Source organism: Daphnia magna, linkage group LG3, assembly GCF_020631705.1.
Source record: "Daphnia magna isolate NIES linkage group LG3, ASM2063170v1.1, whole genome shotgun sequence".
In the NCBI taxonomy this organism is placed as follows: domain Eukaryota; kingdom Metazoa; phylum Arthropoda; class Branchiopoda; order Diplostraca; family Daphniidae; genus Daphnia; species Daphnia magna.
Genome location: NC_059184.1, coordinates 10,189,598 through 10,247,258, shown reverse-complemented (window position 1 = coordinate 10,247,258; position 57,661 = coordinate 10,189,598). Strand labels below are relative to the sequence as shown.

The 57,661-nt window shown below is 41.6% G+C and overlaps 3 protein-coding genes, 2 long non-coding RNA genes and 2 pseudogenes across 5 annotated transcripts; 5 read left to right on the top strand and 2 right to left on the bottom strand.

Moving 5' to 3' along the window:
* The first annotated feature begins 6,277 nt into the window (after window positions 1-6,277).
* LOC116923574 lies at window positions 6,278-7,486 on the top strand. The gene is made up of 3 exons (XM_045171213.1): window positions 6,278-6,283; window positions 6,732-6,920; window positions 6,983-7,486. Exons 1-3 carry the CDS (start codon window positions 6,278-6,280, stop codon window positions 7,379-7,381), a joined length of 594 nt encoding a protein of 197 aa, XP_045027148.1. The 3' UTR covers window positions 7,382-7,486.
* A 1,462-nt stretch (window positions 7,487-8,948) lies between these two features.
* On the top strand, window positions 8,949-9,476 carry LOC123470475. The gene is made up of 2 exons (XR_006644134.1): window positions 8,949-9,342; window positions 9,401-9,476. It is a non-coding gene; the product is annotated as an uncharacterized LOC123470475 (long non-coding RNA).
* A 7,724-nt stretch (window positions 9,477-17,200) lies between these two features.
* LOC116923605 lies at window positions 17,201-18,639 on the top strand. Its single transcript, XR_004394592.2, has 3 exons — window positions 17,201-17,413; window positions 17,539-17,685; window positions 17,752-18,639. It is a non-coding gene; the product is annotated as an uncharacterized LOC116923605 (long non-coding RNA).
* Window positions 18,640-20,515: 1,876 nt separating this feature from the next.
* Window positions 20,516-22,372, bottom strand: LOC123470663 (annotated as a pseudogene).
* Window positions 22,373-28,781: 6,409 nt separating this feature from the next.
* LOC123470724 lies at window positions 28,782-29,265 on the bottom strand (annotated as a pseudogene).
* Window positions 29,266-29,801: 536 nt separating this feature from the next.
* LOC123470662 lies at window positions 29,802-30,890 on the top strand. Its single transcript, XM_045171212.1, has 4 exons — window positions 29,802-30,080; window positions 30,152-30,474; window positions 30,558-30,692; window positions 30,756-30,890. Exons 1-4 carry the CDS (start codon window positions 29,846-29,848, stop codon window positions 30,888-30,890), a joined length of 828 nt encoding a protein of 275 aa, XP_045027147.1. The 5' UTR covers window positions 29,802-29,845.
* On the top strand, window positions 30,576-32,176 carry LOC123470661 (BEN domain-containing protein 6-like). The gene is made up of 5 exons (XM_045171211.1): window positions 30,576-30,692; window positions 30,756-31,250; window positions 31,347-31,492; window positions 31,752-31,986; window positions 32,049-32,176. The coding sequence occupies exons 2-5, from the start codon at window positions 31,148-31,150 to the stop codon at window positions 32,174-32,176; spliced, it is 612 nt and encodes a 203-aa protein (XP_045027146.1). The 5' UTR covers window positions 30,576-30,692; window positions 30,756-31,147.
* Window positions 32,177-57,661: the final 25,485 nt, after the last annotated feature.

Here is a 57,661-nt window from a genome sequence, read left to right as displayed (position 1 = left end):
ACATGGGGCCAACTTACCCCACTACCACTGCCAACTTACCCCGTTAGTGGGGCATGTAGGCAATTTTTTTTAGCTTTTTGAACGTTGATTTCGATATAAATTCTTCAACGTAGATCAAATTAAAAAATAGCACGAGAAAGCTGGTTATCTGAGCTTTCTTTTACAATTTTTTGGGTGTCAAAATATGAAAAATTAAAGAAACCAGAGAAGAAATTTAAAAAATTGTACCAACTAGCCCCACCCTCCCCTAATGGGGAAAAATACAAAATAAAAATACTAATGCAAACTTGTTGGACTATCGGAATGCTTTCAATCGGCACTCAGTGTCGACGATTTCCACCTCATCATGTAGAATTGCAAAATGTCTTTTTTTATGGTCTGTCTCGAATAAGCAGTATTGTGTTTTAGTGGTTGATACCATCAATACAATTGCGCTTCTCCATCGTCAAGGAGGAGAGGAATGTTCACGTACAAAAGAAAGATATATATACGTAGGTCTACATCAGTTAACATGCACCAAATGCCATGGATCAATAATGCTTGTCATTCACCAGCCATATTGAAATGTTCCTAAATGTGATAAATCATTTGAGAAATGTAAACTGTATATAAACAAAACCGAAAAGAATATGCTGGGAGTTATGATTCTACATGAAATGCTAGCTTCACATATAGGAGGCTACAACAATAATTTTTTTTTCAGGTGTAAACAAGCCTTACCTAACTCATGGTGAATTAAGGGGAATTATTTGTATTCCGTGGGGATCGAACTCAACTTCTGATTGTTTATGAGGCATAAACCACAAACAATGCATTAGAAATTCCAGTCGGTGTTTTTTAGAGCTCTTTAGTGAAGTATAGGCTACCAAATTCAGGAATCCATGACTGATTTTCAAATCAAAAAGTGATTCTTTTGTGATAAAAAATCTGGATTTTCTTGCCAAAACTATGTAATTCTTGTTATAAAACGTAACATTGTTTTTAAATTTGTGTGAAAAAAGATCTTTTTACAGGTGTGCAAGATATTTTCAAGCTTTACAACCTCCAATAAATTAATACTACCACCAGCAGACAAATAAATAAATAAAAATATCCCTATTTCTTGTCACAAAAATATTTCTTTCAAGGACGATGGAAAAATTATAATTCTTCCTTCGAGAGACAATAATCGGTATGACCATTGACTCTGCCATTGCCACCTGGGATTAACATTTAAGAAATAAGAACCACAATGGGAAATTTGTAATGTTTAGACTACTTATAATTGAATTTATGAATGGAAAACTAATGCGAGTTAATGCCAAATAACCAGCAAATGTTTATGACATTTATTTATATATTGAATATGGTTTTTGGAAGAAAATTTACTGTCAACTTCAGAAGGTTGGCTTAGATTTATCTTAAAACTCACGTTTTTGATTATATTTTGGCCCAAGATCCACAAATTTGAATTAAAGTTCACAGATTGGCTTCAGATCCAAACAGTTTCTTGGTCGGGTGTAGGCTACGGGTTTTGAATCAGGTGCCAACCCCCGGCAAGTAGATAGCTTATGTTCGCTGCGGGGGGTTGGCAACTATTGCAATAGTCAACGCAAATAGTTGCCCACAACCACCCTAGAGTTTCAGACATCAACAAAAAATTGTTGAATTTCGTGCACCTCAGTTCGACTCATCACTTGACCAAAGGAAACTTTTTGAGTTTCGATCGATTGATCTCAGTAGGTCCATATATCATTCAGACCCCCTTCTATTTTGATTGGGCTTTTCAAGTCCGTTTTTAAAACATCCACTTTTGAATGACTTTCCTGTTCATAGGTAGCAACTTCAAATGTGCATAGTTTGGTTGCCGGTAAGTTTATAGTTATAGGGGAAATATCCGTACTACGGTTTCGTCTTCAGCTTACTATAAACAAGACCGATCTTTCAAATATATGTTCGAAGAACATTTTTCGGCTCAAACATCGAGCGCTTGGTCCGGAAACATTTTGACTCCTATATAAGCGAAGCTGTATAAATCTTAAGCCGAAATCCGTAACTTTGTGAAATTCGCGCATATCTGCAATCGCAAGCAAAATATTTGCTTTTGAATTTGAAACCGAATCTTGTTACACACCTTCATTTAAACTATATATTTTATTCACAGATATTGTTTTACTACTTATTACGAACTCACGTTACTTTTGCACCGATTGAACTGAATGCCACTTTAATAAAAAACATTTCCTTTGACTTCTCAACGAGAACAGATTTGTCCAACTTGACACATTTAATGAGACCAACAGTCATTGTTTGCTAGAACAAAGCATTTTAGATTTTTTTGTGTGCAATATTAAATCACAACAAAAAAAAAAGGTCCATGTAATAAGAAATTGGTCACCAAGGTGTTGTCATCAACCTTGCTAGTCATGGTTTAAAAAATGTGGTTGAATGTCGGTATCGATTTTATTCTGGAACATTCGTCTTAAGGTAAGGGCCAGAGGCTGGACATATATTTTTAACCATTTTTGCTCGTCCTTAGTTCACCATAGTTCAATTACAATTAGTACTTGTTAACAGGGTATTAAAAATGTCCCCAAGTAAAATTTTTGCGAATTTTAAAATATAAATATACATAGCAACATACATCAACTGATGTCAACCAAGCTAAACCTACAAGTTATCTTTCCTTTTTCTTTAGTTAGATTACTAGGGTAACACGGGGTTTCTAACGCGGTACTATTTTATTTTCACCTCCGAGTTACTAACAAAAAGCAAATCACACATTTGATGTAAAATCCGCCATCCTCTTGAGGTCGGTTATACCGTTGGGTTTGTCTAAAATTTCTCGTCAAATCTGTGAATCATCCGTCAGTTTAAATCTTAAGCAAAAAATCTTGGACCTAACGCGAAACTTAGGCATTCCGTAAACTTTTGGCTAAAGCTGTCTATCTCCCGAAAAAAAAGGGAAAAAAAAAAAAAAGAAATAACAAAAAGGCCTGTTCCGTCACTTGGCCGCAATGCTAGTCGAATAAATTGGGATGCATAAAGCTTGGCAATCAAAACGATAAATGTCTATGGAAATTCAGTCGAAAAACTTTCGGCAAAAAGGATTTTTTTTTTTAGGATATGTTCTTGGCTGCTATTTCAAAGATGATTTAAAACCCTTTGCTATTACATAGATAACTTGAAGACCATGAGGCTTTATAATTACTGTAAATTGAAATAAACTGATTGCAATGCTTTTAAATGATATTAGCAAAGCTCCCGATGTGCTCTGCTTTTACAACTACACAACATTCACCGTACAGTATACACCTATGGCGAATCTGAGAGGAAAGATTTACAAAGGATCAACGTATTGATCACGTTGTCTGAAAGGTGGGGGAAAATCAATAGGGATGCATGAGGTCTATTCTCTCTAGTACAGTTGGTTGTCGATGTGATGATTACGGTGGATGAAATTTAAGTGCCATTTTCTTTATCTAAGACGGCGATTGAAGAAAAAAAAAAAAAGGCTGCGTAAACCATTCAAAACGATAGAATTATTTTTTTTTTAATGATTGATCAACCCGTTCTTGGAAATAACAACTAGAAAATGAAGTAGCCTACAAAAATAAGTTACAGAAAAATATAACTCATTAGAAGCTAGAATGAGATTTGTGATTACAAATAAATTCGCCATATGCAAAAAAATAAAATGTAATTAAAAGCGAGCTCCTTAGGCCTGCTATTTTCCTGCTGCTGTATTCTGTAGATTGCACAGTACAATCAAGTTATTGCTCCCTAGCAATATACTATTTTGACGAAAAGTGTTCAATGTCAGTAATGCCAGGTGGCAATAAAACATTTTCTATTCATATCGTTATATAGCTACAGAGTCTGTTTATTTTTTGATGACTAATTAGTAATTTGTTGTCCCTTAACCCGATTCTTGGTTTGGATCTACGGTGGCCATGAGCTAACGGTAGACATCTAGTAATAAATAGTACATTCTGGGCAGCCAACCGACGGATCCGTAAAATGATAAACCCTGTCCCAGCATATCGATTCACGAGAAGGAAAGGTGGAGAAAATCAATAAAGATGTGAAGCCTGTATGCTTTGTAACATGCTACATCTACATACGTGAACCTTCATAGACAAATCTTAGCAATTCAGGACCTATAGCAACACTGAATTTTCGTTTCTATCATACGTTTTACTGACGGATATATATAAAATTTTTACTTGCCTCATTCTTTTGGCGAATTCCAGATGTAAAAGTTAAATGCACAATAACAAACACTTAGTTCCAATATAGACTACTTTTTTTCTGGTGGGTTTCGATGTAGGGTATCTTTTCAACTTCTCTGTTCGAGCTTGCACGTTAATCGAAGTTTGCTAAATTTTCATTAGCAAATTTCCTAAAGGAAGTGTATTGCACAACTCCAGATTGTTGCTGGTGACGGTCTGCAATGCTCAGGGTTAGGAGATCTGTGTTCCAAAGCTTGGTCTGACTCTCCGCCCATATTCCACTAGACTCCGCCTATTTGGTGTCACCAACTCCTATTGCTTTATACTTTTACAATATTCTGACAAGGAAGTAAGTGATACAATATATAATAGATATTCAACTTGTTCCAAAACTTGTTTATATCTTAAACTGCTGTTTCAGACAAAGTAGTTTGATCAAACCCTTTAGACAGTGATCGGCCTAATCATTCAAAATTTTGATTTGAATCAAATGCAATCAAAATCACGGATTCCAGAGAATCAAAAATCAGATTCTTCGTAACCCATTTGATTTTTAAATCAAAATACAAGAATCAGAACCAGAGTCAAAATCAGAGTCAAAAATCAAAATCAAAGACCAATCCTATTTATCCCCGCCCCACCCCGGTTGACGAAGTAGTCCCCCGATTGGCTTTTTTGGGGCACGCCAGGGCGGGGACCCCGATTAGAGGCAATCGAGGCCAACTCGGTCTCCGTCACCTAGGCCACAACACAGTCTTCATCAGAGAACGGCAACAGATCCAGCCTGGCTGAAATCGCATTTCGGAATCCCTATTCCTACTGTGTGGCGTCGTTTTTCCATATGGGACGTTCAGCCTGGCTGAAATTCCATTTTGGAATACGTATTCCCATTGTGTGCCGTCGTTTTTCTAAATGGGGCGTTCGGCGTCTGACGCAAGGATACTGCCATCTAGCGGCCAAGGAATTCTGAAAATGTGATCTAGGTTGTAATTTTCACTATTAGTGGAACGTAAACATTCATCATTCATGTAACATAATATAATTATACTAACCTTTTTCTAGGCCACAGACCATGGATAAAAAAACGGAGAAAGAGCTCGTGTCCTTCTTTAAGTTGAAGGACCGACGAGAAACAGCTAATGAAAAAAGAAGACTTTAAAGGAACCACGATGGGCCACCCTAAATCGTGTACGCATCACCGTGTATCGCATCACCCTAAAGCGTGTACTCTAACCGTGTATTTGCTCGACTCCGCCCCATGGAGGAGTGGCTTGAGGGCAGGCTGTACACGATTTAGGCAGTAGCAGACGACAGTGAAAATTTTCTAAATCGTGTACGTATAGAGCAGTAAAACATCCTACGTTGCACGTTCTCCACAAATGCAAAAATCTCATTTGTGTCCAAGTTGGTCTGCTGCGGCTGCAGCGTCTTATGGAGAAACCAACTTCTTCATGTTAAAAAATAAGTTTTCATAAATACAATTAAGATTTTCCTCCTTTTCTTCCTAGCAGTGGGTACCCTATTCATTTTTTCATTTCCCAATTTTTTTTTCTAGCCCTAGTTCTATCTGGTTTATTTTTATTTAGCTATTGTTTGTGAATAGTTTGTTGTTCATCCCTTCGTAGCAGACGAATTTCTGGCAGCAAACGAAATTCTTCGGCTAAAAGAGACGAGCAATTTACAAACAAAAATAAAATAAAAATAAAGTAGATAGAACTGGAGCTAGAAAAAAAATTGGGAAATGAAAAGATGAATAGGGTACCCACTGCTAGGAAGAAAAGGGGGAAATCTAAATTATAGTTATGAAAACTTAATTTTTAACGTGAAGAAGATGGTTTCTCCATAAGACGCTGCAGCCGCAGCAGACCAACTTGGACACAAATGAGATTTTCGCATTTGTGAAAAACGCGCAACGCAGGATGTTTTACTGCTCTATAGCCGTGTACGCATCACCGTGTACGTGTAGTGGGCATATCGTGTACTATACCGTGTATTTTGTATTCGGGGAGGGTATTGTTGCTGTGAATATTATATTATTTTAAAATTGTTGTAACCATGTATTATAAATGTTTGTTTTTCACGAATAAATACGAGAAATGTAATTGATTTATGTATATTATTTTATGTATTTTTAAGTTTACATTATCTATGCCAAAACTAGATAATAGACCAATTTCGGATGCTGCGTTGCAAAATTTCAAAAAATCCAGGGGGGTTTCGATTGCAGGAGGAGATAGGAAAAAAGGGAGTTTTTGATTTATTTACCCTAGTAATACTTTTCCAATTCAGGAAATGTTCTAGAATACTACACTTTAAGACATTCTGCGTCTTCTCCAGTATTTATAAATAATTAATCATCCCTAGTTTATCCATGAAAATTAATTCAAGTAAAAGGCTAGGGATGCTGTTTAGTATTTTTTGCGTTTCTAGTGTCAAGAAAATATGTAAACATGGGTGATTCAAATGTGGATATGGGGATAATGGATAAACTAGGGATGATTAATTATTTATAAAACGGAGTTGACGGAGTATGACAATTTATCTCATGTCCGTCCCATTAAATCGCGCCCAGAGCATCTTTTATGGACATTATTGCATTTGAAGCATTATGCTACTGAACACATAAGTTCTGCTCTAGTTGGAGTGACGGAAAAAACATTTCGGAAGTGGTGCCATATTTTCATTCGCCTTCTCGCAAAAATGCCAGTGGTAGGAGACAACATTAATTTCTTTGGGGTTTATATATAATGCTAATTTGTTTTCATTCATAGATTGAATGGGAGAATCGTTTCCATAGAGCCCTTAGAGGCTCCAACATTCTGGTATCTATTGATGGAGTAGATTTCAGAATCATGGAGCCATCGCCATTCAACCCCAAATGGTACTCCCATAAATTTCATGGTCCCGGTCTTAGATACGAACTAGCCATTTGTATCCGAACCGGAGACATTGTTTGGGCTTACGGCGGACTTCCCTGTGGCGAATGGTCAGATCTTAGGCTAGCCCGAGATGTCTTTATTTTTGGTCTTAGAGAAGGAGAGAAAGCCATTGCCGATCGCGGTTACAACGACCCAAATTTTTTTGATTTCCCTAACGGAAACAATGATGGGAAGAAAAAAACAGGTTTTAGCAAGGCACGAAACCTTGAACCGACAATAAAAGCAATTTGACTGCTTACAACAAAGATTCCGCCATGATCTGTATTTGCATCCCCTTTATTTCCATTCTGTAGTAAATCTAACGCAAATGATGATTGATCATGGTGAAACATTGTACTCAGTTGACTTAAATTTTGATAAGCAAAATAAATCTCAATCTCATTTTGATAAAAATGTACTTCTGTGTACTCTTTTGGTGTACATTTAAGAATTCATCAAAGTTAAACTAAATGAGGTAACATCTTGTAAAACTTGCATTTTACCGCTGCTCCCGGTGATGCGTACACGATTTAGGGTGGCCCAACCACAATAGCCTATTCGCATGTAGTGGGATACGCAAAATGGATTATTCGCTGAAGAAAGTACAACTAGAAATACTCGTCACCCTAAAAAAGTGAAAGAAAATATTGGAGTTCAAAGACAACCCATGTTCCTGCTTTTGTCACACCTGAACCCAGCTAGCATGTCAACAGCATCATTTGTTCTGTTCAAAATATGGATTCAGAAGATCAAAGTATGGTAATTCAACTTGGTAAATCAAACGACAGCTCTAATTTGTGCAACCTATGTGACACCAACACACATCTTCAGTTTCCCTTTCATAAAAGGGTACTAATTCACAACAATTATATAGATTACATGCCTGCCAGAATTCTTTTGCCTAGGGAAGTTGTAAAGGAAGATGGAGCAGTATTTGAAAGAGGTAATCAAGATAAACATTCATTCAATCCATGAAATAAAAAAAAAAATTTTAATGGCAGATGTCCCTGCTCCTTGCAAGGTTCCCAGAAGTTGCCTCAGTTGCAACAAAATAGTGTCGCGGGTGAAAAGGGAGATTGGTTATCTCTTCGCAGAGATGAGTCATCCGCTCCTTGGACAACGCTGCGATCGTGGTGAAGAAATTATCGGGAGAAGTCCGCTCTAAGAAAGATACGCAGATATGCAGTCCGGAAGGGGAGTAATTCGCGCGACGGTATAAAACGCTGCCCCAAATCTGCGTTAGATGAGTCTCCATCGGGCGAGCTCCCGGAGCTAGGCTCCGTAGGAGGCGTTCCCTGGTTTCCCAAGAGGTCTTCAGACGCTTCTCCAACTTTTGGTAATGGTTATCCCTTTTGTTGGAGTTAAACCATTGTTTAGAATTTAAGTCATCACTTGTTGTATTTGTTTATTCTTGTTCCAATACAACTCGTGTGACAATTGGTGGAGACGCAGCTCGTTACCCGTAAGTGACGAATTAGTGCTGCAGAGTTTTAATTTTTGAGACGCAGCTCGTTACCAGTAAATAACGAATTTTTTGCTGCGGTGTGGCAATTATTGAAGACGCAGCTCGTTGCCTGAGAGTAAACGAAGTCGTGCTGCAGTCATTATTAGCCGATGCCGAAGAGGGCAAACCCACGGCTACCTAGTTGCCCAAGAGACCCCAGCCGACGATTACATCCGCTTCGAGAACTGTCAAGCGTTCCGGTAGAAACTTCACCTACCCCAGCCTCATCGTTGGAGAGTGGAACTTCCTTTGTTGGTGAAGCCCTAAATTTTGAAGGTCCTATTCCAAAGGACCATTTGACCGAAGAAGCTGACAGTCAGGGTGAATCAGTCGAGACTGGAAGAGATTCAGACTCGGATTCAGAAACCGAGGTCGTTTTGAGAACTGCAAGTCCAGTTGTTCCAGTCAGTGGACAACAATTTATAGTGCCATCAGGGCATATTGTGCAGCCACAAAGACAAGCTATGGCAGCTGTCAGAAAATTTATTAGCCCGCCTATCTTTCGAGTTAGTCCGGATGAAGATGCGTGCCAATGGATGGAGCATTACGAGACAATTTACTCCCATAATGGATGGGGTGACGCCGAAAAACGTAATAAAATTTATTAGCCCGCCTATCTTTCGAGTTAGTCCGGATGAAGATGCGTGCCAACGGATGGAGCATTACGAGACAATTTACTCCCATAATGGATGGGGTGACGCCGAAAAACGTAATAATTTCAATATGTACTTGGACGATACTGCAAGAAACTGGTTCAATTGTGCAAGGCTCCCGAACGAGTAAATGGTAAATCTTAAACGACCGGAAGATATGCGATTGCAGCGCCTCTTCCGTGGCCGAAGGCAGGCGGTTAAAATTAAAAAAAAAAAAAAAGAAAAATCCTTAAGACTATCCGGGAAATACAAGAAACATTTAAACAAGTAAGCGCAACCGGAAAGAAGAAAAACGAAGGAGTAAAAGTCCCTTATTTGCCAAGAGGACGCAAGCTGATTTTTAGTCTCATCAACCTTCGTGGATCGCAGAAGATTAGTACAGTCGGGTCGCCTGTCTTGAAGAAGGGGGACCTGTCGCGGGTGAAAAGGGAGATTGGTTATCTCTTCGCAGAGATGAGTCATCCGCTCCTTGGACAACGCTGCGATCGTGGTGAAGAAATTATCGGGAGAAGTCCGCTCTAAGAAAGATACGCAGATATGCAGTCCGGAAGGGGAGTAATTCGCGCGACGGTATAAAACGCTGCCCCAAATCTGCGGTAGATGAGTCTCCATCGGGTGAGCTCCCGGAGCTAGGCTCCGTAGGAGGAGTTCCCTGGTTTCCCAAGAGGTCTTCAGACGCTTCTCCAACTTTTGGTAATGGTTATCCCTTTTGTTGGAGTTAAACCATTGTTTAGAATTTAAGTCATCACTTGTTGTATTCGTTTATTCTTGTTCCAATACAACTGCTGTGACAATAGGAACCTGTAGTGTGTGTGCCACTACTAAGTGCATAGCTGTAGTAATTAAAGCAGGTAAAAATCTCTATATTGTCCCGTATAGAGAACGTTTATGGTGAAGGCTGTAAGATGTAACGTATTCATGCAAACGTATTTGTCCATTTTGCCCTTGTATTCTGGGAAAAAGATGTGTTCCCACGTCGGGACGGAGACAAGGGAGCGGACTTCTTTTTGGTCTCAACTCGGGTAGCAGTCTTAGTCTTAGTCTTGGTCTTAGTCTAGTGAGTGTAGTTAAAGGATTGTTAGTGTAGTGTGCGATCCGTGTGTTCTTGTTATGTGTAGTGGTGGTGGGCGCTATCAGTATAGTGTTAGTCTGTAGCTACTGATAGCGAACGGTGAACCTGCCGCCCGGCTGTAGTGTCGATTCAGCCAGCGACCCGGTGAACGATTCGTGTTAGTAGTCCAATCAACGTGAGTGTCACTGTCCCCTTGTGCGTTACAAATGTGTGCGTTACAATATATAATATATTGAATGAACCGTATTGTAAGTGTCTTTGCTGTGCATGAACTATATTGATTAATTGTTTCAGGTTGCTTTGATCTCAACATACCAAAATTTTACTGCACTGCTTGCCAAGTTGTTGCAGAAGCTACCACCGAGGATTACATCTTTTCTGGTTGGTGGAAAGGATCTCCTAAAGCTTCAATAACGTCTTACTTTTTTCCTTAAGCTTGCTCGACTTATGGTATAATCTGATGCAGAAAACCTCAGGAACCTCAGAAAAGAAATTTTTGGAAAGTTTTGAAGAGATATCGAAGAATTCGATGAGGGTAACCACTGCGTTAATATACGGCCGTTTATTATAAATTATGTTTCCGTTTATGTATTTTCAGATGGGAAAAATCTGCCGACATACGTTCGGGGTAGCTGCAAAACACTATTTTCTCGCTAAATTCCTCATTGATCTGGACGTATTTAAGAAAAACCACTTTAAATGCCCTTGTTGCGGGGATAAAATTAAAGTCGTGCATATACACGGCAACAGAAAAGTTTATAACTGGAAGCGTGCCAGCAGGTATTATGCTACTAATATATCTATATTTGCCGACCAATCTGTTTGACTCAGTCGTGTGGAAATAGCAGTCAAGTGAAGATCATTTTTTGTATATTTACTCGTTCATTACACGGATAAGATAGTGCGTGGAGCGTCCGGAAGGAGTGCTGATAGCACTAGTGCAGAAGAAGATGAGGACACGAAGTCCATGGATAGTTCAAACGAAGATTCAGACACAGAAAAGAACCGACTAGAATCTAGTTTCACGGTAGTAGGGAAAAGGGCAAAGAAAAGAACAAAACTAAACAGCATAAGCAGCATGGACGAGGACAGTGAAAATGAGAACCTTTATATTCAAAAGAGACCTGTAAAAGCTCAAATCAGGATACGCACACCATCAATTGAAGAAAATACGCCCCCTTTGCCGATCATAATAAAGTTTACTGAGAATAAAGAGAGTTTCAAAAGCCTGAAAAATACAGAAAGAAGAGTGTTTCCAAAAAACCAGGAAGAAAAAGTTGGTAAAATTAGGTGTGCCAAACTAGCTAGTGGTGGGGATCTATTTGTATATCCAGTAAGTGAAACCCAAACAGACAACTTGCTGAGCGTTTCCTCGATTGACAGCAGAATATTATTGGCAACCAAGACAAAGGCAGAACAAGATCTAAGAGGCATCATATATGGAGTCGACACTAGCAAATCGGACACAGAAATACAGTTCAACTCACAGGGATTAACTAAAGCTAAACTTGAAGAATTTAGAGCTAGCTTAAACTTGCATAACCCTGAAGTGGCAGCTATGTGTGAAACACATTGGAAAGACAGTTTTACTGTCAAATTTAGCTCATACAATTGCATCCCAAAAAACCACCCCTCCAAGGGTGGAGGGGTTGCAATTGTTATTTAAAAAGACCTGAACTTCACAAAGCTCACCCTACCTTTAATAAAAAACATAGAAGCCGTGGGCATTACGCTACATATAAACAATAGTCAATCACTAAATATTATTTCTACCTATTGCTCCAGAGGTAACTGTTCAACACAAGAACTAGCTGACATCATATTTAGAAACAACAAAGAATTCTTAATCCTTGGTGATTTCAATGCACATAATTCAATGTGGGAAAACCCGTGCCCAAACAGAAATCGAGCTGGAAATGCGATACACCAACTTTTAACACTAGATCAGGACGTCACTCTGCTGATACCCATTAACCTAGGAACAAGAATAAACCCTACATCTAGAAAGCTGTCCACCATCGACTTAACCATGGCTACGTTACTAAGCATCACCCAAAACGCGTCAATCTGGTGCGGCCCACAATGGCAGAGTGGCCACCGCCCAAAATTCATGGAATTAAACCTTGAAATCCCCCGGGCAAAAAACTCGGAGCACTGGTGCTTTCACGAAAAGAAGTTGCCATAATGGAATGAAATTCTGCACCGAAAAATAGACAAAAATGACACTGATCTTTCCAAGAACCCAACGCTAGTATGGAGAGTAGCAAAATCAGTCATTACGAAAAGCATACCGATATCTCCAAGCATCACTCTAAAGAAGCAAGGAGTAATGACAACAGACCCAGAAGAAGTAGTAAAAGATTTCAAAAATTTCTTCGTAAACATATGTCAGCAGACACAAAATGATACATCCAAAGAAATAGAAGATGAGATAACAGCAGCCTTGGAGTTGGAGGACACCACAGGAATAAGCACCCCTTTTACGTTCAACGAACTGAGTTTTACGAACACCGTTAGCAAAAATCAAAAGCCAATCAACAGGAACTGATAAACTTCATAACAAAATGTAAAAAAAATGAGCAAAGAAAATCAAAACCACCTCCTATATCTGATCAACACGCTCTGGAGCACTGGGTGCGTACCTGAAACCTGGAGAAAATCTATCGTAATCCCAATACCTAAAGCAAATCAAGACCCCCAAGCTGTGGAGGGATACAGACCAATTAATATCTCTCTTATCTGTTTTGTGTAAAACAATGGAAAGAATGATCAATAAGAGACTCAATTGGTACCTCGAAAAAAAGAATTTCTTTCTTCCAGCTCAAGCGGGATTCCCTCCCGGCATGAGCACACACGACATACTTTTGAAGCTCGAAACGATGATTAAAAATGGTTGGTACAACAAAAAAGAGACTATTGCCGTATGCTTTGACCTATGTAAAGCCTATGACAAAACCTGGATAAAAAGTCTTATATTGAAGATAATAAAAACAGGAATAACTGGGAAACCTCTAAGATGGGTAAACAATTTTCTAACAGGGAGAAAGATTTGCACCAGAATCGGTAACTATACGTCAGAGACAAAGAAAATCACATCAGGAGTACCACAAGGTGCTGTCTTGAGCCCCACACTTTTTAACATCATGATGCAAGATTTTCCTAAACCCCCGCCTGAAGTAGAACTTTAGATATTCGCCGACGACATAACAGTCTCAATATCATATACACATCTGAAGAAAGCAGAAGAAATCATGTAGGAATATATAGACCTAATTCAACATTGGGCATAAAAGTGGAAAATGGAATTTTCGCCAAATAAAACAATCATGATTAACTTTTCCAAAAAACAAAAACCATCTTCACCATCACTGACCCTCTATGGCGAACCAATAAAAAAAATGGAGACAGCAAGAATTCTAGGAGTTTTTTTTACGCAAAATTGAAGTGGAAAAACCAATTAAGCCTACTTACCGAGGAATATGAAAAAATCTATCCAATTTTTAAGTTCCTATCTAGGAAAAATTCTGGGTCCCCTTTAAAAACACAAAAAATTTTATACCAGAGTTTTGTCAGAAGTTCGTTCGACTATGTGGCAAAATTATTGATCACGTCAAATCACAAAGGCTTCCAAAAAATGAAAAACTACAAAACAAGTTCATCAGACTAATAACAAACTCGCTAAGTTCCACCCCAATCAGCCACCTAGTAGTTGAATCCGGGGTCAAACCTCTAAGGCAAAGATCAGAATGGATAGCCAGTAAATTTATTCTAAAGAAACAAGAAAATCGAAAACGGTTCGCTTACAGTGCAATAGGAAAAATCTTGTCAAATGCAGAATGGTACTATTGTACACGACCCTGCCTCCTTAACCCACTTAAAATTCTGATAGAAAACAAAATAATCAGTAGAAAATGGCCGAAAAACCAGGAAACGGGAGATATTAGTTACAAAAGAGCACCATGGTTTGTACAAAACCATAGGACACTGGTATTAGAAACCTCGAAAACATCATCTTAAAATATATCAAACTGTGCACAAAATTTGTTTGTTGAAATGACAAATTGAGAAATGAAGAACTAATCTATACAGATGGAAGCAAAACAGCTAACGTCTAAATATTGTCGCGGTTATTGAGACTATAGACTCGTTTGTCATTTCCGGTGATCTTTTATCGGCGATTTGCCGCAATCCGATCCGAGATTTCCGGCTGTATGTCCGGAGATTCCCTTGCTGTACCCCCAGTCTGCTTATATCTGTTGTAGTGTTGTGTACGTTTACGGTGAATAAACGTGTCTTAGTCACTATCCGGGACTTCAAGTAACCCCCCTGAACCCTCACAGAATTGTCTCTCGTCCTTCCGCACGCATGCGTGCCGCTCCGCGTTACATGGTGGAGATGCAGAACTTGTGGTAAGTCCTTGCGTTGTCACTCTTTTGCTCAGGTTGTTCGGAGGCGTGGGCTGTTAGGGGCTTCCGAGAGTCGTCGACCCAACTGGCCTACGTGCCTTAAACTGTTGGGGTATAAAGCCACAGCACCGGCCGTGCGACGGGTGATTAGTGTGTGACAACATAGGGACACAATAAGAGATTCTAGGGAGAAAGATGAGACCTAGTAGTGACTAATGAGGCTTAGGATACGGTAGGCTACCGTTGTATGCGATCGAAAGATCGGATTTAGACGAAGAGTCGTTCGTCGGGAGGCGGTAGGTTACCGTTGTATGAGATCGGGAGATCGGATTTGGACGAACAGTCGTTCGTCGGGAGGCAGTAAGTTGCCGTTTTAAGCGATCTGAGAATCGGGTTTTAGACAAATAGTCAGAAGGCGGTAGATAAGTGGGAGTGCTGGTAGAGCCAGGGGAAACAACGCCCTCGCGACGAGTTTGGGCGATTTGCGCCAAGAGTTGATCAAGCAATTGTAGGTGGTACCGTCGAAACCATCAACCCAAGTAACCTTGTGCCAAGGAACGGGAGTCGAGTGGACGACTGTGTAGGTGAGTCAGGAGGATTATCCGAGTGGGAAGACCGTACACGGGTAATAACGAGGGAAACTAATTTGGGGCAACATCAAGCTAGTATTAGCGAGGAGGAAACTCTAGTGTGGGTGGAAAGTGAGGACAGCTCTGATTCTGAGGACAGTGAAGAGGGATTGGAGTGGGATTTTGAGGCTTTTCGACGGAGATCTTCGGTTGCAAGCGCTCGATTGCTACGCGGCAGGTTAGCGAGACATTCTGTTGTAGCCGCGAGAGTTGCCCCCCTCAATCCCATATGGATGGCGGCCCAATTCAAATTCCAGACTCCACCCACATTCACCGGACGGAATGGGGAAGACGTAGTCAGTTGGATCCACCGCTACGAAAAGGTGGGTGGATACAGCCGATGGGGCGAAACCGAGTTAAAGGATCACATTGAGCTGTCGTTAGAGGGGGCTGCGGGAAAATGGTATGCGTGCATGGAGGTAGCGGGCAGTCTTCCCAATACGTGGTCGGAAGTACAAAGGCCCCAAGTGGTCAGAGGAGTTAAATCGACCCTGTTGACACAGTTTACGCCCGTATACAAGGCCAAATTGCGAGCAAGGAAGCAGGGAATTGAGGAATCGACCATGGAGTACTACTACGACGTGCTTGATCTGTGCAGAAGGGTAGACGTGCGTATGAATGAGGCCACGAAGCTAGGGTATCTCTGGCAGGGGTTGAGACCTAGTGTACTAGAAAAATTATGGAGCTTAAAGCCCACCAACTGCAATGGGTTCCTTCAGGAAGTGAAGCGCTTCCAGGAGATGACCGATCGAAGGAAGCAAGATGAGTAAGCGCTGGAAATTATGGGAAGGGAGGAAAGACCCAAGTACGGCCCATCGGGGCAGCAAGATGCAACGAGGTTGGAAAAAATCGAAAGAATGTTTGAGGAATTAATGCAGAGAAGAAAAATAGCGGCGTGAAAGCAGCCGGAGAAAGAGAAGCACTCTCATATAAGCCATGATGATTTTTGCCGATTGGCCGAAACGTTTTTTAAGAAGATCGATAGCAACGGTGTAATTGTCGTTGCTTGGCATGAGCAGTAAAGCTTTCCCCTCGCCGGACAAACGAGAGCACAGGTGCAGGAGCGGCCGTCATTCGTGTGTAGCTTAGTTTTGAACTATTAACTGAAGAATTTGTGTAACGAAGGCCTATAAATACATTGATTTATTATGCCCACATTTTACTCTCCTTTATTTATTTCCTTTTTACATTTATTATATCCGCATTATTATTCTTTCATTTAACTCTTATATACTGGATTGCTTTTTTATTCTTTTCTTAAAATATTGTAAGTCGCATTGTAGTGTAACAGATTCACTGGGTTAAGGGATGTATTCAGTCAGAGACAGCTTACACGACACACACACAGCATTACACAGCGACAGCACTAACAGCACTAAAAATTAGTCTGAATCACTACATTGGACTGCCTTTCTGGCCGGCCATAGACGGGCTTTTGAGTTTTTGACATCCGGCCAGAGTGGCAAAGTCCATTGACATCGCACATTTGCATCTCTTAGCATCCGGCGCTAAGCGACAAAGTACATTGGCGCTACAGTAGCTATTAGTCATCGACGCTTTGGGCTTGACCTATTTGAACACCTGCATCTGACGCAAGCGCGAAACGCAGATCACGCAATTAAATAAACAACTGTTGGATTGGCTGCACGTACATCATCATCAATCTCTTAAGTAAACATCTTCTGATTGGCTGCACGTGCCACGCAATTATGTGCCCTCAGCATCTGAGTCACTGACGAAATACAAGGTTTCGTGGTGAACCCACAAATCGAAAGAGTAGAGTCGATTCAAAGCTGCAAGACGTACAGATACTGATATGCTGAGCTCTGAATTGTGAATTTCTTTTGTATCTTGGCGTTGAAATAGTTTTTTGTTTTTGTACGATATCGATGTGAGCGCTATCGCTGAGTTCGCTTTTCACTTGACTGACTGTTCGTTTCGTTCTTCCCCGACGTTTTGAAGAACTGTGCCCTATTCGTTTCTTCCGTCGTCTACTCGACGTATCGCTCGCGCTACGACGGTAAGCCTATCTTTATGCTATCCTCATCATGTCTTTGCTCTTGTGTTTATTTCTTGTTTTGCTATTTGTTTAATCTTGTGTAGTTCTTATGGCCTTAGTTCAATAATACACCTTTATCATTGTAGGTATATTGCCTCCGAATTCCGTTCCTTACATACAACTTACTTTTAATTCTGGCAATACCATCCACCCTCACACGGGGGATGTATTACATTTGCAATGTGTAGACTTGTTGTTGAAGGATTTGGGTTGCGAATGCTTGTTGTTGTTGCGTGAGTAGATCTTGCATCAGCTTGTTTCTATCTTGATCCCGTTTAATTTCTTCTTTTCTCTGCAAGTCTTGAACTTCGGCGTCCAGTTAGCCTTTGTACTCGTCGCGCTTGTTTTTAACGATGACGGGTACCATCTCATCTCGACTCATCTCTTCTTCTACGTCAGTGCTGCTCCAGTAGAGTAATAGTTTGTATATATTTGTTTATAGCTTGCAATGGCTATAGTATTTAGTCCCTTTCTTATTTTAACTTTTCGTAACGTTACCTTAGCATTTCAGTCTCAACGGTTATGTTGTTATCGAACTCTGCGGTTATGGAAACGCACTTGTACAGCTTTATTTTGTCTATTATCCTAGTGAGGTGGCCTTTTAGGCCCGGGCGTGTTGCTATAGCCGATCGTGGCATCTTGCTTGTTGTTAACTGGAACTAGCTAGATCAATTTATGAAAAGAGGGATTGGCTTTCCTTGCTCCTATCGACGAATTTTCTTCGGTGGATATCGGGTTTTCTCCGACTTTTCAGTTATCTAGTGTTAAGTGGTTCATAGCAGGGTCCACCTGATTTTCCATGGAAAAGTGGAGAAAAAATTTTGTGAAATTTTTACATTCAGTGTTACCACCAGTTGTTGGTAAGTGGAAGGGAAGCAACGCTGATGCTGTGCTCCAGAGAATAGGCGTATCAACACAAACTTCAACTGTTCACGGACTATGTTCCGATCTCGCTGTCGTCTAAATCGGACCTTCTAGCGGGAAAAATCGGATCTATGTCCAATTTTTCCACAAGATGCCATTTTATATTCTTTCACTAGACGGCTCTAGTGATCGGACGTACATCCGTTCTCCAAAAATTTCGAATTCAAAATCAATGGGCATTATTGAACGGGCATTGATCCGTTCACGGAGACGCCATTTCGTCAACAACCGGTCCGTGGCGGGCGTTCCAATTTTGTGTGATTGTTTAGCTATGTTGTCATTATTTACGTTTATTGTTTTTGTTTTTTTCTTTTGATTTGGTTTTAAAGTTAGTTGTATTTGTGTTTGTATTTTTAAAATCTAAATATTTTTAAAAAAATTGCTGTATCCTGTATTTTATATATATATCCTATATTTCAAAAATATTGAAAAGGAAAAAAATTCTAAATGAAATAAATTTTTTTGCGTTTTGTCGCTTAGGTCCAATACTGCGCTTGATCGATTAAATGAAAAAAATTTGATTCATTTAGAATTTTTTTTCTTTTCAATATTTTTTGATGAAATTCACCAAATAGATAGCGCTTTTAAATACCTATCGATTGCCGTAAAACTTACGAAAATTTGCTGAAAACTTAGAACGTAATTAATTTTTTTATTTTATGACATTTTAGGGGAGGGGGGGGGAGGGCCAAAAACAGATATTTTTGGGTACGTTGTTTGGTTACTAATATACACCAAAATAAACAGATAATATATTATTGAGATTCTTTTTTATCTCTAGCATGTTTTGATGTGATATTTTACTTCGATTTTTATAGTTTAAGAACCACAAATTCCAATAAAATGTACCCCCCTTGGCCCCTTCCCGGCATCCATTGCGGCGGCCATTTTGATGACGCGCGTAATTCAAATTTGAATTCTAACTTCTCACTATTATTATTCCAACGTTTAAAATTACCAAGAATGTATGTAAACACAAATACATTTAAATAAAAACTCAATGTGTTTTAAAGAGTAAGCATCAAGTTTTTTATTCATAAACAACATAAAGCAAATACTATGAGTGAAGAGTGACACGAACAAATTGTTTTGATTATTTCATTATTTAATTACATTTTTACATTGAAAAATACCTAATTAGCTTTAATGGTTTATTCTTAGTTATTGATGCTAGGCTTAGAAGGTTGCTTTCTAATTGACTATTCAATTGTTGGTTGTTGCCCCGGTCAACCTAGTGGGATTCTGATACCTGGAAAAGGGAAAATAAAAGAGTGATGTCAGGGCTATAACATTACAATTTTGTGAAATAAGTTACCTGTTTGATAAGTGTGTTAATTTTTTTACAATGCCACAATAGATTACCTTCTTAATAAAAAAGTGTACTTCCCAACGTGGATGGAAAACGCAGCCAACACACTGAATGCAAATTTAAAGCTTTGGCTGAGTAAGACTGTAAAAATTTTATGCATTTCACTAATCCTAAATAAAATTCGTTAAATGGTAAGAAATTCATTAATATTACCTATCAAATAATAATATATTCTTACTTCCCCAGGCAAAAATCCGAGGCAATTAATTGTAAACTTGTACAATTAATCACATACTAGTATAATTAATCATGATTTTATCATACTAACATGTAATATAGTTTGATCATAAAAATTTTAGCATGGAATTTAATACATGTTAAAATTTAATAGACAATTAATTTTTCCAGTTGTTAATAAATAGCGTGCTACTACAATTAATGATTTGTTGGTATGATTTTTCATTCTAACAGCTAATAAAGTGTGCTCATAAAGGTAAAAGCATGCAATATAATACTTCTTTGAAAGGCAGAGATAATAAATTATGCTAGTTTTTAAAAAATTTGATACTATTACAATTAATCATTTGACAGTTTCATTTTTCATACTAACAGCTAGCTGAAAGTGATCATTAAAGTGTTTATATCATGTACTTATGCTTGTTTACAATAAATGGTGTGTTATACCGATGAAACACAACTTATCATGTACTCCCTACATGTAAATAAGTGCATAATATTCTGGATAATTGGCGAAGTTGTATATTTATTCCACTATACAGCTTAATAGATAGGGTATACAGTACACACATCAAATACATATTCTTTTTATCTCAGTCTTTCTCAAATCTTATATTGCATGGAATGCAAATGTCACTTTCAGTATCATCTCGACTAATAATGATGCATTTGTGACCCATTTCACTCGGAACAATTACTTCCGTGGCGGTGTTATCGCGGTCGACTATTTTCAGAAAAGATGTCAAATTCTGATTTGAATACTCGTCGTAACAAGGGGGAAACTGAAGAAGGGGTAATCGATCACAATACAAAAAATTTTTTAAATCATTTACGTCAGAGTTCGATAGTATACAATCTCCGGAAGAAAGACAGTCACATTTAGGATTAATGGAAAGGATTTTTTGAATTACTGACACAGTGTTTACAGAATAATTAGTCGAGGAATTAGTGGAGATAATAGAGTTATCCTTTTTAAATGGCCTACTATATGATTGGGTGGTAAACAGTCTACCATTTACAGCAAGACGTTCACTAAAAAAAGCCTTATGGCACCTCAATAGCAAACCAAACTTCCGTTCTACTGCAACAACAATTTCAGCAATCATCAACATCTGTCTTTTTGAACCAATTGTAGAAATGCGTATCAAGTTAGTATTAGATGTCGACAATGAAAGAGGGCCATCCAATTTTTCATAGAAATTACGAACACTCTCGTTTGACAGTGGAATAAATTGTCGCGAATATTCTCGTAATTTACTACCACATAGAAAGTTCCGAAAAATTTGTTTTGCTATTGAGTTTGTTCCATGGAAAAGTCGTTTAATTAACCCACCCGCATCTTCGTATAAGAACGCAGAATATGCCCATGGAGCACCCCAGTTTTTAGTTCCCTCGACTACGTGCAATAGTATGTGAACGTTATAGCTAACATGTTCTAGGCCATAAAGATCTGGAATTAATGCAATAAACTTATAAATCATTAGCTGCGCATTTTCGACTTGGCTTACTGTTACGGTCTTTTGTAATAATATTCTCATAGCACTTACAAGAAGCATCCAATGTTTATAGTAAACGGGGGGAAGCAATTTCTTTAAGGCAACGGGAGAATAAAAAAGAAGGAAATTTCTGTATTCGCTAGCTTTCCAGTCGCCAAGATGAGAACTCATGTTTCTGAAATCACGCAGAATTTCATTAGGAACTTTTAAATTAGCTAATTCATCATCGATTAGGGAGGATTTGGGGATGTAATAAGGTTGGCCTGGACTTTCTAACCCCAAATTTATGAACTGGGAAACAACACCCAAAAACACGCAGTGCATAATGTCTGGAATCAAACGAGTGATAACATTTAGAAAAGGAATCAAAAAAAGTATTGATTCTCCCTTTATTCCCTGCACTGGTTTGCCTAGCCTAGTACTTGTAACTGCACACCGAAATGTTGATTCTTGGGTTCTTAATTCAGGCAAAGGGTATGAAAATGGAAACACCCTCACCTATCCAGAACCCTTTTCAACACTAACTCCCTGGTTCAAGCAATAACCGCATCCGTAAAAAGCATTGAACTGCATGCTGTTTGACAGCATGCAACGGGCAGGTGCATCAGCAATTACTGTTGGAATACGTAAGCAAACACACAATAGGTGGCAACACAAACGGGAGTGGTGGCAGCACAACCGGGAGTTCTCTCGGCCTTCTACCTTAACTGTGCAGTGCTCTAACTTGTCTTTTTTTTTTTCTCTCTTCTTCCCGTCTGCTGAAACCACGCTGTCACTCGTCAACTTGTATCAAACCTTTTCGTATCAAGAAATCAGGTCTAAAGTTATTCTTCTGTGTTCCAAATCTCGTAGTATCGAGACTCTTGAGTTTTTCCTTTGTCCATCCGAGTTGATCAGACTCAGGTAATTATCTCTGTAATTCAGTCTCATGTATCGCATATTCTATGTACACATTTCGATATGCATTGAAGAGATGTACTTTGCCTGTACAGTCAATACAGAAGCCTGTGTTTATTCAAAACAGAAGCCTAGTTGAATCCTTGTCTACTTCGAACAGGTTATGGGCCCAGTGCACACCTTCCAAAGACAAGATGGCAAATTCACCAACTAGAGAAGTCAGCCATGTGATCAAATTCAACGGCAAGAACTTTCCCCTCTGGAAATTTGGATGTTGGCTCAAACTTGAGCAACACGACCTCGTGCACATTGTAAATGGAAATGAAACACTTCCAGAACAGGTATACATTTTTCACAAAGCACACACTGTCTGTCATTTGAGATTATCCCTACTCGTATCAACCCAAGATAGACTTGAGGAGCATCACATGTTGCATGTTCATGGCAGGTCGTACCATCACCCATATTCACCTCCATTATCTCCCAAATGCAGCATTGAACGTGTAGCTTTTATACAATTTACAATACTGTCAATATTCATGAACCTCTTTTTCGTTCAGGAACTGAATGATGAAGGAGAAGTAATTAACTACGTGGCGATAAGCGACTGGATGAGAAAAGATGTCCTTGCACGCAATTATCTCGTTGCAACGATCGAGCCTCAACAGCAAAGAACGCTTATCAACTGCAGAACTGCTTTCGAGATGTGGACTCGTCTTTCTGCACAGCACCTTCAGAATGCTGCGGAGAATCAGCACGTGCTACAACACAGATTCTACGAGTATCAGTACCAACCGAGCCATGATGTGATGTCCCACATCACTGAAATCGAGACCCTGGCATCACAATTGAGTGACGTGGGCGCGCCAATGACTGATATTCAGATCATGACAAAAATAATATGCACGCTCCCACCGAGCTATCGAAACTTTGCAACCATATGGGACAGTGTACCAGTAAACGAACGCACGATGTCACTCCTCACATCGCGGTTGCTGAAAGAAGAATCCAACACTTTGCGCTGGTCAAGAGGTCAACAAGACGCGGCCGATACCTCATTCTTCGCCCAGAATTATCCAAACACCTATGCACCAAGTCCGCGTGAATCAAGAGGTGGTCGAGCGAGTCGAGGCAGAGGCGATAGAGGAAGAGGCGGCCACCACCGCAATGGTTCAGCAAGATACCGGCCATACGTGAAGTGCACATATTGCAATAAAGATTGGCACACGCATGAAGAGTGCCGAAAACGAAAGCGAGATGATTTAGCCAAATCAAACGCCACTGGAGCCGCAGTGACCGATTTTCTCCCGATGAACAGAATGTCTTTGAAACAGATGTCGGATCGACCAAATCAAGACACATCAGAAGCCAATCAAGACCACAGCTTTATATCGAACTCCACCTGCTTCATAGCGCGACGCTCTCAAGATTGGTTTGCCGATTCCGGCGCGACGCAGCATATGTCCGATCAACGAGAATTCTTCAAAGAATTCACAGCCGTGGAACCCAACACGTGGTTCGTGAAGGGTATAGGCGGTGCTCAACTCCAAGTACACGGTCAAGGCAGTATTGAATTCACGGCACTTGTAGATGGAACCAAACGGACAATCAAAATCGAAACGGTCCTATTTGTGCCTAATCTTGGAGTCAATCTGCTCTCCATAGCCGCAGTAACAGAAGTCGGCGTTTCAGTACACTTCATTGAATCCAACGTGAGCTTCAATCAAAATGATACCGTCGTGATGGTCGGCGATCGCATTGGCAGAACACTTTACCACTTGGCCATCACAGTTGACCCACCTTGTGACTGGGCATGCTTCACGACACCTGCCCCGCCATCTATCGACGTTTGGCACCAACGACTAGCGCACACAAGCACCAAAAAGATACGCAAGATGGCGTCTCTACAAATGAAATCAGAAGTAGCTGACTCCTTCCGTGAGTACGTGAATCATCTGCGAACCGAGACTGGCCAAATGGTTCACACGCTGAGAGCCGACAACGGTGGAGAGTTTATAGGACATCACTTCAAAGAATGGCTATCCAACCATGGAATCAAACTAGAGACGTCGGCGCCACACACCCCAGAACAAAATGGTGTATCCGAACGAGCTAATAGAACCATAATGGAAGCTGCCCGATGCCTCATCCATGCCAAGAACGTTCCCCTGGAACTGTGGGGAGAGGCCATTGCCTGCGCCGTTTACACGCTAAACCGTGTATCCACCAAGACGGCCCCCAACACTCCATACCAAAACTGGTTTGGCACAAAGCCAGACGTCTCCAATTTAAGGATTTTTGGTTCCACTGCGTACATCCACGTACCTAAGGCAGAAAGAAGAAAACTCGACTCGAAGAGTGTCACCTGCCATTTCGTTGGGTATTGCGCCACACAAAAGGCCTACCGATTCTGGGACCCAATCACAAGAAAAATCAGGATCAGTCGTGACGTAATCTTCAACGAACAAGTTTTTGACACATCAAGACAAGACCCAACATCTGATAATGATTTTGCAGCGAGACGTCTTCTTTTAGGCCCTTTAGCCAGCGCACCCAAAGAAGCCATGCCAGAAAACGATGTCGATACCACGCCTTCTCCGCCGCACAACGAAAATAATCTTTCAGATCCAATCTTCCTACCAGAATCTCCTACTATTGACTTTTTTCCACCAACACCTTCTGTAGATTATCCACCTTCCATATCTACCACTCCAGAAGCCAATCCTCCGTCGCCTAATATCCATTTACAGGATGATGTCAACACCAACGCTCCGAACAGTCACGTTCGCCATTCCAAATATCCTCTTCGAATTCGTGAGCCGAAAAGACGATGGGATGAATCACTTCTTTCAGCAGCCGAATCATGTGAGCCCAAGACCTATCTTGATGCCATGACCTCACCTGATCACCTGCACTGGAAGCAAGCAATCCAGGAAGAATATGATTCCCTTTTACGCAATCAAACTTGGACTTTAAAGCCACTTCCACCCAGCCGATCTTTAATCAAATCCCGATGGGTCCTCACAATCAAGCCGGGCGTACGTGGCACTGTTCCCCGCTACAAGGCAAGACTAGTCGCCAAGTGGTATTCTCAGCGTTATGGCGTAGACTACGAAGAAACCTTCGCTCCAGTGGCAAAACAGGACACTCTTAGGTTAATTCTGTCATTCGTCGCAGTCTACGATCTTGAAATGCGGCAGCTGGACATCAAAACAGCTTTTCTCTACGGTGAACTGGAGGAGGAATTATATCTGGAGCAACCGGAAGGCTTCATTACTGCTGGACAAGAAAACATGGTATGCCACCTACACAAATGCCTGTATGGTTTAAAACAGGCCTCACGCGTATGGAATCGACATTTCGATGCCTTTCTCCGCAAGTTTGGTCTCGTCCCAAGCGAATCTGATCCCTGTCTCTACCATCGCCACCACAAGGAGGAGTTCACCATGGTCATCATATGGGTGGACGATGGCCTGGTTTGTAGTAACAGCAAAAAAGCAATATCTGATATAATAAATTATCTTGCAGACCACTTCGAGATGAGATCATCTGAGGCCAACCACTTTGTAGGCCTATCAATCTTCAGAAACCGAAAAAAAAAAACGCTCTACCTGGCACAGTCGGAATACACTGAAAAAAATCTTGCAACGTTTTCACATGGACGGATGCCATCCTGCTAGTCTACCAGCCACTCCTGGAGTTTTCCTGAATAAAGAAGAAAATCTTAAGAAAACGATCCAAGTTCCCTTCAAAGAGGCCATTGGATCACTCATGTATTTGATGCTGTCATCGCGCCCAGACATAGCTTTTGCTTTAAATCAAGCTTCACAATTCTGTGAAAACCCACAAGCAGCACACTGGGCAGCCATTAAGAAAATCTTCTCATATCTACAAGGGACAAAAGACTACGGTCTACGCTATGGTCCCTCATTGGTCGCTCCTGTTGGTTACTCGGATTCAGATTATGCTGGAGACATCAACACCCGACAATCAACTTCAGGTTTCATCTTTCTCCTGAACGGGGGCCCAATAGCCTGGAGCAGCCGTCGTCAGCACTGTGTTGCCCTCTCCACCACTGAAGCAGAGTATGTGGCTGCATGTGAAGCAGCCAAGGAAAGTGTATGGTTGCGGCGCCTTCTACTCGAAATAATCCCTGATTGGAAACAACCACTACCTTTGCTCTGTGATAACATTTCCTCAATTGAACTCACCAGGAGCCCCAAATTCCACCAGCGGACCAAACACATCGACGTCCGTTTCCATTTTATCAGAGCCCAGCAAGAAGCAAAAGAAATCGACGTGAAGTACACTCCAACTACTGAACAGCTGGCAGATCCATTCACCAAGCCATTACCGAATCCTCGCTTCTCTATTTTACGCAAGGCGATTGGTATAGTGCCAGTCCCCGATTTATAATATTTTTCCTTTTTGAGAGAGAGAGCTAACAGACCATCGGAGAAACGCTGATATTTTTTTTTCATCACGAAGAAGTTCAAACATTTATTTTATTTTCCCATACAACCTTCTCTGTCTTTCTCTCCTCTTTAAAAAAAAAAAAAAAAAAAAAAAAAAACAACAACAAAAACAACAAAACTCTAGATTTAGCCATCGCACCTGTACGTATGTTTGAGGAGGAGTGTTGGAATACGTAAGCAAACACACAATAGGTGGCAACACAAACGGGAGTGGTGGCAGCACAACCGGGAGTTCTCTCGGCCTTCTACCTTAACTGTGCAGTGCTCTAACTTGTCTTTTTTTTTCTCTCTTCTTCCCGTCTGCTGAAACCACTATGTGCACATTTCGATATGCATTGAAGAGATGTACTTTGCCTGTACAGTCAATACAGAAGCCTGTGTTTATTCAAAACAGAAGCCTAGTTGAATCCTTGTCTACTTCGAACAATTACAAGAGGGAAAATAACTTTTGATAAACGAGTGATACCAAGATTCGATGTCCATTTGAAACCAGAAATGAAAAGATTTTCAATTTCCTTTAGAAACGGAACCCAAAAAGTCTCGATATCAGGCTTTTTGAAACCGCTCCAGAGGCTACTTAGAATCACATATCGTGATTTATCATTGAAATCTAACTCATTTATGGTGCAAAATATAGGCCAAAGCTCTAACTTGGAGGATTTATGAGGACGGATTCCATCCGTAGCGGTGGCTAACGAGAAGTTATCCCCTGATAAAAGAAATCGACGAATTTCATGAGTTCTGTAACAGTTTCCTGTATATATCTCCCTCCTTACGTTACAATTTTGTAACACTGACTTTTGTTTATTGGAGGAAATTTTTCTCCATAACCTGTCATCATTCTCCAAAATTTCCCTTAACTGAGCTTCAATGGAGGTAGACAAGAAATAAGTTTTAGAGTGCAATAATAAAGAATTTTCCTCAAAATCCCGTCGGCAGATGCCACAAGTGTGCGGTTTATCATCATTGGGTTCCCCCAAATATGATTGGCAATCGGGGCAGTAGAAGTGCATTTTCACTACAGTATCAGAAAAAAACATTTTATCAAAAAAATAATTGGTTCGAGGTACACAGTTAGGGACAATAAGATTGAGAAGGTGTAAAAGATCACCTAAACAACCTTTAGTCAACCGATATCTGATAAATAACGCAAAAAGAAGAGAAAGGACTGCTCCTTTGGTGATATCGTTATTACTGGGGCCGATTCCGTCATCACCAACACGAGGGTAATCATCATTGTCACTGAATTCACCGAATCCCTCTGCTAGAGGAAGATAATTACCATCTGACGACGAATCATCAACAGCACCCAGGTTTTCATGACCAAATTCGTTATCGTCAACTGCCGTTGTATCTTGGGCAACATGGCCGTGTCCCTCACCAACTTACAAATTTGAATAAAAATGATAAACAAAACAAAATGAGTGCCAAAAAGCCAATTAATTGCAAGTAATTGCGTGATTAATCACACGATTTTGGTACGCTATCAAAGGGGAACATATGATATGAAAGACGCATGATGCATAATTCATTGATTAAAATTTTGGAAACTATTTACCATTATTTCTATTGAGATTTAAATTTTGGGTTTCGACGGAACTTGTACGGCGGCCTACGACATGTTGTCGCAAACGATAGAAAGTTCTCCTCGGTATTGTGTTTGGATTACACTTTAGTCTTTTTAACCAGCACATGTAACTCACTGGTCTGTGATGCTTCATCACAATACTTGAAGTTTGATTTATCCAGGCAAGTAGGAAATTGCACGTGAAAGACACAGTGAAAAACTTAACGAAAAGATGCGTCACAAAAAATAAGCACGTCTTGTTGCGTTATAAAAAAACTTATACTGGTACACTCCAGGGGGACAGGGTGCAAAAAATAATCCTCGCCAGACTTTTGAAAATGCAAAAAATAAAACAATGGTCATAACCAACCCCCCCCAACCCATCATACAAGATATACGCCCACTAAATCATTAAGAATTAAAATAAATCGGAAAACCATTCTATTGACAGCTCGTTCATATGAAATTTTTGGATCTTTGGACTTCGGCGTATGTCATAAATAATTTAGCCCAAGACCGGGAATCAATCGTCGTCAACGGAAAGTAATGGCATATGGACGAACCCATTTTTAGGTATTCTGACTTAGAAGGTATGTAATACCTGGATAAATGAAAAAATTATTTTTAATTGAAAATTAAGAAAATATATACAAAAACGCGTAAATAGTTGTACGTACCCTGTCTTATTGTTGATTAGTAACCAAGAGGTTAAATTCTCCTTCAACAGCGTCAAATCATTGTACGAGGGCCCTTCAAGCAACGAATTTATTAAGATACTTGATTGACCCTCGCACATGATTTATAAAATAAGAGAAACTGGGAAAAACTAAAACAATTTACTTTTAGATTACTTAGCGCAATTTAATTTTGAAGTTCAATCAACTTACTTTTTCTGACGAAAAGGCCATCACAGTTATTGGAAAGAGAAAGAAAAACCTAACCGAAGGCTGCTAATAACTAGTGAGTTCTGTCGAATAGTAGATTAAGGAAAAGAAAGAAAGATGTAGAAAGCCCTTCCTTCCCCTTTAATAGTTTTTCTTCGCTTCGCGCGTTAAGGTACGTTCACACTACAGCGTTTTTTAGCGGTACCTATAACGAAATTCGGTTTAAGCAACGGTTTTACGCAGCAGAAAAATTGGTGGCCTTCCACACAAAAGTTGCTGAAACCGAATTATGTTATGCGTAATTGAAAAATGAAAAAGTTTGTATGAGGAAAATAGGACATACATATAATTAAATATATATTTGTGTGAATCCACACTTAACTTGAAATTTATGAAGCCTTGATGTAATTTACTAATTGATTATATAAATCTTATTGTGTAAATATCGGCAAATGTTGTTCGAACGGGTTACTGATTATTAATATCTCAGTAGCAGACAGCAATAAAATACCCTGTAAAAGTATACTGAAATTGAAAACCACGTGCTAGTTCTAGAATTCTCTGTGTTAGGTTCTCAATTTTCTCGACTTTTGAGTGTGTTATCATGCCTCGCGCTAACAAATTGCCGGAATATGCCCTTTTTGATTTTAATGATGGGTCTGTGGAAACAGGGACAAGTAGTCTGATTGACGTGGAGTGTGATGGTGATGAAACATCAGACAGAAATTTCCCGTATGATGTGTTTCATTTTGTTTTCTGGCCGCATCGGCCATCCAAAAATGCTGAAGAAGAAGAAATAGTGAAACTAAAGCAATGTGCCAAAATTCTTCTTTTTGGTAGTAAGTATATACTTGAATACTCATGTTACAGAGTTATCGGAACAAAAAATAACCCAATCTTGCTTCTACAGATGACTTGATTCAACTAAAACACTATCGTGATCAGCTCGCCGATGAAATTCTGCCAGTTGCAAGTTTTGGGAAGATCAGAGAAAAAATCTGGGAGAAAACTGACAAACCTGACGAGAAAATTAATGGCCAGATTCAGATAGCCCTAGGTAGTGGGGAACGCCAGTCTAAGAGATTAAAGGAAAAAAAGTATTCGAGGGAAGAAACCAGAGACACAAGTAAACCAAAAACAGCAAAGCAATCTGTGGTGAGAAAAACAGGCGTGAAAAAGAAGAATGCCATCCAAAAAAGCGAAGAAACCTTGAAAAAAATTACGGAGCAGAAGGTAACGTTTGTTTTTCTCAGTTTTTCTTGTTGGAAGTTTTGAAATGATACCATTTTATTTCGTGAATGTATTTCCATTTTCAGGCTCTTTTCGACAATTTTGATGAGAAGCCTAGCGACCACACATTCCAAGAGCCAGTCAAAAGAAAGAGAACTAGTGAATTTTTGGGAGAATCGACAGCCACAACGCAATTAGAAACTGATGGTGTCCGTTCAGCAGTAAGTGTATAGCAATCATTTACGTTATCGTGATTATAAAGTCATCGACTAATTTTGATTTAGGGCAGGGCTGGCAGCGAAGTAAACAAATTCATTTCGTCTCCAAAAACTCGAAAATTGTCATCGTCTTCTGCATTTTCGCCTGCGACGAGTGACGAAGAAAGCTCTGATGGCCCTGAAAAGAAATCCATTTCATAAGTCTAGAACAAATAATTCCGCACGCGTGAAAACCTTACTATTTTACGGCGCGAAAGCTTTCTACATCTTTTTTTACTTTCTTTTCCGTCGATCTTCACGTGTCCCGTTTTTTCCGATTCTGAAACTTGTGTCATGTGGCACATTAGCCAAGAATATAACCTTTTCACGTCGCTCTTTCGTATAGAAATGCTGCTTTATCGACATCAGCGTTTGAGGTTGGAGGTTGGAGGTTGAGGTTGGAGGCCTTGAAAGCCGAAATGAATCAAAAGTCCTCTGACGACATACAGTCCCTGAAAGACAAGGTGCGATATCTACAAGAGGAAAACGACAACCTTAAATGCAAGCTGAAGTTCTGCGAAGGTATACCTTCGCAATGCGCGTTGTTCTATAGAACAACGTGCATTTATCCTGTTACTCATTAATTTTTCCTCATTATAACAAATTTGTTATTTTCAGAGTTCACCAACGTCAGGACATGGATTGACCAACTCATCGCAAAACAAAAAGCGAATAAGCAGCTGTCGTCGTCATCCGAGTCGTCATCTGACGTTATTGCCACTGTCAGCAAAATCGATGAGCCCCCTCGCAACTGCAGTGAGGCGGTATAATACTCTTCTTTTTTGTACTTCGCGTGTAATTTGAATATATTTATATTCCTTAGAGATTTACTACAGTAAATCTAAAAGGCTTCTCATTGGTTCGATAGTTTAAGAAAGTTTAGGGAACAGTTAGCTTTCACACTTTCCATTTTCCATTTTTTTTTTCAATTTACATTTTTTTTTTAAATTATGGTGGATGGCGTACTGTTGTTTCTTCTTACTTATTCGGCTTTTTTTCAAATTATTAAAAAACTTTTATTAGGCTAAGTTGGAATCTAAAATCGACTTGGAAAACCCATTGTTTATCGAGGCTCAATTTCCAATAACCGAAAAGGTTATTGATAGTATCCCGTCCAAAAATAAAAAATCCGACAAACGCTTTGTCGCTGCTCTTTTACGTCTTATGTATCCGGAAGAATATCTTGCAACACACACTATGGGTGCCAACCTCACTGGTAAACCATCAATGGATGAAAAGGAACTAACACAAATAATTGGTAAGCTGGCTAGTTAACTTTTATAATAATTCAAACCTTAATATATGTTTCATTATTTTCAGACCAAACTCTTATCTACTTTAACTACATCAAACTTCCCAAAAATGAAAAGGACGAAAAGATTTCCGTTATTAGAAAAGCCATCACCACAACTCTGAATAACATAAAACAGAAGAATAGAAAAAAATAGGTGACATTAAAACTTAATTCGAGTTATGTATGTGCCCCTTAAAATACAAGTGATTTCACTCAAACTTCATTCCCCATTTATTATACAATTAATCGTATAAGTATGAATTAAATGCGAACAACTATAGATATTAATTGCGTGATATCCAGAAAGTAGGGAAGTATTCAAAACCACGGTGAACTAAATTGTGTAATAAGTAATGAATTATACTTAAATTGGAACAGAAGTGCGCAATTTATTATCGTAAAATTATCGTGTGCTTTATTTTGACGTAATAAGTAATGAATTCTGATAATTATACTTATTATGGAACAGAAGTGCGCAATTTATTATCAGAAATGAATCGTGTGCTATATTTCTATTTATTATACTTAGAATGGAACATGAATACACAACTTTTCATCTTCAAAAAATAATGTGCTTAATTTCGATTAATTACGCAATTTATTATGGTAATATAGTATACTAAAAATTCATTATTCCTTTTATCGCAAAACAAAATTTCAGATTTTAGTATGATTCGATCCATAATTTATTTCGTCAAAAAGTGTGCCAATATAAACATGTTTTAAAACACACAATAAATTGCCTAAAAACATGCAATTAATTGCCTCGGATTTTAGCCTGGGTCTGTTCTAATGTAAAATTTGTTTCGTGGTTCTAAAAGAAATGAAATACAGGATACAGCAATTTTTTTTCACTAAAAAACTTTATTCTTTTAAACATATATACAGATTTTAAAAAAACAAACACAAATACAACTAACTTTAAAACCAAATCAAAAGAAAAAAACAAAAACAATAAACATAAACAATGACAACATAACTAAACAATCACACAAAATTGGAACGCCCGCCACGGACCGGTTGTTGACGAATTGGCGTTTCCGTGAACGGATCAATGCCCGTTCAATAATGCCCATTGATTTTGAATTCGAAATTTTTGGAGAACGGATGTACGTCCGATCACTAGAGCCGTCTAGTGAAAGAATATAAAATGGCATCTTGTGGAAAAATTGGACATAGATCCGATTTTTCCCGCTAGAAGGTCCGATTTAGACGACAGCGAGATTGGAACATAGTCCGTGAACAGTTGAAGTTTGTGTTGGGCGTATAGTTTAAACTTCACTGGCTTAGGTCTTCCTCCTTTCTGTAAACAGGCAACTTTTTGATTTGAAAACTTTAAATTTTGGCTCTTGGTTAGCTTTCGGTCATTTTTGAGAGATTCACCGACCTTGTTGTCAGTAATAAGCAATGTCACTAATTAAAACAATTATTTAGTACGTTTTTCGATGGGTGGACATTAGATGTTGTGCAAGATATCGTTTCGAATAACGCACAAATTATCACGGTAATATTATTTAACCGTTAGATCTAATGAAATTTCGGAAGAAGAACATAAAACAAAAAGAATTTTTAACATGACTTGTTTTTCTGACCCTTTTCTGACCCCAGAGGTCAGAAAAACCTGTTATCGGTATTCAGTTTTGGTAAGAAAAAGGAAAATTTTTAGTTGATTTGAAAAAACAGAAATGTGTTTTGATTTAATTCTAGATGGCGCCACCTATACGGAAAAAAATTTAGAAATGAATAGAGATCTACCTACCTACTGACGTATCTCCTAGTGTTTCAGAAAGTTTTTTTCGTTTTTAGTACAAATATTACAATCAGTGTGGCCCCCGACCATCTTTTCGCAGAACAATCTTTTTCCCGATCAAGGTTAAAAGAGTTTATCTGCGCTTAACTCATGTGAAAAAAGATCCGTTCTCTACTCAATATTTTCCAAGATCACAGATCATTATTTTCTCCATCTAACAGTAAGAATTGTAACTCTTGACCTATTCACTTTTCATTCAACAATCAAAGACTGTGTAGACGCCGATGAAAAAAATAACAGAATGTCGACAGCTTTATGAGTTTAACCGTGTCATGCTGATTCCAGAAATGTTCATAGATGCAACTTTGGATTCCAAAAATTGATGGCGTTCGGTGTTCGGAGATCAAACAATTTTTATCTTGGAACAGGTCAAAATTGTTTTGTAAAGATTTGAGTCCGGATCAAAAATTTGATAGAAATTGTAATCCCGCTCAAAAATTGAGCCCGATGAGGCGACTCTGATTACAATTGTTTTCCAAGTAAAGAATTATGACGAACATTTGTTTATTGTTGGGCATATGACCTTAAATTTTTGAAGAAATCGGTGAAATCATTTGGATCCGCATCGATTAACAAAATATGTCTTCTTCTTCTTCTTCTCTAGCCTTCTTTCACGGGATGTGAATTTTTTATCTTTTTGGGTTTGATCACAGAGGTCGGGTAACGGGCTGCGGCATCCAATGGGTTTTCATGTTTAAACGTCAATGAGGTGTCGGGTTGGAGTGCCAGGTTTTGGTTGCGGGTGTGCTTATTCAGTGGGTCAATCCACCCACATCCGCGAGAAATTGGAAATCCTTACATATCCTTAAGATGAGGTAGTAGGTCAAAACGCCGCTAACTTCTCTTCCGGAGAGATATAGTTATATACACATACAGCTTTCTTCTGGGAAATTTAGGATGTGTGGCTTTTCTGGCTTCGTAGCTGCAGCGGTTTCCGGTGTCGGTAGGCTACTTGGAGTGTTGCAGATCTAGCTTCCCCCTGAACCTCGGTGGTTGGCCCATAGCAGATGTCTCCACAATACTTTTGAGTGTTTTTGGAGTTCCTTATATGCTGCGCTAAAGCGGAGAAAACAAAGGAATTATTATTAAGAGGGTAAACCTCCAACGAGGGGGTGAAAATGAAATGAAAAAATAAAAAAAAAATGGCCGGTACACGCGGCAAAAATATGTTTCAGTATAGAGGCTTCTCACTTCACAGAGGCGCAGAATCTCTTCCCTTCGTAAGCGGAAGTGTGTTAACTAAACTGTGTAAACTCAACAAAGGACCCCTCCTGAGAATAAGGTAACAAATTCATTTCAAATTGAATTTAACTATTATGGTGGGAAACTAATTTTTAAAATATTGTCACGTTCCGTCTGTTCTCTAATGCTTGTGTTCTTTAGTTGAGCGCTAGATGGCTTCGCGGCGACCTGACTTTCCTCTTTAACCCTTTTTCCCCTAGCAGATTCTGTCAACTTGTTGCGTCGGACGGTCGCATCTGTCCTCTCGTCCGAGTTTGCTCTTTTTGTCTGTATGTTGCTTGTGTGTTAGCGTGTGAGAGTGCGTGTGTGTAAGTTGGTGGTAGACCCATTAGGGGCATCATCGGTGTAGTGTTAGAGTAGAATAGTGTAGAGCCGATGGTGAAAACCACCGCCTTGTCCTGTGCCGTGTCGATTGGCCAGCATTGCGGTGCCTTTTGCAAGTGGTTTCTCAACAACGAGTGTGCTAATTTGATTGCCCGTGACAATGGTGGAGATGCAGGGTATAGTTACACTCGTTGTTTGAGAAAAATTTAAAATTTTGATTCTGTGTGTGTGAAAAAACTTGGACAAAATTTCGATGAAAATTGTGGCGTCTCATCGTCGACGTTTTAGACTCAACTTTTGTTCCTTACGTTGATGTTGCGTGTTGATGAGTCACACGGTCAACGATTTTTCCCCTGCCGTTGTGTTGATGTTGGTGTTGGGTTTAGGCGGACGCTAATTCGATTTTTATTAAATTCTTTTATGATTTCGATTCTAATTTTGTTTTGCTTTTATTTAGATTTTGTGTCGAAGATTGTTTGCTTTTGGGTCTAGTTTTTGGATTTTGAAGGCCTCGTTTTAATTTGTGTGTGATCAGACCCAAAGGCTTTTGTTTTAGGTTTGCGAAATCTGGGCCGTATGGTGGAACCATCACTTCAAGTTATGGCGAATCGTGGAGCCATTGAACAGAAGAAAGAAGAGTCAAGATTGTGATCCAGTGTTTCGTCAAAAGCCGTTTAGGCTTAGTGCGTCAAGTGAAGAAGTGAGTGGGAGACGAGCTGAAGAAAAGACGCCTAGTGCGGTGGAGTGATCAGCTATCTCGAGCTGTAGATCAAGAGCAGCATTGCGAAAAAGACGCCTCATCAACAACTTAATTAAGAGACGAAAGAGTGGGCGGTCATGTTCTCCGCTCTCGCCAAAGATTGAAGTCTCCGACTCGACTTGATTTGTAGTTAAATTGTGTGATTTGTTGTGTGGCCAATTTAACGTGTATCATGTATGTTTGGCTTGTTGGACTGATTTGATTTTGTTGTGTCGTGAAGAGGTTGGACCGTCACGGCAGAGTGAGACTGTGTCGTGGAGAGGTTGGACCGCCACGACAGGGGTCTTCACTGTGAGGATCCTGTGTGCGCGTGAGAGAGTTTGGAAGATGGTACCTTCCAACAGTTTGCGGAAGCTTCCGGGGAAGATGCGTCTTCCTTGTGTGTGTTGAGTTAGAGTGCACTTAGTTGTAAGTTACTGCTAAGTAAGAGTAGAGTAAAAGCTAAGAATAAGACTAAGGCTAGGAGTAGTATAAGGGCTAAGACTAAGACGTGTTAATTTTGTTTCGAATGTTGTGTGTGTATGCCTGTATAGTGCTTAATTAATTCCTTAGTTGTTTCATGTTGATGATCGGGACGATCATTCTTCGTGGAGGGGAGAAATGTCACGTTCCGTCTGTTCTCTAATGCTTTTGTTCTTTAGTTGAGCGCTAGATGGCTTCGCGGCGACCTGACTTTCCTCTTTAACCCTTTTTCCCCTAGCAGATTCTGTCAACTTGTTGCGTCGGACGGTCGCATCTGTCCTCTCGTCCGAGTTTGCTCTTTTTGTCTGTATGTTGCTTGTGTGTTAGCGTGTGAGAGTGCGTGTGTGTAAGTTGGTGGTAGACCCATTAGGGGCATCATCGGTGTAGTGTTAGAGTAGAATAGTGTAGAGCCGATGGTGAAAACCACCGCCTTGTCCTGTGCCGTGTCGATTGGCCAGCATTGCGGTGCCTTTTGCAAGTGGTTTCTCAACAACGAGTGTGCTAATTTGATTGCCCGTGACAATATTTCACAATCCTTCTTAAAAACTTATTAGCGGAAAGGCCATAAAAAAGCCTCCAACACAAAGTTTTTACTGTTGATTACACAACAGGGTTGGTGGCCCCCCCCCCCACCAACCCGTAGAGGACTTTTTTATGACAATTCTGTAATTCATGTGTTTTTATAATGTCAAATACATTGTGGTGTCGAACAACGACGACACTTTTACAGCCATCATTGAAAAACCAAAAACAAAATTTGACCCTTCCCCTAAATTCAAACCACTAAAACACGTCAAAGGCGGTTTTATCCACCACGCTCAACATCCGCTAAACCAATCGGGATTGCACGAAACCCGCAGATAATTCTTTTAGACCGATTCTGCCGCAATAAGACCCACCAGAACACTTTTGGGAGCCAAAAGGGAATAAAGCGTGATCAATACACTAAAAAGTAAGAAAATTATTCAAACATAAGGAACATATAACTTTTATTCGTGATCTGCTGAGTTAAAAGTCCCATTCGCTTTCTTTGGCACCTCAGTTCGCAGTTTGCCAGCTTTGTTATTAAAGGTTCTTTCCTAAATCAGCATTGAAAATACTTAAACTATACGCGAGACTTATGTTGCCAGTGACACACAAAATCTTTACAATCAGGAATCTCCATTCCACTGGTCATTGATATTAAGCAATTGGGCGCTAACGCGTGTAGTGGACGTTGGATATGATTTTCTCTTCCGGTTTACGATCAACGTTGGTGTCCAATTCAGCTTTGAATCAATTGAAGCGGATTATCAAATGATTCAAAGGCAACAATGAATTGCAAGTTCACGGGCACTCTGACGTACAGATTGGTGTCACCCACCTAATCTTGGTTCGTTTCGCTTAAATAAGGAAGAGGATCTTCTCCAGTTAACTGTTTAGACTCAGGCAGCGGTAGTTTAAACAGTGTATTTTGCTTTAGCAAAGGAGAAGATGCGAGAGCACATGTGAATCTTGATTCGAGCGAGACCAGACTAATCTCCCCCGTCGTCTGCTCCGAAGTCAATACATGCCCTTTTTTTCCATCCCAATGGAAGTTTAATGGAGGGCTTTTTGGCGACATGAAATGGTTATTTCCGGATTGGAAAAGGAGGATGGAAGGGAAAATATGAGTCGAATAATAAAAAAAAGGAAAAAAAAAAAACACCCAGCAAATAGACTACAGTTTTCGTTGTTAAGCTGGATACCGCTGGGATGAATTGCGCTTCCTGGTGGACTTGCGCGTTGCTTCCAGCGGAGGTGGTCTTCTATTGCGCCGAGTCGGGTCTAAGCCTCGTGATGATGTTGTTGGTTGTTCGGGGTTTTCCTCTGGTTCCGGTGCAGCTGGCGGAATCGGTGGGGCGATCTGTGGCGTTCCGGCAATCGGTTTGGATCCTTCTGGCATGACGGCGACTCACTGGCGAAGGAAACGCCGATTTCGGCGAAAGACCCGACCAGCCGCCGTTTTGATGAAGTAATCGCGAAAGTCTCCCGTATCCACTACCACGCCTGGAGTTATCCAGCGTTTGGTGGTTGAGTCCTGGATCAGTACATGATCGCCTACATTCAGAGATGGTAGGGTACTGGTTGTGAGGTTGTAGCGTATCGTTTGGCGTGCGATTGCTCGGTGGTCGCGAGATTCTAAAATTTCAGCCAGCTGCTGCCATTCTGGGGCGAATGATCGGCGATGCGCCGGCAAGCTGCCGTGAACTGGACGATTAAATACTAGTTGAGCTGCCGAAGCCCCTCCAATGCGCAGGGCGTTGCGGAATAGTAAAAGCGATTTGGCCAATTTGTTTGCATCGGGCTGCCCCCCCCCCCCGTTTTGCAACCGATCACCAGCTTTTTCATCGATTTAATGCCGGCTTCCGCTCTTCCGTTAGGCTGGGGGTAGTGTGGTGAAGACGATGCCCATGAGACGTCCCAGTAGCGCAGAAAGGCTTGAATTCGGCTGCTTGAAAAGGGACGTTGTCCGTCCACAGCTTTATTGGTGCTCCGCCGGTGGCGACGAAGAATGTCTGAAAGGCTTCAATGAGTCGTCCTACCGTAGTATTTTTGTTTTGAAACATTGTGACGTGAGGCCAGCCGCTGAATTGGTCAATTATAACTAGAAAATGTCGACCATCGTCCTCGCCAAGGTCAGCATGGAGGAACTCGAACGGCCGGGTGGCTGGTGCATGTGCTTGCAGCGCTTCGGCAGGGAGAGAGGGAAGTTGGCTGGTACATTCTGCACACTGGGTAGCTGCGTTGATAATGCCGGTGTCCATGTGTGGCCAGTAAAGGGATAGTCGAACGCGTTGGCGCGTTTTCGACGCCCCTTGGTGCATGTTGATGAGTGTTTGGAGTGTCTCCTTGACAAGGATTCTGGGAAGTACGATGCGTGCGTCCATCACTAGCATGCCATCGCCGTCGTTGATTGCCAAGCGGTGGTGGACGTCCCAGAACGGCCAAAGCACCAGTGGAAGGTTACATTTTTCGTTGGGAAATCCCGCTAAAATGGTCTCCCGTAAGGCGGTCATGGTGGGATCTGTGGCGACTGCAGCTTTTACCTTCTCCAGGGCTGCGTCTGCCGCCGTCTCGGATGGTTGTGAAATTATTTCGATAACTGCCGTGCGCGCTGTGAACGCTTCTGGTCCTTCTCCCAGCTCGTCTTTAGCCTCTCCTTGGTCGATTGGCGCGCGGGATAGTGCGTCCGCTTCAGCGTTGTGTTTCCCCGGCACCCACCTGGTTGTGAACACGTACCGGGACATCTTCAGACGCAGACGGAGTAGGCATTGATTGTCCAGCTTGTCCAGCGTGTAATCAATGAGGATTGGTATAAGAGGACGATGATCGGTGACGAGTTCAAATGTTTGAAGTCCTTCTAAAAACTGCTGGCACTGTTTCATTGCCCATGACGCTGCCAGACATTCGAGCTCTATCATCGCGTAGCGTGTCTCGGCGGGTCGAAGAAAACGCGAACCGGCCTGTACCATTTGCCAGGCTGTGGCACACTGTTTCAAAATAAAACCTAATCCGTTGACGAGGGACGCGTCTGTGAACAATGTGGTCGGTCGGTTTGGATCGTAGAATGCCAGCTCCGGCATTACTGCCAATTCGGTTCTGGCCGCTTTGAATGATAACTCGTGCTTTGGCGTCCACTCCCAGGCGATGTTTTTTTTCAACAGTGGGGAAAGCGGGGCCAGTGTTGCTGCTAGCTTGATACTAAAGTTTCCTACTTGCTGGCACAATCCGAAGAATGAACGGAGGTCAGTGATATTTCCCGGCCTGGGGAACTCCCTGATTGCTCGGGTGAGTTCTGGGTTTGGGCAGAATCCGTTTTCCGATACAACGTATCCTGCAAACACGACGCTGCGAGTGGCAAATACCGTCTTCTTCCTGTTGAAGGAGACGTTGTTATCACTTGCTGTTTGAAATAAAAGACGGAGGAGATTGATGTGTTCGTCGTAGTTGCTTGAATACACTATTAGGTCTTCCATGCAGCGTGCTGTATTGGGTATATGTCCGAAAATGTCAGAGAATCTCCTGCCGTTTTCATCTCTGGCGTGTGATATGCCCATTGGAAGTCTGGTGTACTGATGTAGGCCTTCTGGGTGGTGAGGGCCATCGAATCTTCGTCCAACGCGCATTGGTGGTAGCCTTTTAGTGCATCACTACTGTGAAGAAGCGCATCCCTTGAGGTATTGACCGTACGGCCTGGAACGGGGTTGGGTTATCGAACTTTGCTCCGATTAACCACTTGTTAAGCGGGTGGTAATCGGAACAGAATCGTATTCCGTTTTCGTATCCGCCATGGAGCATGCCCATTTTCTGCTGTGTGGCTGAGACGATCACTGCTTGTTGAAGGTTTTCTAAAACGTGAATGGAGGTAGTTACTGGACGTGGGGTCCCGCCATCACCTGTCCAATTTATTTTTGCTGTGAAGACGCCGAAGCAATGAATGGGGTTCCCGATCACCGTTTTTGCTGATTTGCCAGGCTGAAGTGGGATGTGTTTGAAAAGGGTAGTGTACGTGGAGTGCGGAATCGCTTCAAGTGCGGATCCTGTGTCTGGAAGAGCCTGAATGATGACTGTTCCGTCTCGTGCTGCTTGACCACTTGGTGCGATTGATAGTTCCACCAGCTCACTAACCCCCGATGTTGACAAGTTGTGAATGTAGATGGCCCCAATGGGTCTAGCTGTGCCTTCGCATACTTTTGCAAAGTGATCTGATTTACCGCAATGGTCGCACGTTTTACCGCTGGCTGGGCACTGGCTTTTTGGATGGCGTAGTGGACCCCCGCAGTATCGGCATGGTATTGCGTATTTTTCCATCGGCGGCTTTGTTCAAGGTGCGAAACGCGTATGTTTCCCCATCGTTTCTTCTGCTTTTCCAGTTTTGTAGGCTGATCACCGGATGGCATTTATCGCGGCTGTCTGAAGGCTGGCTGCCTGTGACTGAGTTGCCTCGGCTGTCCTTAGGATAGTGAGTGCTTGATCTAAGGTGAGAGCATCTCCTTGTTCCACCATCTTGATCCGAACCGCATTATCGGCCACACCGGCGATCAGTTGGCCTAGAATTCGTGTGGGCTCGCAGTTTGCGCAACAATCTTGTCCGAGGTCGCATTTTCGGCTGACGTCGTGAAGGCTACAGAGCCAGTTGTCGGCCGTCTGGTTCAGTAGTTGGTATAGTACTGCGAATTGATGCCGCCACACGTGGCGATTCCTCCCGGCATTACAGCGTGTGCGGAGAAGGTCGATGATAGCTGTGTGGTCTGTAAGTTGCGCTGCTGTGAGTCCTGCTGACATTACCGCTTGCAGTGTAGGGGTAGATAAACAAGACTTCAGTTGGTTTGTCTTGGATGCTGGGCGCAGGGCTGCGTCTAGAGCTTTGTCGATGGTGGAGAGAGCGATAAAAATATTCCACCTTTCTTCCCATATCGGAAAAGTGTCGCGTTCGGCTTCGAGGTCGAACGGTGGTGGGGATCTCGTGCTGTATGGCAGGGTTGACCACTGGTGCAGCTGCTGCTACTGCTACTGCCACGGCTGCTGCCGCTGCTAAGGCTGTTGCCATATTGTTGCTCTCGAAGCTTGATGGTGCCTGTCTAGCGATAGCGTGGGATAACAAAAAGCAAGATCTAGCGCGATTTTTAGCAGCGCCGCCGCTACTGAACTAGTAAATTCCGTTAGGATTGTCACTTGGGTTTTATTTGGTGTCGACCCGGCACAATGAAGAATTAAAACGTTTCTCTTTGGAAACTCTTGAAGGCAAAAGAACTGTAAAAACTGTGGGGCGGGGGGGGGGGTATGATAAAGATGGCTACCGGGAATGTACCTTGGTGTTGCGCGCCTAGCGGCAAAAATGTGCGGGACCACGTGAGTCTAATGTTCGTCGGGACGATTGCGAAATGGGGATGCTGGGCGCACAGAAAAATTTCTGGCAACGATCGATTAGTTAGGGGTGTAGGTGATAACCAACTGCGCCATGTTTAGACTCAGGCAGCGGTAGTTTAAACAGTGTATTTTGCTTTAGCAAAGGAGAAGATGCGAGAACAGATGTGAATCTTGATTCGAGCGAGACCAGACTAATCTCCCCCGTCGTCTGCTCCTCGCCACTAGCGCTGCTAGTGGCCATGTCAATACATTAACAGACATTTTTTTTCCTTTTGCATCTGAACTGTGAACATCTAAATTTGGCCACCGCGTTTTAAGTCAACCGAATTCAAAATAGAAAAAGATGAAATTGTTGAACGTTTCGATGATTTTGTGTAAGGCGTCGTTTGGGTACTCTGTACCCTACACGGAATGACTTAATTGGGATTTGGTTTTTCACCATAATTTAGAACGTAAAACGAAATGCTTTAGGTTTCCAACTAGCCATTGGATACCCATAGAAAATCCAATTGATGATCGGAAGGAAATACTAACAATACAAAAGACGCGAATCTTCCAGTCACTTTCCTTGCTCATCAAAATCTGGGGACTGTGATTGCCTGCATTGCGCCTTACAGAGTGACAAATTGAAAAGAAATATCCTGTCTTCTTATGGAGCCAAATGCTAAGTCGAGTGGCACAGACATTAGTAAATTCACCACATCAACATCATCCAACAAATTTCAATATTTTTCAAAATAATCAATCAAATTAATAAACGTATCAATAAACTATCAAGTTCACTGTCCTAAATCGCAATGAGGCTTTATATAGACCGCTTTATCGTTACATCTTAACACAAATGTCCGCTTTCCAACGAAGTTCTCTTAAAGCAGCCCAGCCCTTCGGGGCTCTAGAAAAGCACCTCTTTAAGGCAAGAATAATAAAGCTACATTTTGAATTAAAGGCGACTGAATGACGTTTGCACGAGGCCCTTGAATTAAGACAAGCTATTTGCAGGGACATTTTGACGATAAAAATAAAATGAAAAGCAATTTGGATTGTTTGTCGAGTAGTGTTTGAATGTTTCCGATTAAAGTGCTCGTCCTCTTGTGTCGAAATCAGTTTCGAATCGATTTACGTGGATAATATCAAGTGAATGCAAACGGAAAATGAATTCCAAGTTCACAGGCGTTTCTAACGTGCAGATTGACGACAACCTTTTAATTGTTCAGTTTGCCTCTATTACATGACGTGACGGACCATTTTATGCCAACGGTAAATGATTTTTTTACAACTGAATTATAAACATTAAAATCTGGCCACTGTGTTATTAGTTGATGTTAATCGAAATCGAAGAATGCGAATTGTTGCCTTTGCGTGATGCAAATCGTTTGTTACAAAGCAAAGAACCATGTTTTATCGCCGACTCGATAAATATTATTCGGGTCTCTTTTCAAATTTTCAAAGCAAATTGTTACTTTTCAACGAATAAAATAAGAACTTGATGAAAGAAAACGACGCGTCCAAAAAAGGTGGATCCAGAAGCTTTCTAATTTTTCGATTCCCTGATTTGTAGGCAACTCGTACAGCAATTTGCATAGTAAAATGAAAGGAAAATTCCTCCATTTAACAAGGAGCGAGACGTAAAATCGAGTGGCAGAGCCATTTTTGAATTCAGTGCGTCAACGTCATCCAACAAGATTCAAGATTGTTTGAAAGATCAATCAAATCAGTAATGCATGACCAAAATATCAAATTCCTTATCTATAATCGCAATGTTGCGTTAAATAAACCGCGTTATCGCTACGTCTTTACATGAATGTCAGTTTTTCAATGACGTTCTCTTGAAGCAGTTCATCCCTCCGGTGCTCTAAAAACCCACGCATCGTCCTCTTCCAAAAATAAAGAAAATTAAGTTATTTCGTGATTTTCAAGGATCGGAATAAAATCGTATTCTTATTGTGAAAAATGAGCGAAAAATCTTCAATTGCAGGTTGAAACAAAATTACAGCAGCCAATGAAATACGGGATGTTCACTAGAAGAAAACTTGTGAGAAATGTTGCGCCCACAAAATTGCCAAAGATCGCAAGGTTGCATTTCCCATAATAGAAGGACATGCGGAAGACTCTAAAAGAAATCCAGCAAGCGAAATGCTTCACACCTGACTAACAAAATGCCAGTATATTCCAGTTTTTTGGATTTTCGAGTAGCGGACAAAAACCACATTTTACGTCTGTCCAATAAGCAAATCATCTTCAATTGAAAACCATTCGATTCCATGACGCAATCAACGTTGATTTAACGTAGCTGTGCAATGCACGCTGTTTTATTTTTGAGTCAACTACTCACGCCCACTCCGAGACAGTTTGACTTAAAAAACAATTTAATTGCCATTTCAATTTCATTATACCGCTGCAGGACTACCCATATTGCATAACCAAATTCTCTGTGTTGATAAAGCAACTAAAAATTTGGTTTTCCTTTTCTTTTTCAAGTTCGGCATTTGCAGTTAGCCACTAATTAAAACAAGGATCAATGTAACGTACTAAAACTCTCGCCCCAGCACAACAAATGAGCAAGGCGTCTCTCGTCTCTCCAGTTCAATGCGTATCACAGTTTGATTTTACTTCAACGTCGGTTTAATCGAAACGATAGCAACAAATAACATACGTAATGTTCATCGAAAAGCAAACAAATCGACAATCCTCTGGTCCCCTTCATTTGCAAATACCGTCGACCAAACAAGAAAAGTTCAATTGAGCGTTAGGGACTAATTAATGCCGTGCACTCGAAGACCTTTATTGATGCAAGACAAGGTTGAATCAGATTGTGAGAGCAAAATAAACATGAAAAGCAGTTCGGAAGTCGTTTCAATGGCTTTGAATAACGCGTCGTCTGCGTGTTCTGTTGGTAAAAACGCGAATTCAGACACTGTGTTGGCTAAGAGGCTTCCTCATGGGAAATGTGTGTATGGCCGATATGCTAATTCCGGATAAATTTTCTAATTCACCGGACATTTTTGCTAGACAGTAATATTTTTAAAAACTAATTGATTAATTCGATTCAATTTCTTATTATTAATCGAATTGCTTAAGACATTAAAGGGGATGCAATGAGAAAAAAACGAGATATTAATGATTAAAATAATCATAACAATGATCTGTCAAAACGAAATGTCGTCTGCCCAAACCCAAATTACACTAGATCAGCACTTTTCCAAAACACAAAATTCTATGTAATTAATACAATAATTAATTTATCTCAATAAGTAGCCAAAAGTTTAACAATTAACAGATATAAATTTAAAAATTTTCAAGTTGTGAAAATTTCAAGAAAATGGCATTGAAACTACGGCAAGTTTGGCTTAATGTCCGATATTACTAATCATAAAAATGCCTCCTAAATTGACATTTCATCGACCATTATTGATATCACTACATTCGTTAGAATAGCCTTTGTTAAACTGTGGAAATCGTAATGTTTAAAGTCTTGGAATATTTAAAAAATGAGTGATTGCGTTTCTTCTTTTTCACCTAAGCCACCGTGTTGCTAATTCCGGATAGCAGACCACAGCAGACGACACAAAATGACATGCTTTATTTTAAAAAAAACATACTATCATAGCTCAGCGGTAGAGTATATCGCTGCCGACAATGGGTTCGTTAATTCATCACTAATGGGGGACAAATGATTTTTTTATTTCCTTATATTTTGTGTACTTTGCGAAAACTTTGAAATCACTTAATATGTCTTAAACTTACGATAACCTAACTAATATTCATATGATTAGATTCCCTGAAGTGTCTTTTACAAGACATATCAATTTTAATTCCATATTGGATGGAAAATGTTCATCTAATTCGCGATTGCATTCTCATTTTTTTTCATAAGTTCCCATGTTGCTAATCTCGGACAGTAAACTGCAGCAGACGACACAAAATGACATGCTTTTATTGTTGTTGTCTGATATAAGTGATAGCTCAGCGGTAAACAGTTGGGCTCATAACGCTAAGTTTAATGGTTCAATACTCTTCGAAACGATAAATTTATTTAGTGTTCTTTTCTTTTTTTTGCGTATATTTTGAAAAATGTTTAAGTCGCTTAATATGTCTTAAACTTAATTTATCATAACTAATATTTATATGATTACATTCCCTGAAATTGCCTTTACAAGACAATTCAATTTGTTGTCTATGTTTGCGGGAAAATGTTCATCTAATTCACGATTGCATTCTCATATTTTTTACTTAAGTCCCCGTGTTGCTAATTCCGAGCAGTATACTGCTGCAGACGACGTAAAATTGCTAATCATACTAGCCGGATGATTTCTACAGCAGCATAGTGGTAAGGTGTTGCGCTGGCAACAATAAGTTCAATGATCCAATACCCATGCAGAATTTAAAAATTTTTTTTTCAAATTTCATTGTATTTCTAATTTTTTGAAAATTTTTTAAGTCGCTTTATATGTCTTAAACTTACATTATCCTAGCCAATATTGATATGGTTAGATTCCCAGAAGTGTCTTTTATAAAACTATTCCATTCGGTAGTACATTTGTTGCATAAAATACATCTAATTCATTATTGCATTCTCATTTTTTTACATAAGCTCCCGTGTTGCTAATTCCGGACAATAGCCTACAGCAGATGTCACAAAATGACATGCTTTTATTGTTGTTAACAGATATCTGTCATAGCCCATCGTTACGGTGTTGGGCTCAGAACACTAAGTACAGTATCCTGCACAAAAAGGTGAACACCGGTTTATTTTTAAAAAGCCATCTGTGGGTAGAAAATATTAATAGTTTACCTTTTTAAGGAGAGGTATGGTGGTTTTGGCGCAAAATCATTATAAGAAGCGTTGGGTAATGTCAGTCCAGACACCTTTTTTTTTGCCTTAGGTATTAAATGTCTGGAAAAAGTGTAGACTGTTTTATCGGTCTATTACTGACTCTATTATCGACTCCCCTACTAAGTAGAACTAAGTAGAACAATTTTTGCAATACAAAATAGAGTCTTTCCATTACTCGTTATTGTCATGATCGGGTCGGCTATTCGGGTAGCATATGGAAACACCAAATCATTTTTATTAGTATACTAGCTGTCTGTTATTAAATTGTTAATGGCTTATTGGATGCGTTTCCGTCGACGACGCGGGAGATCCGCTTTCTAGATTTGAGTGAGATAACTGTTTTAAAACTATTCCAGTCACGAAAAGTGTTATTTGTTAAATAATCATTGGTCATATATAAATGCTTTATTCAAAATTTTAAATATAATATATCTCATCAAAGATTTATTGAATTATATTCATTAACTAGACTTGCTCTGAAAACCATTAACGCAAACAAGCTTTGAACGTGGATTTCCCGTGTCTACTAATATTTATATGGTTGGATTCCCTAAAATGACCTTTACAAGGCAGTTGAATTTTTTCACCTTGTTTGATGGAAAATCTTCAACTAATTCATGATTGTATTCTCCCTTTTTTTAACATAAGCTCCCACGTTGCTAATTCCGGACAGCAGACTACATATAACACCCTTCCAACGATGGTATTCGTAGTTCCCCCTATTCCAATGACGAATGTCCTCTACAGTAAAAAAGATAATAAGTTACATTACTAGTTAAAAGAATTTTTGATTCGATGAGTTAATTCCTCATTTTTGATCTGTTGTTTTGAACTCGGAGTAACTTTTCAAAGTTCTTCGCATCATCCAAATCCTTCATTGGCCACTGAAACAATTCCATAATGGAAGATAAGTCCGGTTAGGATGGAGAACTGTCTTTCAACAGCAAAGTTAGCATGTCTAGCATCTCCTGCTGATTAGCTTTTAGAACTTAAAAATAATACCTTGTTGAGTAAAAATATCCATTAACTGAAGCAAGAAACAGATATACTCTTTTCCAGCTTTCTCACATGAGGCAAAACACAGACGCTACAATCCATGTCCAGAACGAGCGTAAACGTTGCCAAGCACTGTTTGATGAACAGTAAAGTAAAAAAAAATTCCTATAAATTACCAATAAACAAAAAGAAATCTACCGCAAGAAGGATAATACAAATAGCAAATAAAAAATTATTCAAAAAAATAATACAAACTGCTTACAAAATTTATTGAACTAGCCATCTAGTGAGATGGCTTTGGTCTGCTTAGACAGCACGACGTCCTACTTTTCAGCTCTCGTACTGTGACCGAAACTAGTTACCCAATCCATGCAAAGTGACAAAAAAAGTGACAACCCAGCGTAGAAAAAACCCGTGCATCCAACAAAATACACTCGGACAGGATCAGATCGCCGGGAAATCTAAAGCAGAGTCCCGACACGTAACGTGCATGCCTCAGCCTCGGCTTGAGTTGCAACTCCCGCCGCTGGGTGTCCCCCAATCGTTCCCCCTTTTTTTTTTTTTTTTTTTTTTTTTGCCAAGAGAAGGAGAGAGCCAAGAGTCCCCTCCACAGTGCCGTCCAGCAGGCAGCTCTGCTTAGACCGTAATCACCAATCGAGGGCCGGTGACTCACAGGCGGAGGCAGGAGCCCGAACGAGTGACTCTGGCCGGCCTATTAGGGCCACTCGCTCTCAAGCTAATACTAGAAACGGGCAGTTAAATGCAACTCAGGCCAGCCAGATGGCGAATGTTACTGCCTCACCCTCGCAAGTGGAGGCAGGGACGAACAGTGTAACATACGGTGTTAACAGGTCCACGGTTAGCGATGTATCATGGCTTCCCACACCACGAGCAATGACCCCGGTCAGGCCGGCGGAGCGCCATCCCATAGGCCGGCCTGATCGAAGACCACCTGAGCATGGGGGAGGAATGCCAATCTTGCTCGGGGATGAGGACGTGATCCAGCTGGACACCCCAATCCCATTGAGGGTGCATTGCGCGCTGTGCGGCCCTGCTATCAGCTGGGCAGGGCGGACCTGTCTAACATGGGGCGATTCGGCACTTCAAGGCAACCCACCGGCGGACGGCCACGGTCCAGATTCAATGCTCAAGCTGCTGCCACGTAGCCGTGACGGTCCAGGCTGCGTACTTCCACCAGGAAAAGGCATGCCCGGACTCAAGCCCGCTTAGACAAAGGCAGCCACATGTGGAGGTGGAAATAGGGGACACAATTATTGAAGGGGACAACATTAGGATACTGTACCCCCCCCCCGTCTGAGCCAATGCCCTTTGTGCAACTGGGTTTGCTGGGGCACCCGAACGGACGAGAACGGCACCCCGACCACCGGGGTTGCGGATGGCTTGATTAGTCACCTATACACACACCACAATAAAATCAAGGTATCGCGCCTATGGCTGTGCCCAGTGTGCCAGGTCACGGGTAACGGGATGGTCATGCACCATCACCACAGGCATTCGGAACCGGACCCACATCTGCCACTGCAAGCTTCGATGCGGGAAGTTAGCCACTCGGCCACCGAATGGCCCATGACACCCGCCCTACCGGCCCAGTTTGATCCGCCCTTCCCGCTGCTTGCACAGACGGAAAGCATGCAGCCGGCCATGATCTCCCCTAATAGGGCAAGAGAGGCAACGAATATCGAGGTGACGGCACCGTGCCCCACGGGTTCGGCCCTGCTGTCGCCACCGACGACACATGACCCGGCCTCGGCCGTTGAAGTGATAACGCCTAGCTCTCCAGTAATGGCGGGAATTGGTCCGTCCTCACCTGGCGTGATTGCACCTGACACGACCCTGGCAATTGACGTGACGGCGCCAAGCTTTTTATTCTCGCCTCCTCCTCTCATCACTGGAATCTCAAGCCCCATGACGCTGCCGTCCACTGTTGTAAGCCCTGCAGCCTACACACAAGATGTAGAGGACACCAGCGGTCCTTCACAGCCTGATCTGCAGCCCTCAAGAGCCAGCGCTTTCCACGACAAATGGGCCCCGCTGATGGAAGGCTGTGGCTCGATTGCGAAACTGGAGGAAATTGTCTCTGGATGTTCATTGGAGTGGCACAAACTCACGGCTACCGACGGGCCTAGCACAACTGTACGTCAGCCTCGACCAACTGTTCCGGATGAGCGCAGCTCCCAAAGAAGAAGAACACAATCGCGCCAACAGCAACGGGTCCGTCGCCGTGCCAGGAATGGCCATCTAGCTGCCCAGGCTAGCAAAATCCAGCGGCTATTTTTTCGATACCCGCGGAGGGCGGTACGAAAGGTTCTGGGGGAGTCTCCGCAGGCCTGCACAGGATCGGTGGAAGAAGCCACGGCGTTCCTACGGGCAACATACACCAGGCCACGCCTCTCGGCGGACGACGTTCTTCGTGCCAGGAGAGCATATGACGCGTGCTCATGGGACCAACCTACTGAGGAAGAAACACGAATGCTGACATCCCCCTTGACGAGGGATGAAATAGTTAGGAAGATTACCAGAGCCACCAACACGGCCCCGGGGATCGATGGAATAGAGTACCGAGACATAACAAAATTGGATCCGGAAGGGAGGCTGCTGGAGACACTGTATAGGGCGGTTTGGCGGCTTGGGATCCCGCCCAGTTGGAAAATGGCCAAGACGATCCCCATCTACAAGAACGGAGATCCGGCCCAGTTTGGCAACTTCCGGCCCATCTCACTCCTGTCAACACTTTACAAAGTGTTTTCGGGCGCCATTGCGACCCGGCTATGCAACGTTGCCCGCAGCAATGATTGGCTCTCGGCGGAGCAAAAGGGATTTTTACCTGGAGTTCATGGCATACAGGAGCATACTATGCTTCTTGAGACGGCTGTGGGGGAGGCGAAGCATCGGAAGGACGACATGGCGATTTGCTGGCTTGACTTGATGAATGCATTTGGCTCCCTACCCCACAACTACCTGGAGGAGCTGTTTTTGAGCCTCCCAATCCCGCTGGAGCTCCAATCTGTTCTGATGGACATCTACAGAGGAAACCTATCTGAATTTGTGGTAGGCCAGAGCAGCATCCCGATAGCTCTGACGACGGGAGTCCGACAGGGCGATGGACTATGCTCCATAGTGTTTAACCTGGCAGCCGAGCCGCTGATTCGATGCGCAAAGAGTTGCATCAACGAGGGGTACCCCCTCTTGGGAACCACCCTAAAAGTCACGGCCTACGCTGATGACATAGCCTTAATCGGTCAACGGCCTGCCCTACTCCAAACTGTTGTGGATGCAGTTAGCAAAGTTGCATCAGACTTGGGGCTCTGCTTCAATAGGAACAAGTGCGCTGCCCTGCTCATCAACCGGGGCAAAGTGGACCCCTCCAGACCAATATCGGTAGAGGGCATACCGATACGAGCTCTCGGTTTGGGGGAATACGAGACCTACCTAGGGGTCCCTATTGGCTCCAGACTGCTTTTTCGACCCGCCACCTGCCTCTCAGAGAACCTCGTGAAGCTAATGGACTCCGGCCTAGCCCCATGGCAGAAATTGGAGGTGTTCCGGGGACACCTCCTCCCATCCCTCGCCCACCATCTAGCGACGGGCAGAGTGGAGAAGTCACTGCTCTACTCCCTGGACAAAGACTGTGCCGACTTTCTGCGAACGCTAGCGAATGTCCCGCACAACGCCCACACTGACTTTTTGTATGCTGATAGACGGGCGGGCGGACTCGGTGCGTGCAAACTAACCGAGGATGCAGACATCTGGACAGTGGCCAGGGCCGCCCAGCTCATCGACAGCGGCGACGCTGTGGTACGGGATGTTGCGATCGCCCAGGCCAACAAGAACATATACGTCGCCCTTAAGAGGCAACCGTCTTTTGCTCTCCTATCGGACTATCTCCCAGGAAGGGGGCCTGTACGAAATAAGGTTCGCCAGCTCCAGCGCTAACACCTGGTCTCGCGCCAGAAGGGCCGCGACCCGCCTGGGTGTGAGGATCGACGTATCCGGTGACGGTACCAAAACTAAATTGGTCACCGACGACGTCTCCGTCACATCTATCAAGGCGGTGAGAGGCCTACGCTCGGTTGTCCGCAATCGGCACACCATGGCTTTAAGCTCGGCCCCTCACCAAGGAGCTGCTGCCAGGGGCCTTCTCCTTGAAACCAAGTCCAAAGATATGGCCCGTCTTGTCGCCCGGAACTCTCCCCTGCACTTCAGCGAGTGGGATCTGATCCATCAGGCCAGACTAGGCCTCCTCCCCCTCCATGGCGCCCCGGGTTATCAGCCACCTGACAAGTCGTGTCGGCGATGTGGCCAGCCGATGGAAACCACGGCCCATGTACTAAATGCGTGTGTCAACAATATGGGCAGAATGACAAGCAGGCACGATGCGATCCTGGATCGGCTTCAAGAGGCTATCAATAAGGCGGGACATACCACCCGCAAGAACCGCGCCTATGGTAACAGTTCCCTCCGCCCGGACCTAGTGGTGGATACAGATGATGGCGCCCTCATAATTGATATCACTGTCCCTTTCGATGAACCATCCAACCTGCAGCTGGCCTACGAAAGAAAAGTGACGAAATATACCCACCTAGGGAACACCATGCCATTCGTAGTGGGATCCCTTGGTGCATGGCTACCATCCAACGATCTCATAGCAAGGGCTGTGGGCATTGGAGCTGTGGGATGGAACAAAGTCCGTCGGGACACGAGGCTCCTTGCCATCCAAGGCTCGCTTAGGATAGCTAGAGAACACATAAGAGGGGAAAGGTGCCATACGTCAACCAGGGAAGATCCAGCTGCACCAGGTGACCAACCGACGATGTTAAGGGGCACGGGCCTACTCGACTCTTCCGGGGCGCACCACCCACCAGATCTGCACTGCAGCCGCAGTTACAGGAGATCACCCAACCTGCCATCCGACCGGGAAGGGGAAGGTCCAGCTGCACCAGGTGACCAACCGACGATGTTGGGGGGCACGGGCCTACTCGACTCTCCCGGGGCGCACCACCCACCAGATCTGCACTGCAGCCGCAGTTACAGGAGAACACCCAACCTACCATCTGACCGGTAACCGCTGCGACTTGGCCACCGGTTCCTGTCACTCTCCTTTACACAGCTGGATCTACACAAAAAAAAAAAAAAAAAAAAAAAAAAAACAGAAAACATAACAAAGGTCCAAAGATAGTGTGTACCATGAATACCTCATACGTCTTTACTCCGTCAGTGGGGAGCCAATACAATTTAAAAATAGCGAAACGTTAACTCTGTCGTAAAAGGGAGTGAGCAAATTTTCCCACACTGAACATAGACATGATAATAACGAAATTTTCTAAGTGTTGATAGAGAGCCAAAAGAAAAGAAATGGGACGGGCTAGGGATATCGACGGGAAACAAACGAAACATAGCAGAAAAACGGAAGTACTTCTTCTTCAAGGGATTGGATTGGAACATCTACTGGATGAATTCGTCGCAGCGGTGCCATTGATACGGCTTTGGAGCCACTATGGGACAACAATTCTTATCTGGGCAGCCACCTCCGATCCGTTGAGAATTGACATTCCTGTTACAGAATACTTAGTCTGTAGCCAACGGACGAAAGTGGTGGGATAGCCCATGATATCCAGAATCCTCCAGAGGACTTCCCTGTTAACCAGGTCGTAGGCCTTTTTAAAGTCAACTCCAACAATGGCAGCGCTTATACCCTGAATCGCAAAGTTGGAAGAGTCATGGCATCCCCGGTCATCAACGAATTGAATGACATCTCTATAAAGCATTAAATTGTCAAAAATCAATCTAACAGGTACCCCACCTTTTTGATGAGGCCCTATGGTATATGACAGTGTCTACCTCAATCGTCTCGCTAAAACAGATACCATGACTTTGGAGTCACAATTCAGAAGATAAATTGGCCGAAAATTAGAAATTCCACAGAGCTCTGAAGACTTGGGAATTAGCCTGACCGCCGCTCGGCTCTGTGATGACATCAGAGTTTCCCTTTCAAGGATATGATTGAACATATCCAAGAAATGGGGTGCGATCACGCCCCAAAACTCTACGTAAAACTCGTAAGGAATGCCATCGGTGCCAGGAGACTTGTTTGATTTCATCGCCATAAGAGCAGCTTTAATCTCAAGGAGGGAAATTGGTGCAGTCAGGTTTGGGGTTGGCTTAAAGCAATCTATTACTCACTCAAGAAAATTAGTACCTGCCAGTATGTCAGGAGAAGGTTGATTTTTGAAAATTTTACTGAAATGTGAAATAATCTCTCCTGAAATGTCCTCTTTGGTCGATAAACATGTGCCATTAGAGGCAATGATTTTATCAATACGACATTTTCGGTAGTTAACTCTAGCTCTATTTACATGAAAAATATTGGCTTCCTCCACTTCTTGGCCTTCAAAGCAGCGGGAACGAATCCCATACCCTTTAAGTGTGCTCTCCTCCCAAGACTTTGAGAATTTCCTCAACTGGTGAAAGGCAACCCAATCAAAGGTATCTGGTTCGGCCATCTCCTGACCTGAATGCAGGACTGGTAGAAAAACTTCGTTTCCTTAATCATTCTAGCTCTTTGCTTAGAATAATCTACCGAAATGCGTTTGATACCTAATTTCAGGACACTCTCCCACCAATTTGCGACATAACTTTCCTAAGATGATGATTGGAAGATTCGTGAATAAAATTTTTTACATAGTTTTGATAGGGTTTTTCTGACAATATGGAAGTATTTTATTTCCACAAACCAGCAGGGGATCTTGTACGATGTGGGAGATCGAGATTGCAGGTAAAAGTGGATTTTACCGATTGATGATCACTAACCGACAAAGATTGCAAATAAATATTTAAAAAATTCTCTGCAAAAGATCGGCTAGCATATATTCTATCAAGCCGAGAAGAACCGGAGGGATGGTAAAAGGTGTGCCTCGGTTTACTTTTATTTAGCTTTTTCACGATATCTACCAGATCAAGACCAGTAACCATCTCTTTCAAAGCATAGCTGACGATATTACTTTGGGAAGGGAAGGATTCGGAGGATTCCTTATCTTGGATGTCGTCTACGCAGTTAAAATCTCCCATCAACACGAAGGGCAGTCGAGTAGTTATTGTGTAAGCAGGGACGGTTTGACGAAGAAAGATGTTTCTCTCAGTTTTTACGTGATCACCTGACGGGGCAAAGATATTAATGAACGGTAAACATTACACGTCAATAGATATGAGCCTTCTGTCAGGTTCTAGAAGTAATCGAGAATAGTCCAGACCATGTCTAATGAGAATGGCTGTTCCATTTTTGTTGGGACTGACATTTTCCAACAAACGGTAGCGACTTTCAATAATTGGACAAGAATTAAATCTACCTCTTGAAGTCCCACGATATCTAGGTTACCGTCCCTGCAGAAGTTAAAAAGAATTTGACGTCGCTCGACTGACCTAATCCCTCCAATGTTGATAGATGCGATTACTAGCTTTCCAGTCATTTAAATGGTTTCTTGGGTTGAGAAGTGGACAAGGTAGGTCTAGAATTCTGGGGCGTCAATGTTGGTTTGAAACGTTTGTTTTGTGGTACAGTGGGAACTTTCAGGTGGTCACTTGATTTGTTAGTTTCCATGGGCTCAACTTCCCCCAAATTGGGTTCCACTGGTTCCATGGATATTGTCATAGGTTCCGAGGCAACAGGTTGTGTTTCAGGGATTATCATTTGGGCTGGCGGAGTCTGTCGTGATAAGTCGTCTGTGGATTTAACGGGTTATTAGGTGGGAGAAATTTCTAAGTTGGGAGTCCCCCCTGAGAATGAACTTTGGATTCCACACCCAAGAAGGACCTTAGAAACCATGGGGTCTACATCTAAGGGTAGAGTGACGGGTTTTTCCGGTACTGTCTCTGTCTTTTTTGTCATTTTATTACCGGGCTTTTGGAAATTGGTAGGTTCCTTATTACGTCTCAAAGTTGGGCAGTTGTAGCTAAAATGGGTTTCGTCGTCACACAGTCTGCAAGTAGGTTTTTGTCCCTCATACTTTACCATGGCACGATAGCTACCAATAGTAAAGTATGAGGGAATATTCTTAGTCAACGTCATTCGTACTATCATCCAAGTGGCAAGGACAGGGTATAAAACGTCATCCTCTGCCACTCGATAGCATTCCCAACGAGCATCAATTATGGTTCCAAACTCCTTCAGACGTGTCTTTACTACTCCCAAGTCTAGATTCGGTGGAATACCTGCAGTTCTGACAAATTTCTCCTGAATATTACTGTCCCTGATGACTACATTAACTTCTTTCCCTTATAATTCCGTCCTGACGATAACACTGTGTTGAAACAAAAAATTTGAGGTGTATGCCTCTGTCGTAAACGTAATTCTAGCGACCTAATTTCTCGTATCTAGTACAGCAACTAGGCCTAAGAGATCCTGTGGCTCAACCTTCAAACTACGCACGAACCCATGTACCACACGCGTATTCAATCTCGGGAATTGAACCCCAGAATCGACATCTACACTTTTGAGCCACTTGGCAGCCATTGTCTCCTAGACAATGTAAACAAACTGCCAAGGGGGAGGGGTGTCCCCACACAAGTAAACAAAACACCGAAAAGAAAAAATTGGGGAAAATACGATAAAAACAAGAAAACTCTACAAAATAAACACTCTCGAACATGAAAATATCAACGAAAAATAATGAAAATAAACAATGAACTCACAAATTGATGGAGAAAAGGGAGAACACAAAAAACACGTCTGGATCCAAGTACTAACGGGACCATTAAACTTATTGTTGCCAGCGCAATACCTTACCACTACGCTGTTATTGACATAATGCGACTAGTATGAATAGCAGTGTAATTTTACATCATCTTCAGCAGTATACTGTCCAGAATTAGCAACACGGGGACTTATGTAAAAAAATTAGAATGCAATCGTGAATTAGATGAACATTTTTCCTAAAAAATAGACAGCAAATTAAATTTTCTTGTAAAAGCAATTTCAGGGAATGTAACCATATAAATATTAGTTAGGATAGTTTAAGTTTAAGACATATTAAGCTACTTAAAAATTTTACACAATATATACTCATAAAAAGGAAAAAAACTAAATAAATGTTGCGATTCAATGAATATTGATCCATTGATTTTGGTATAATGAGCCCAACACCTTACCACTGAGCTATCACAGACATTAGGCAATAACAATTAAAGCATGTCATCTGCTGTTGTCTACTATCCGGAATCAGCAACACGGGAGATTATGTTAAAAAAATGAGAATGCAATAACGAATTAGATGAATTTTATGCAAAAAATGTACTACCGAATGAA

Coding starts and splice junctions, on each gene's coding strand:
- LOC116923574 (XM_045171213.1), top strand. Junction 6,921..6,982: donor TTCTCGCAAAAATGCCAGTG/GTAGGAGACAAC, acceptor TTTCATTCATAG/ATTGAATGGGAGAATCGTTT.
- LOC123470662 (XM_045171212.1), top strand. CDS start 29,846: ATGCCTCGCGCTAACAAATTGCCGGAATATGCCCTTTTTGATTTTAAT. Junction 30,475..30,557: donor AAAAAATTACGGAGCAGAAG/GTAACGTTTGTT, acceptor TTCCATTTTCAG/GCTCTTTTCGACAATTTTGA. Junction 30,693..30,755: donor CTGATGGTGTCCGTTCAGCA/GTAAGTGTATAG, acceptor ATTTTGATTTAG/GGCAGGGCTGGCAGCGAAGT.
- LOC123470661 (XM_045171211.1), top strand. CDS start 31,148: ATGAATCAAAAGTCCTCTGACGACATACAGTCCCTGAAAGACAAGGTG. Junction 31,493..31,751: donor CTCGCAACTGCAGTGAGGCG/GTATAATACTCT, acceptor AACTTTTATTAG/GCTAAGTTGGAATCTAAAAT. Junction 31,987..32,048: donor GGAACTAACACAAATAATTG/GTAAGCTGGCTA, acceptor CATTATTTTCAG/ACCAAACTCTTATCTACTTT.